Source organism: Oryzias latipes, chromosome 11 (genome assembly GCF_002234675.1).
Source record: "Oryzias latipes chromosome 11, ASM223467v1".
Lineage (NCBI taxonomy): Eukaryota > Metazoa > Chordata > Actinopteri > Beloniformes > Adrianichthyidae > Oryzias > Oryzias latipes.
The window spans coordinates 4,194,717-4,266,805 of NC_019869.2; the positions used below are offsets into that span (position 1 = coordinate 4,194,717).

The window sequence follows — 72,089 nt, forward strand, 5'->3', positions numbered from 1 at the left end:
GCGAATAACGCTCCGCAGAGATCCAGATGGCCAACAGGGAATGCCGCATTGAATTTTACCGTCTGTTTGGGAATTTTCATCTTCATCAGACATGTTTGTTTGAATAAATGGACTGATTAAACCGCATCGAACTGTACCATTTTTGGGCCCCCATTCGTTGTGGGTCCATAGAAAGATGGATCCTAACCGGTGACAGACGTGGGGGAGACGGACAGCTTCTTTCCATGGTATGAACCCAATTTTTGGAGGAATTTTTGCTGCCTGAGTGGAAGCAGTTTTTCCACCTGTTGTGACGCCTGCTGAGAGTGCAACACGGCGAGTAGAGTAAAAGATGAAACGTAAAGAAAAGCACAATGAAGAAAAACGGCAGATGACATCCATGTTACCTGATAAAAATGTATGTTGGTTAATGTTATGTAGTATAGCGGGTTGTTGTTAGTTAAGTTAAGCAAGCTGGGACATCCTGTTTACTCTATGGATCATACGGAATGATAAATGGGTAAAGTAACTTCACTGCATTCTGCCTCAGAAAAAGGGGGATGTTGTGTTACTATGTTGTGATATGTTAGAACCCCTGCGGGGGGGGGCACTACCAGTTGGTAGTGAAGTTATTGCGCAAGGAGAACGTATAAAAGCAGAGAATAAGAAGGCCTGGTGATTAAAAGACGTTACGAACATCGCTCATGCATGAACAAAACAGTCAACATTGTCTCATTTCCACAACAAAAGAAAAAAAAAACAGAATGAAAGTGCCTGGTGATCCGTGCATTAGCTGCTGTGTAGCTTTACTTATTCTCATCTGAGCCCGATACGAATCATCGCCATCCGTGTTTTTATATGACACTGGCAGCAGCATGGCAGAGTTTTTGGTTCGGTACTCATCCCAAGTGAAAATGAAGTAGTACATGTTTCAGAACAACAAAAACTGCTAGGCTGGTTCTCACCAGATCTTGTGGTTTTGTGCGGTGTAGAGCTGCTCAAGGAGGCTCAGTGGGCGGTGCTACCAACAAGCGGTCAGGGTTTAAGTGGAAAACAAGAGTCAGACGCTAAAGGATGCTCATAAATAATCAAATATAGTCTTGACAGGATTTTAAATCGATGCAAGTATCGCCAAATGAAACATCCTGATATATCGCCAATTTGATTTTTCCCTACACCCCTAGTGAGCAGCGTCTAAAATCCCATTTTGAAATTGGCTGAAATAAATTCACAAAAGAAAAGTAAGAACGTTTTCACCAACATGCTGACTACACCTAAAAAAACATTCTTTGGATGTCAAAAGTACAGTGGATTTAAACCCCAAACCCCCTTCAAGAACAGGTTTGTTTTCCACCAACAGAGTGTTATTGATTCGAATCAAAGGCCATAGCAGCCGCGTGTAGACTAATTATACCTCTAATTTCCTCAATCAATAGCCTAATATGTCTGCACTAATCAGTGAATGCGTGTGTTCTTCATCCATCACTGCACGACAGAAAGGGAAATTACTGCAGGAGGTGTGCTGGAGGACTTCAGGAGACACGGCGGTGGAAGCAGCCGACATGTGAAGGTGGTATGTTGTAACAGTTTGCAGCTCTGTGGCCTAGAACAAATTTCCTCCCTGTGGACAATAAAGTTTACCTTACCTTACCTTAATTAACCGATGAAGCCCGTGTTAGGACTGTGTGACGCATGTACGAGGACAACATGCAAACTCCACACAGAAAGAACCCAGTTGGGATTCAAACAAGGACCTTTTCGCTGTGAGGCTAGCCACTACACCATCGTGCAGCCCATGCCTTATTATAATTATCAACGTTTTTAGAACTTCCAGACTCATTTAGCTGCTGGTTTTATACCAAACGTCTACAGCTTTAAATTAACAGCAAAAAGAGAGAAAAATCATCACATTTCTATTAAATATAAGATATGTTGTTGTAAAATAGAATATATAGATAAAATAATAAGTTTCCCTTCAGGGGTCGCCACAGCAAATCAGCTTCCACTGACTCTCACAGGTGGTTTGGCAGAGATTTTTATGCTGGATGCCCTGATGTTATCTAATCTTGCACAGATGCCAACTGATTAAATTGTTTAACTGATTTTAACTGACTTTTTATCAAATATTTTAGTTGTCTTTTAAAAATCACTTTTTTCAATTGAATCGGTTCGTTCAAAAGGGGCCCAAGTCCACAATTTTTCAAAGTAGACTATGCCTGACATTTAAAAAGCATTAAGTGCTAAATTCCTGGACTTGGGCCTCTCTTGTATGGGTTTAACTTTATCCAATATGGCAGCACCCCTGTTTAATTCAAGAAGGGCCCAAGTCCAGAGACTTTAGTTTGCTAGTCCTCTGAAATTGTAAACGTGAGGTGCTTCATATTATAGCATTTGTAAGCTATGAACTGATGCTAAATCTGGGTAACGTATTAATCATTTGGTGTAGCCTCCCTTTAAGATATACAATTAAAATAATTTCCTGGAAAAACAACCTCTTGGACTTGGGCCCCTTTTGAACTAACCGATTCAATTTTTAAGCACAGAGAAAGCTAAAAGATAGGGAACAAACCCTTCAGAATTTAATAAACAAATCACCAAAGATTCCTTGGAAAAAGATTTTCTTTAACGGACGTATGACACGTGTGAAACATCTTTACTCTCAGTTCAGTAAATTCAGCAACAATGAATGAAGAACAAAAGCTGTCCCTGTTTTATCCGGATTCCATTGGTGCAGCAGCATTTAGACACACATCCATGAGCAAATAATGTCAATTCAATACTGCAATCAGGCTGCAGCGCAGTATCGACCACCTGACCCTGAACAGGTCTGGCTAGCCTTGTGCAGACATGTCATGTGCATCTCTATCAAACTCCAGAGAGAACGCCACACACACATGATGGACAGAACATTACATTTTTACTGAAACCACCAAGTCACAGTACAGTTTTGATAAGGTTGGCCTTATCTGTGGCATCTATGCTGTGCGGCGAACACATTTGATCTCACAATTCACCTGAGTGACGATTTCCTGCTGGTGAGGAAATGCATGAAATGTGAAGCTTCAATTGAGAACTGTTCATTCACACACAGCCCCCCCTTCTGTGCAGGCAAACATTATCTTCAAAATAAAAGATGAAAATCACAGACATTGATCATTCCAAACCAACCCAAAGTCCAAGTTTATAAGCTAATATGCTGTAAAAGCACACAGAGGCTCCAAAGTGACGCTTTGGAGAAATTTAAAAAGGGAAGATCGGCCTCACTTTCAGGTCGCCCCTTATATAAAAGCTGAATAGCCCCCCTTTTCCTTTTCAACCAGACACAATCGTATTTTCACCTTTAACCCCTTAATTTAATTCTAGTTTAAAAAACATGTATAGTTTCGGTTTTTCTTTGTTTCCCTGCAAACTGTGTGATACTTCATTCAAGATATTTTTTTTATCTCATGTTTGCATAGAAATAAGCAACATGTCGAATTTTTATGTCTCATTAAGGAGCTGGAATCTCGAAACGAGAAAAATATTATTAAAATAAGACAAAATCCTTTTGCTCCAAACTCTTGACAAAAGAAAAGCTTTTATTAGGACTCCAAAAAACTGAACTGGTTTAATTCTAAGGTCGTTATTTTAATGTTCAATACATGTTGACAAATGTTGGCATTTATTGTCATTATTTTGGAAACAAAAATGTAGAATTTTATGTGAGTTTATTGAGATGAGCCAACCTTCATTGTGATTCTCGTTTTTTTTTAGCATTTTGTTCAAAAATTGGATTGAAAATGATTTATAACAAGCAAGAATAATGCATAAACAAGACAACCAACAGAGGTTTATATCCATACAGAAATGAATCAACATAGGATATTTAGTCATTAAATTGATTGGAAAATACTCGTACGTCATCTAAGTCATTAATTTAATTATTATTACTCTTAAACAAAAATAACAATATTTGCCCTTTTTATAGAAAACGTGACCCAATGAAACTATTAAGTTTATAGTTTAAGATCAGAAGAAGTTCAACCCATTACTTGAAAGGAGGAGAGGAACTTTGCTTTACTTCACTTTTATTTCTTTATGTGCATTTATTATACTCGTTTATTGTCACTGTAATAAATCTAAATAACAATTAGGTACCAAAAAATGTAAAATATTTAAACTATTTGCCTATAAATGGCAGAAAAATACTTAAATTCAGTTTGAAGTCAATCAAAGCTCTTTTTTTTTCCTTTTAGAATGCTTGTGTGTTCTAGACTTTGATTTCTTCTTATCAGATTTCTTGTTAAGTAAATGTACTTGCTGCATTAGGAGATCATTTTCCTGTTTTTGTGTTCTTTTCCTGTTTTTAGGCCACCTGTTTTTGCAGTAAAGGTGCTACATCAAGCAGAGTCCTGGATTAAATGGTAGGTTTGGAATTTGTGGCATACAGTACAGCGTGAAATGATTGTTTCTTTGCATCCGAGGAGGTTCGCCGGCCCAACCTCCACTCTGATCTCCACCTGGAGCTACGCCTGCTTGGCTGTGGTCTGGATTCTCACCACCACCAGCGTCTCGGCTTTGGGGTTTATTTGTCCTCGGTCCAAACTAATCCTACGTCATCGCTCTAGTTTCTGACCGCCAAAGACTACAGACTTAAATTTAGTTCACACTGTTCTGTAGAAGTAAATCTTTGCTCACATTCCTAATGTCTCTCCTTTTTGAAAGAGAAGTTTGTCCCTCGTTTGCTTTTTTATTTGAATATTTTCTTATTTAAATGTGGTTCTTTGCATTCCTTTCTTGGCATTTTCCCTAAACCTTCAGGGTATCTCTTCACGGAACATTTGAAGACTGATGGAGATGAATGTATGGAATACATGTTTGGCAGGAGGACCAAAAACAAAACAAAATATAAAGGTCTCATCTGTCAGTCAGGATGATTCTGAGTCAGGAAGGAGTTTGTCAGGTTTAGGATCACTTATTTCCTGTTGAAAGTGTTTGTGTTGCAATTTTAAATGTTGATCAGGTTGACTTTAATTGTCCTTCAGTGACTGACAGAAGCATTGACACTAAGGCTGTAGATGCACAGCTGGGGCATATTTGTGTGTGAGAACTCTCCTTATGCTCCTTCATTCTTTATTTCTGCAGTGTAAAGATTTGGTATCAATCTTAAAGGTGAAAGAGCCTCAATCTGTGTTTGCTTGTGCACATTTGTACACTATAAGGAAATGTGCTGGAAAAGACATTTGGGACCTTTTCAGTTCCACCACAGAACAGGATGCAGAGTGGTGCAAAAAAATGAACGATTTGGATTGTTTTGTCCTTTTTTAAGGGCAAAAGGTTTTCAGTTTATGCTTAATACTTTTAAAAATGCAATACATTAAAAAAAAAAACTCGTTGATTTAAACTGTTTTTAATCTTTTGTCAGTTATTTCAATTTCATTGATGTAAGTTAAAAAAGATAAAATAAAATACATTAAAAATGACTGAATTGTGATATCAAAAAGGGAAAAGGAAGAAATAGAAGATAAAACCACCAGACACCAGGTAACAAAAGAATCAGAATTCACCTGTCTCAGGAAGATCAACACTGCCCTCTAGTGGTCATGTTTTCAAAAACATTTCTTTCTTTCTTTATCGAGCCACCTGATCTGTCCGTTTACAACTCTAATAACTTGAACTATAGAAAAAAAATATCCTGAGAGTATTAAATCATGATTTTAAAGCCGTCTCAATTCATATAATATGTATTTTTATTTATTTTTAAGAGTAAATTAAAGATTTTAGGCAGAATATGCTTTCGGACCCTTTACAATTAACATTTCTTAATAATAATATGAGAACCTCATTTTATTGATGAGATATTGATTTTCATTATCACACACTGAAGAAAATTTTGATTCTAGTGTTTAATTTTGCTAACACATTTAGACTTTTTTTTATTAAGTGAATCCAAAAAATTGGTTTTCATTCAAACAAATAATAAACAGATGATTTCCTAACATGCTCCACTTGCTTTGAACGTTACCTTTTAAAAGTGTAGCAGTAGACTTTGCCGCTAATTCCCATCTTGTTTTAATTTAAAGTGTTAAAAATTAGCATTGATACTATTACTGATTGATTGAAAACTGATTATTGACTGACTCCTAACTGATTACTATTGCATTGATGCTAATGCTTTATTGATACGATCATTATTCTACTCATTTATTCTTTAACTTAATTATTTTGCTGACTTGACCATTTTTCAGCTGATTGTTTAAACTGCAAACCATAAAGCAGCCTTGAAAGTTCTGTGAATCTAATGACTAAATTTCTGTTTCCTCATAGTAGCAATTAGTCATTTCTAAGCTGGAATAATAAAGAATAACTCTTTTTAAAGCAGATCACATCATTATTTTACATCTTTAAGCCTTTGACTTCTTCACACAATATTTCCAGATGTTTTGTTGGCATTTTCAGAGTGAGGCAACTCTTTTTTTGCAGCAGCAGCAGCAGCAACTAAGCAAAGAAGATACTAATAAGTTGAGTGGATGAACTGGATCTGCCGGGTCTCACTCAATTTAAAGACGTAGCTGTTCCACTGCAGCACTTTAATCCGGTCGCACGGCTTTCTGTCACACTCAGCTGCACTCCATCCCCAGACTGCTGAGCTGCTGATTAAGAAAAACCTTTAAAAGCAAGTATCAATTAGTTCTTTGAGGGTGAGTAAATCGGCAGCCACTCCGAAAACCACCAGCGCCTCACTTTGTTGGTCTGTTTACATAGAAATCCATGTGAAGAGGAGAAAAATAGATCACATATTCCCACCTGTGGCTTTATTTTGGGTTTTTGAAGTAAATAAAACAACTTAAATAAAGGAAGCAAAATTGCAGCTTTTTCTTTTTCATAGACCTGATAGCCTTCAAATGTGGATTAGATTTAATCATCTCAGGTTTATTGTGTGTTTCAGACGTGTTCCTGCAACATCATGTAGATTATTGGTAAACTGCAGAATCCCATTTTTGAGGCCCTTAAAACTCACCTTTGATAAAAATGGTGCTTCTAGATGTTTTTGTGGCTTTTTGTTTTTTTGATGATGATGACGGCGGATGTATATAAAGAAAATTAAGCTTACAATTGCATTTCTGAGTATTTTTTTTATTCAAATCCTTGTGAATCAGGAACAGAATAAAACAAAGAGCTTAAAATAGAGGTCAAAGTCAGCTTTATTGTCAAATATGTTGCATACACAGTATGCCAGCAGCTTATAAAATAATAAAATAAAATAGATAAAATAACAGTAATAATAAGAAGAACAGCAACGGAAAACAGTGCAAAAACTGTCCTCGAGTCTGCTGGTTCTGGCCTGGAGACTTTGTAGTCTCCTCCCTGACGGCAGCAGAAGGAAGTGACTCTGGGATGGGTGTGAGGGGTCCCCTGCAATCCTGATGGCTTTGCGGGTGAGGCGGGGGTGATAAATGTCCGAGAGGCCAGTGAGAGGGACACCGATGATCTGCTGCAGAGTCCTCCGGCAGGACGCGGTGCAGGCTCCGTACCACACGGTGATGCAGCTGGTCAGGATGCTCTCGATGGCGCCCCTGTATAAGGTCTGCATGATGGGGGGAGGAGCTCTGGCCCTCTTCAGTGTGCGGAGGAAGTACAGGGGTTGTTGGCCAGTGATGCAGTGTTGTGGTTCCAAGACAGGTCGTCGGAGATGTGCACCCCCAGGAACTTTGTGCAGCTCACCCTTTCCACAGCAGCAGAGGTTATTGTTCGACGTAAAAAAATGCGCCGGGCGGGCTACAAGCTCCCTGGTCCGAACTCTAAGTAACAGAGAGGGGAAGGAGGGTGGGGTTGCTCCATGCCAAGGATCCTGCCGACTCAACTCAGAGGCAAATTTCTAGTGAACTACTGCCGCTCTGCAGAAACCGTGTCCTAGAAAACAACACAGGTTTCTGAATTTGGCTAAGAAAACGGCATAACCATAATTAAAAGACCACTGGGAACGCTTTGAAAACAGATCAAAAGATGATTAGAATGGGATTTTAGTAAGTGGGAGTGAGTAAACCAACTTTGAGGGACTATACAACGCAAAATCAACTTTTTGACCTTTTATGTGTAGTATCATGTTAATTTCTTACAAAAAATAACAACCCCCAAAGTGGTATTTTGAACCAGTTATCCATTTCTAAGTATTCCTCTCAAACCCCGCTTCCTGAGCACCTGCCCCTCCCAATCCACGAAAATGAGCGGGTCCTCACATTGTGACTTAGAAAAGTGAGGAACCGCCCCTTCCAGGAAGAGTCTGCAGTGCCAGCACCGCCCCCAGGCTAACAGAAACACGCCCACTGTCCCCGGGGAGCTGGCGGGGATCTGCAACTTTGTAACAAAAACGCACATTCCGTCTTTGCAAAAGTTGGGATGTTGTTTGTTTTCGTGGGCGAAACGCAGACACGCTGCCAAGGCCGACTCTAGGTTGACGGCATGAAATGGGCGACGCCCACAAGGAGCGAAAGGCGGAGCCTCAGAGATCAAGTCGTCTTTCTTCTGGGTGTAAATGAACTCCCAAAAATAATGAGAATTTTATTTAAAATTATTTTTCCAAGTTTTAGTAATCCTTGTATCTGGAAAATTATTTAGAAAAATAGCATCTGATTTCTACATCTAGTCCTTAAAGAAGATTCCTAATATTTTGACACAAAAGAGCAACTATAGAACATCAACCTAGTTTATAAAAATATGAACCTGAGGACACCAAACTGGAGGCTTTTGAATAAATGAACCACCACACACCAGATTTAGGATTTGAAATACTGTCGACCCAGATAGAAATGTTCTTGTTTCCAATAACAAAAATTGGGCTTATTAATCACAGGAATACTTCTAAGGCCAAATAATTCTGTCCTGCTGCAGTCCTGGACTGAAGGACCAGATGCTTCTTTCTTTCTGTGCATTTAGGTGAAAATGTCCTCCCCACCACACACAGAAAACTCCCCAAAATTTGAACACACAGTGTAGTACGCAGTGAAAAAGACTTTTTGACATAAAGAACGACCCCTCGCAAATAAAATGATGACATCACAGTGGGACAGACCATCTATAAAAATCTCATAGGGGTCCAAAAACTGTTTTTCAAAAGCCACGAATAAAATCAAAACAAACGGAAGGAAGGACGTTTTTAAATTATTATGGGATGCCCAGAGGACCTATGGCTTGGCAGCCATTCTGTGAAAAAATGTGAAATATGGAAATTATTATAAATGATCTTTACTACACTTCCCACACACCAACCAGGTTAACTATACAACTACAACCAACCTTTTGGTGAACTCTGACCTCGAGGGGGAGAAAAAAACATAATCTCCTTTGGTACCAGCTACAAATCCAAACTCCTACCAGGAAATTTGATTTATTGACTACTAACTTCTCAAGCATCGTTGGGAGGCTACTTAAGGAAAAAATGTTTATTTTAAAGTTTGAAAATATGATGTTGAACTTGCAAAAATGGCCCTTCTCACATATTTTTTTCACCAGACTATTGTAAAAATGGATTTGCATGAATCCTTGGCTAAAGCTGAATGAAACTATATAATGGACATACAATATGAACATTTTAGAATTTTGTTTTTTGTAAAACTGAGGTCAACTAAAAACCTCTGTTGCCAAGGAAATCCAACATTTTTCTTTTGCCGATTCTTCTAAAAATTACAGAAATGTGTTCATCGCCCTCAGGCAAGCAAAAAATACAATGGTTGCTATGGAGATAAAACTAATAAAAAATAGGAATTTGTCATGTGCAGCTCTGACCAGGGTGGCAGGGGCAGAAGGAGAGAGTTGGGGGTTCCTACAGACAAAATAAAGCCACTCACAGCTGTAATTTCTCTTGTACCTTGGAAATATAAATGATTTTTTTAACTGATTAATTATATGGTATAAAAACATAAAGCAATAAAAGCCAAATTTAACACTTCAATTAGATGTGATAATATTCAAGCAGCAAAAAAAAGTTGTTTTTCCCTTTTTTAGTAGCAAAATCAGATGTAAACATAAATTCTGTGTTCAAAGGTGAATAGAACAAAACGTGAGCCTCTGTTTAAGCAATAAAAGCATCTTTTGTTGATCTAAATATATACTTATATTCTATTTTTGGCATAACACTTTTCAATAATGGCTTTCAGTCGATATTTATGACAAAAACAAAGCAGCAGGGGAGTTTGAAAGTGAGGCTGCCTCTGCCCTTTGAATCAAACCACATGAATTATGAGGCATTATTTTTAAGCTCTGAACTCCCATTCATGAGATTTTTCTAGCAGGCGGCGTTATCAGATCCAGACTCTTATTTTGACCTCAATTGAATTTGTAAGACGTGGCCTTTGAAAATGGAGGAAAGAAACAGCTCTGTCATAATTAGTGCATTAAAGAACAACTTTTATCTCTCTGTAGTTTCTTTATTAAACTTAATGCATCCTTCTCTTTGATCTCGTTTTATAGAGGAAAGTCAGATTCTAGGAACTAATTCTATGACACTCAAAGCAACATTGGAGAAAATGTAAAACACTAAAAAAAAGACTTTCCTTTGTGCGGACAAATGTTAAAAAGAGAAATTATCTTTATGCTGTGAGCCGCATTTCAAACTATCAAACCACAACATTCCTGCTGTTCTCCTCGCCACACCTGTTGACATATACAGAGGAGATAATTATGATGCATGCAGACTGAGTTGTGATTTTCTTTGGTGTTGAACTGACTGACGTTTCCATCCCATGGAAACATGAGCTCCCTGTAATGACACAGCTGCACCACCACACCAGGGTGTTTGGGATAATTCTAGGGTTGTGGTGATTGGAGTCACATGTCGCCTCTTTCCTTTTACATCAGTCAAAACACAAACTGTGTGTTGAAGATCAGCACTGAAGAGGAATGGAAATATTTAATATTAGAGCTGTAATTACACATGCTAACACAGTTTTTTATATCTTTACTCTGAAAGTGAATCTACAGAGTTGGTCCACCAGAGGGCGCTCAAACGTTCAACTAGACAAATAAAAAAAGTTTAAGATCTGCAGTTCTCACATTTGTCCCTATAGTCAGGGGTCTGCAACCTGTCAACACTAAAAGAGCCATTTGGATTAGTTTCTCACTGGTCAGAACCCAATGAGAGCAGCAAATTCACACTTCGCCATTTAGAGAAACACACTTTATTTATGTTTTTGTGGATATTAAGCCATTTATTAATAAAATGTAGCTTTGAAATATTTACTATAACTGAAGTAAAACAGTTTTAATTTTTTGTATATAAAAAAATCTTTTGACAGCAGCACATCAAAATTCCTTTCAAAATAAAACACGATGTTTCAAATAGGATTCTTTAATTGTTGGTATAAAAAAAATGCAATAAAGTTAAACATGATATTTTTATATCACTGTGACTTTGGGGAGCCTTCATCCTTTTTCTCCTTACAACCAAAAATATAGACTGCATAATAGACCTCCCGATCCATTTGAATGAAAAAAATACACAGAAATGCGATTTTAAACGTGTCAAAACCCCCCCTAAAAAAAACCCACAGTTTTCATCGGAGTGGGTCCTTACCTAAGAATGGGTCTTTACATCAACTAGAAGCTGTTATGCAACAGAAGATAGGAATATGTGCTTTAATCTTTTTCTAATAACCCCCACAAAACGTAGCAAACTAAAACAAATGAACCAAAACTACAAAACAAAGCAAATTTACATTTTTTTCTTCAAAACCAAAGAGCCACAATGGAGAGATGGAGCCTCAGGTTGCAGACACCAGCTGTAGGTTAAAGACAAAGTAGACCATGACTTTTATAAGGACCTAAAGTTCAGCTGAAGCCGGAAAAACCTTTTAACGTGATCATAACAAATGCTATCCATATAATAAATTCGGGATCCATTTCTGAACGTGTTGACCGCCCATGAAGTAACACACTAAGAGAGAAAACCTGGCAATATGTAAAGGTTGTAAAATGGGAGAGGAACAGCAGCCATGTCTGGGGAAATTAACCCACACATTTGTCAGGTGTTGTGAGAGACGACTGAAAGCCCCGCTGCATCATGGGTTAAAAGCAGCGCGTTGACCTTTCAAAGCAGAAATGTATTTCAAAGTGTCACGATAAGAACAAAAGGCAGGTATACACACTTACTGATCAGTCACAACAGCTTCCTGCTTATTTTTTTACTGTAAAAAAAGAAAATAATTGGTATCGACTACTCCATTCAAGGATGAATTAATAATTACACATGAGAAAATAAAAGGGCACATGTCACATTTTGGTTATTTTTTGTTTATCAAGTGAGTTACTCCCGTGTTTTGTGCTAAAATACCCCCCAGCACATTCAACTGCTCCATCAGTCATGTGACCAGAGGAGCTGTGAGTTGTACCCGTTACCCATAGCAACAGCACTATTAAAAGGGAAAAAGGCAGCTTCACTTTCAAATGCTTTTAGACATTTTATTTTATTCATTTATAACCTACATTGAAGTTTTTAACAGTTTTTAATAGTGTTTGTTTTTAGGATAACAAATAATAAGCTTGGGGGGGGGAAAAAATCATTAATTGGTATTGAATACTTTATGCAAATAGCATTCAGTTTCACTCTGATTCCTAAAAGTGTGGTATCCTCCATCACTAATGTAAAACAGGTCTCTGAGTTTATAATTGAAGTTTTGTTTGTTTTGTTTTTTTAAACTTAAGGATAACTGCAAACATTTTTTCTAATCACATCAAAGGCAAAAATTCAGAAATGTTGTCCCTCCGGATATTAATTAATTCGCTTTCAAATTTTACGAAGTACAATTAGCGTAGTTTTTGCCCGGCGTATAAGTTGAAGAAGTCAAAAAGTGAATAGTAAAAGGAGAAAAAAATTGTGTAAAAGTTGCACTTTAGGGAAGAAACACTTTGGAAAAACCAGGCCCGGCGTAAAGCTGCGATAACAATAAATGCGATTGACGCATCCAATTCCTGTCCGCTTCCTTCTTGTTGGACATGTGTCAAATTCGAAGCTCAGTGTTTTTCTAAAAATGTTAAAAGTGTGGGAGGAGCTACGGTCAAGATTTTAGCCTCATCGCTACATGGAAGCATTGACTGTATGCCTCATTTACAATGCACAGAAGACGTGGAGGACGTTGAGACATCAGCTTTATGTGAGATCATTCAGTTTTATTTTTATTTAATCGGTAGGCTTCATCATCTACTGTAGAGTCCAAATGACAACGCTTTCAGCGCTACTTCCGTCCCTCTATGACCCACTTTGATGGCTTGCTCTCTGTCCAGCATTAGTGTGAAAAATAAAAACAAGTAGAATAACGTCTTGATACAAATTAGAAAAGTATTAAGAGAGGAGAACAATCAGGTTGTCCTCCATGTATGTTTTGAACGACACTGCTTCTTAGCAAATACTGATACACACACCTACAGTGCCCTCTAGTGGCTGTGGAAAAATAATGAAAATATGATCCGATTTTAATTTAAGTCGCACACCTGGCCAAACTATACACAAAAAATACAACTTGTGCTCCAAAATTTACTGTGTTAGTTATTAAATATTTTATGCAAAAAGTATTCTGTATCACACCGAATCTTAAAAGTGTGATATCACCCATTCATTATGACTGGAAACATGTCTGAGCTTGATTTTAAAATTGTAATTTCTTGTGCTTTAATCTCATGGAAAACAGCAAAGTTTGTTTTTTAATCACACGAAAGGCAAAAATATTGAAATGTTTCTTGCTCCAGGTATTACATTTTTTAGCTTTTAAACTTTACAAGAACACAATTAGCTGTGGTTTTATGAAGAACTTAATGATTCCTATGTTTTCAGGCTTCTTGTAATTGCGCTCTCATAATGCTGCTTTCTCCCCATCCTCTCTTCAAAGATTTCCTCCAAAAATCCCCAGGAAGTTTGTTCAGATCAGCACGGGGACAGTGGGACTGACTCCTGTTTGACTAGACTCTACACGGAGCAGCATTTTACTCACAAAGTTTTCTATTAAAGAAGAAAAATACTCAAAGGATGTTTTTGAAGATGTATGCCTTGTAAGAGGAGGCTAATGTTGTCTGGCAAAGCTAACTGAATTTGTAGGCAGTTGAAGAGACAAAGTGCATTGTTGTAATTTGGTTTATTGGCAGATTTATGTAAATAAAACTGACAGGTGATGTGAGACAGAAGTGACTGGCAAGCCAAGAGGGCCGACGCCTGGCTGATGGAGGGCATCGGTCGGGGAAGAGGCACTGCGCGGTGACGAGATGACGAATTGCAGATGTGCGTGGTGGGAGTCACCAGGGAGCCGGAGCGCCGCGACCAACTCAGACACAAACACAGGGAGGGCTGTGACAGGCAGACACGCACGGGGAGGGCAAAACAAGAACAGATCAACACCAACACAGCCCTGGCCTGTTGCAATGACAAAGCTCGGTGCTCACTTAGCACCAAACAAAATGTGTGTATTTATTTCTGAATTTGGAATCCAGATAAAATCCAGCTAGACATCAAAATTAAAAATTCTACTTTGTTTTCTACGCCTTTAACCCTTGTGCTATCTTAGATGACCCCACCCTTATTTTGACGTGTTCTCCCTACCATGACAAAGGTGGAAAGATTTCATGTTTCATTTTTCTTATTTTTCATTGAGACAAAAATAAATCGATCATTCTTGTTTTTATTTTTCCCCTCTGTATGCGTATGTGAATGAATCCAGACATGGAGACCTGATTACCGATGCTTTGGGCTTTTTCAAATAAATAACTCTGACCTCTAAACATCCTCCGTGTCTTCCATATTAGGAATGTGGACGTGGTTAACAAAAATCCTTCGTTGCCAAGTAAATCAAAAAATTTGCTTTTACCAATTCCTCTAAAAAACACATAGATCTGCTCATCACTCTCAGGTGACCCCAAACCAAGATGGTTGCTATGGAGATAAACCAACTCTATAGCCGCCATATTTTTTTATTTTTATTTTTTTAAAGAAATGGTCCCATGCAGCTCTGACGAGGAAGCCGAGGAAATAGGGGCGGAGTGAGGGAAATGGATGAACCGCTCAGCCACTGAGGGGGTGTCAGGTGGGGGCGGTGGGAGCATTACGTTATAAAAACAAATCTTTTTCTAAAAATGTATTCTACTTCCTGGTTGATGTACCAGTAAATTAAAGACTGTAGTATTGAGAGAATGTTCCCTAGGACCAGGGTTCTCAAAGATTGTCTGCAAAGTTTCATAAACTACGGCAGCCCCACAGTCCAGAAAGGATTGGTTTTATTTTGTTGACTTTTCTCTTTCTGCTCTTTTTCTTGCCTATGACTAATCCTTCAATCAGATTCTCCACTGTTTTTGCCTTTGTCTTTTTTTTTTTTTTTTTTTTACTGTTTGCCAAGATTCCATTCGGCCGTGAGATATGGTCGTCCGTCTGGTTCTGCTAGAGTGGAAATCAAACCCATAACTGAGTTGATAATCCGTCTTTATCTAAAATATTCGGACAGAAGTTGGAATAACATTTTTAACAGCTGTAACTTTTTCACCTAGTTTTGCAAATTCTGAGAGATAAAAGTGAAATGGAATATTCTGATGCTGTGATGATCCGTTTCAGCTGCACTGTTTACCAAAGTAATCCTCTTATGCTTCTTCTCATTTCTTCTTAATAAGAAAAAGATCAAATGCATGCATTATAATCAAAGTTGGCGCATTGTTGGGCAAACTCTCAGGGATCAAGGAAAGATTGATTTTTTTCTTTTGTGGATGGTTTTCGAATCACATTTTGGAAATTGAACAAAGATTACTGCATATAAAAGGATGTTTGCACCTCTAAAACCTTTTTTTTTTCTCAAAATTGATTTGCAGCTGGAACAGCAAAACAAAAACAAAACCTTTTTGGTACTAATTCAAATGTTCAATGGCAATAAACCACACTCAAAATTGATGCATTAATTAATGCATTAATGCTGAGGAACAAGCAGGGAGGCATTGGGTCCCATTTTTGTAGTCTTTCCCTATGTGCCATGGATTTGAACTCACAACCTGCCAGTCACAGGGCGCACACACTCTACCACAAGGCCACTGAAACAAGACAATTGCTTCATGGAATCTGACAGCATGAAATCAAACCAAATCACATCAGACAGCCACCCCAATACAGCAAAAATAAGAATATAAGGGAGAAGTAGGATAGCAAACCGATTGCTTTTAGCAACCAGACAATTATTAACAGCTATTTTCATTTTACCAAGTCATCCACAAAGTTGTTTTTTTGTTCATTTATTTGCTATGTCACACTTTGTATTTGTCTGTTATTTCATGTTTTAATAATCTTATTTAACCTCAAACTACCTTACCCATCAGTTTGACACTTTTTTGTTTGAATTCGGATTATTTCCATTGTCTAAATTTGCATATATATTAATTGTTTTTACCTGAGCATCCTTTAAAGCACTTTGCATTATTTTACATTTTACTTAACGACAAAAAAATAAATAATTGTCAGGACTTTTTCCCCTGATAATTCTGCTTTGTCATCATTTCTGACAAGTTTCTTAGAAGACATTTCATTTTCTTTTGCATATTAGTGTTCCAACTCAATGTAGATGTCTGTGATGGAACTTCTACAATGTAACAGCATGAAAAACTTTGTTATTTTCTGTATGTTTGTGTTTGAACTTAAGTCTAGATAGCAACAATGGCCCAATCTTTACATTGATGTGAAGTCCTGGAAAATATCAGCTCTGCACAGTTCAAGCTAGTATACATAAGGAGTACTAATGACCAACTGCTGAGGGCAGGAAAATTACACCCTACAGTTTAATTTCCTGGACACTGAAAGCCACATTAATCCTTATAACTTTTTGGGTGAGAATGAAAGACTTTCCACACAGTTAACTTTAAATAGGCTCACATTAAAGCCTATAACAGACAGAACTGAGGGACTTAACTAAAGGAAACTTGGTGACAATATTTCTAAATATCTTTTTTTTTTATTATTCTCTACCTAACAAGGCTGGTAAAGGGCACTGAAGCATTAAGTGGGTGTCTTTATATCATTTGTTATTGAGCAGTTACCTACGGTGGCCCTGAAGGGCAAATCAAGAAATCACAATGCTAAAACAAAAGTAATTACCAGAAATCCAAAGAGAATTTGAAACAAATTAAACAAAATAAAAACTGGAAAATTGGGGTATTATAGGACATCAATGATTGAATGATGTTTAAATTTTGAAGAAGAGGAAAAGTAGGAGTCAAATTCGTCTGTGGTTAAGGTTGATTAAGCGATCACCAAACTTTCGAAGTTATAAAAAGGGGAACAAACTCATATTTCCAGTTTTGTTTAATTTTTTTAAACACTATTTTGATTTCTGGACATTATTTTTGTTTTCCAAAGTTTTTCCTTTTCATTTAGTTTTATTGTTTTGGAATTAGATTTTGGTTTCTGGAATTTTGTTTTAAATTTCTAGAATGTCATTGTTTGTTTTCAAATCAAATCAAACTTTATTTGTATAGCACTTTTCCTATTCGTGCTACTCAAGGTGCTTTACATGAAAACAATCAAATTTTAAAAAACAAATGACAGGACATTTCACAAATATTTTTTTTTTTATAGTCGTGTTGTTTTTGCAATGAGTGATTTGTTGATGTGAGTTGCACGTAGTTACCCACTCAATCAGAATCCTGATGCTTCGAACATCTTCATATGGATGAAGCTCTAAAAATAAAGATCTCACTCCCCTAATATAACACTGACCATGAAGACCATGTTTTATTTACAATAATCTGGTTACAGTTTGTCAGCTTTGTCAGCAGTTTGGGCTGCACGGTGGCGCAGTGGTTAGCGCTCTTGCCTCACAGCAAGAAGGCCCCCAGTTGGGGGACATGAAAAAAAAAAAACACAATGGGGGACCTTTCTGTGTGGAGTTTGCATGTTCTCCCCGTGCATGCGTGGGTTTTCTCCGGGGTCTCCGGCTTCCTCCCACCGTCCAAAAACATGCTACATAGGTTGATTGGCAACTCTAAATTGTCCCTAGGTGTGAGTGTGAGAGTGAATGGATGTGTGATTGAGGATATTCCACCCTGCGACAGACTGGCGACCAGTCCAGGGTATCCCTTGCCTACGCCCAAGCGGCCGGGATAGGCTCCAGCAACCCCGTGACCCCGAAAGGGAATAAACGGTTAAGAAGAAGATGAGTTTGTCAGCTTTATCAATTTTCAAAATGAGCCAAGAATGCTAAACAAAAATTGATTTTTGATTGATCGCTTTTAATTATTCGATTTAATCAATTCGTTCAAATTTGACATTAAATGCAATTTATTTTGGGAGAAATCTGGATTTTTTTGGGGTTTTTTTCTCTGCTCTCTTTGGCTTCCATTGTTTGGAGTAAAGTTAGCAACAGGCAGACAGAAAAATAGCAGCCAGTAAAGAGGAACTTATTCCCAAAAAAGAACCAGTTTACAAAACGCAAACTGCAAAATCCATTTAAACTTGAATCCATGTTCAAAAACTTAACTCTGTTCAAAAAGCTTTTTAGAGTTACATTCTAATGTTCTACATCTGCAACTGCAAACATTTTGAGTCATAATGTGATGATAACAGCAGCAGCCCCCCCCCCCATACAAGTATTTTTACAGCTTGCATTTAGTTGCACCTTAAAGGATAAAGAAATTTTTTTTTTGATTGAAATCGTCAAATTTTGTGCGGAAAGAGCTGAAACGTTGTTGTTCTTGCCCAGCTCTACTTTTGATCTTGAGCTTTCTTTCTGCATATTGCTAACTCGCAATCTACCATTTAATCCCATTTGTCACACAGTACTTTTTGTGCATATTGCACAAATGAAAATTGGTGATAGGTGACTGGAAAAAGTGAGAAAAGGTGTGATCTTTCCATGTTTCACAGATGTATCACGAATGAAATACATTAAAACCACGGAAGAAGTACGAATAAATCAGAAGAAAGAAAATGTAAATCAACTTAAAAGCCACACAATATGCAAATCGGGCATATTTATTGTGCTGTTATGCAATTCATTTGTGCGTCAATTACCTAATCGGAACATATGTGCATCGTATACGCGATATAAAAGTTACACATCGGAGGTACCTGCGTGAAAGGTCCATTAGACACAACATGGAACCGTTGTGAAGAGCCACAAGCTTGCGTAAAAAATTATGCACAATTGTGTAAAATTTCGGTGATAAATCCGTCTAAACCAGGTTAAATACACACAAACTGTATAATTCTCAACGGACCAACCGCTAAATAAGTTTCTTTTTTAATATAATATAGTTGAAAAAAACTCCAGGCATTAAGGCGTTAAACTTGTTCTTTAGGCATAAATATTTGTCATCAGTTAATGTTACACAACCTTTAGTTGCGTGAACGCTGCTTTGACAAATGGGATTGTGTCGACCTTCTTCCTCATTGCCGACAGCACTTTGCTCTGGTACCTACAGGACCTTTCATCTGACAGCACAAAGGAAAAATTCAGTGTTTGCAGTGAAGGTTAATGTTGTTACCCCAACCTATATGTGACAGAATGTAATAAAAAACATGTAAAAGGACTAATTTTCCTGTTTGCAAATATTGATCTCCCAATAAGCCATACTTTATTTAAATATTTTGGTGGTTAAAAAAAAAAAAAAAAGTTTGAGAACCTAAAAGAGTCGGGGATTAAAAAAATAACTCCTAATGATAAAAGCTTTTTTTCCCCGTAAAACATCGGATTAAAGTCAATATCTTGATTAATTATGTGAAATGTTGCTTTTTTTGTAGTTCTACTCTAATTGTTAACATTTTTTTTAGTGTCTTAAGTTCTCCTCTGACTCGTCACATCATTCAGTCAACTTCCAAGTAAACATTTCCAACTCTTTAGCATCCCTCCATAGGTCTCCCCATGTCTCCATCACAGCTCCCATCTCCCAATGAGCTCAGGTCCATCGCTATAGCAACTGGTTGCCACGGGTGACGAGACACAGCCAGCATTCTCCCTTCAGTTGTTGTCAAAGGCGGGCAGGGAGGAGAGAAACAGACACGAGCCGAGCGGTGAAGGCGGGAGGAAGCGGCTTTTTCTCCCGTCAAACTCAAACCAACTGAACGCAAAAGGGTAAAAATGAGAAAGTGTTAAAGACAGCCAATCAGACGGCTGGATTCTTTCATCTCTGCCTCCACCCTTAGAGGCAGCGGTGAGACGATGGTGACAACTTGTTCTTCTAGGAAAGTGTTGCTCCAGCACTCAGCGGCGCCGGAGTGCCGGCTGTGACCCCCCGACACTGAAAACCACAGAGACCGAGGCTCCGCTGCCGACGCTTCGCCTGCCTCTGCAGGGTGAGTCCCAACTTCCCTGCATTCACCTGCTGGGGTTTATCAGCAGTCAGGTGCCCCTTAGACGATTGGCGGCGGGGTCTGGAGGTGAGCGCTGGCGTGGACCTCTGCATGCTTGTGGCAGGAGTGGCATCTCTGTCTGGTTAGAGACGCCACCAAATTCCTGCTTTGTGATTATTTGCACGCAGATAAAACTGAGCATCCAGCCTGAAGGCTCTCACACATTCATTTGGGCTTTAGGGTCAGGTCGTGGAGCAACACGTAGCTTTCACTCTGAGATAATTATGACCATTAAATCTGGGCACAAAGAGAAGGGCTTTAATTATCTGCTGACTGGTTTTTATGTGGTGAAGAGTCATTATTTTAACCATCTTTTTCTTTGCTAATCGTACTTTATTTGCCTATTTCCTCTTTTACTGTGTTATCAGCCTCCTGTGAAATTGAGCCTGTATTGGATAAAACAAATTGGAGGAAAATCTGATGGAAACAGAGAAATGCTGACAGAGAGGCTTATCGCGGGGGAAAAATGATGACAGGGAGAAATGAAAGGTGTGAGAGCTGCACCCTGTGAGCTGGATTGTGTGCCGTTGCAGCCACAGGTTGGTGGCTGACCCGTTTTTCAGCTCCTGCACGGTTTTGCAATTCCACAAACTTGTACCACGGCAGAAATACTGATTGGTATCCGTCTGCTTGGCAATGCACAAATAACGTGGGATCACTTTTTAATGCAGATTCGTGCACGTCCATTGTTGTTTGTGTGCTTCCTGTTGTCCTTTATCCTGCTGAACATCCATGTCCGTTACTGATCTATTTATAGTCCCAATTACAGGAACCACAGGGAATGATTTGTCTTCAATTCTCTATTCTTCCCCTGAGAAAAGAGGATTTAGTCCATAACAGAATCTGATAAAAGGGCAAAACCACATTCACTCCAATTGATTTAGTTGTTCGTTTCTTATAATTCTATCGAGATTGTTTGAGCAACATGTGTTGGGATTTGCTTTAAAGCTTTCAAGGGAATATTAATAGACTTGTTTTTTTCAAAAGTTGTAGTTTTACAGTTTCATGATTTAATTTAATCTTTTTGTTTGCAGCTGCAAAGTATTTAAATCATTGCAATCACTTGCTTTTTGTGCTGTGGGAAGCTAAAAATGGATTAAACTCTGACCAAATAAGGGAAAAATAAAGAATATTCCATATTCATGGACAACTTGTCACAACATTTAACTTAAATTTGAGTGTTGTCACCAATGACTCATCTCTAGGAGTTCTTAACCCTTTAACACCGGAGCTTTAGCCGTAATTCCAGCTGATTCCTGTGCAGAGAAAAGGGATTTTGCACCGTTATGCAACACTTTACTAATGTGAGTTTCCTTTACGTTTAATGCGTAAATGTTCGAAGAGTTATTGTTGTTATTGTGATTTTGGGCACAACGAACAAAACCCTCCAAAACACTCGATGTACGTTCAGTAGTAGAGCGTTAAACCAGTTGAGCTTTGATCAGTCAGGGTCTTGGATTTAGTGACGTACGGATGCCGTCCTTTTTATTTCACAGACGTACCAACCGTCTTCAAATTGATTGTGTTTTTTTGTTTTTTTTGTCTGAATTAAATTATATTTTTTTACAGAAAGATTTTTGTATATTTAGTCAGTTTTAATGATACAAAGTTCTTTTTAAAAGCTTAATGCTTTGCGGTTTTTTGTGGTAAAAACATTCCTCACTTTAGATGAGGTGCTGCAAAACAATTAATAAACTGTTAACAAAGTTAATTAATACATTTATAAAGCTCATAAGCAGTTTATTAATATGGATTTTGAAGACAATGGTCTGACTTTAGATGTTAATAAATCTTATTAATAACACTTTCAGGTATTAATGCTAATAAATATCTTACTAGCATCTTACACATTAATAAAGCCTATTAATTTGTTAAGTTAGTTAATAAAACCTATTAAGCTTATTAAAACCGACACATTTGTTAGACATCTATAATGCCAATAAATGTATCATTAGCATCTTTAAAACATAATAATAATGCTTGTAAATGCACTTAGTAATTTAATTAACCTTATTAGACTCCTTGTACTAATAAATGTCTTACTAACACCCTAAAAATTCTATTATAATGCTTGTCAATGCGTTAACGAAGCTCGTTAAGGAATCTTCATATAAAGTGTTGCCCATGTCTTTCATATATGGACGTTTCACAGGATTCATCCCACGCTGGACATTCTCTGTCTACACTGCAGCCTTCAGGCAGGAGATACAGAGCAATTAAATCAAGGACAGAGAGACTAAAAGACTGTTTTCATCCATATGTTTTCCTCATGGATGGTGCTAGGATTTTTTTAAAGCAGTTATTTTTTTAACTTGTTTGCATAATTTTAGGAGCCATGAATCAGCTGGATATATGAATGTGTGTGTCTGATTTATCTATTTAGTTTTCTATTCATTTTTTTTAATCTACGAATGCACCAGAAGAGGACTGCACTCAATTTTGTTGTATAATGTACAACTACAATGTTGTGAATGTTGGAATAGAGCTGTGAAAGAAAAAGCCAGGAGCACACTTTGGTATTTCCAACCTCTTGAAACTGTTGGTAAATGCACCAGCATGGGGTAGCCACAGTCCAGTGATGCACATTCAAGAACCTGCGCTCAGCGCGAACGTGCACCACATGCCCATTGTGTACGGAGCATTAAAGAAATGAAATCACAGGGTTATTACCTCATCTAGCTTCATTGTGGCATTGTTCTAAACCTAGGATTAGGTTTTTATAAATGTAAAAATATGTTTTTTGCAATATTTTCTATTTTGTAACAAAATATCGCAAACTTTTCATAATTTCCAAGCATAGTTTTCTACGAACGTGCTTTGATTTGATTGCACGTTGACTTCTTTTAGCTTGTAATCATTTCCAAAAATAGCTCATTTTAAAACTGCAGCTTTAACCAGACATACTGGGTAACAAAAATGGACTTGGTTCATTTGTTGCACGTTTTTTTTAAAGAAAAAGTTTAAACATCTTTAAAAGCAAATACAAAATAAACCAGTTTGCTGCTTTTTGTGCCTTTTACTTTGATCAAATGGACCTGGATGAATGAGAATCTATGCAGGCAAGTGGGTTTGTTGGAAAATAAGTGACAAACTGAAAGGATTTAATGCAGTAGATTATCTACAGATTAATCTCTCACAAACCATGTCTGACTTTATTTAGCAAAAAAGCAGAGTTAATTATTAATCACCTCAGGCGATTTCTTTATTTAAGATTATTTGTCTCAGTTGTGTCAAATTTGGTCCTTTTTATGGTTCCTGGTTTAATTTTGGGCCACATTGTAGTTTTTGATCAGTTTATTAAATAATTTTCAGTTTTATCACGTTTTCTCCGCTAACATTTAAGCAAACGGCAGTGCAGCAGCTCCGTGACTCTTTGGGTTTAAGTCGTGTTTCATCACAGCCTCTTTCCATCAATCTAAACGCAGCTGAACTTGTCAGCTTTTTGTTTCACTGGAGGTCATGAAAAATGACGGAACTGCAGGGTTTAGACATTTGAATAAAACAGGGAAGCTCTTCTTTTTTGAAGAACAAACTTTCTCGAGTCTAAAACGAACAAATTTATAGGGATAATTTAAAATCAAACATTAATAAAACATTTGAACTTGTTGTTGGAGTTAGGAAATGTTTGTTAAGACTGTAAAATATACAACAAAGGTTCAAAAGTAAAGAACGGACAGAATAAAAGGAAAGGATGAAAAAACCTGTTTCTATTATTCATCAGCTGATCTGTTTATGAAACTCACTGTTCATTTCTGCAAAAGTTTCAAATTGATGACAAGAATGACTCAACTAAATGCTTTAAATGTTTGGTTTTTTTTCACACAGATTCAAAACAATAAATCTACTAACGTCAGTTTTTTTGGCAGCATGAATCGAGCGTGAACTCGAGTCTCAGACACAGCAGCTGTGCAAAAATAAGGAGAAGACAGAAAACAACGATGTCAGAACTCCTTCAATTCAATTGAAATTTAGATTTCTGAAGCCCCAATCCTCAGTTGTGTTTCTACATTTTGCAAACTCCCAAAGGGATGACAAGACAGGTGTGAAACTAGAGGACAGAAATAGAAAAGAAACACAGGAGTAGGTTTAAAAATAAGACGGAGACAGAACCAGAGGAGACGAAAATACACCAGAAAAGATGAACAGAAAAAGCTTTAAATGACAATAAGTGATGATGGAGACATCTGAGCATCACAAAAACAATTATTTTAAGACTCCTTTTATATTTGCTGCCTTTTTATAATGGTTTAACTACATCTTTTCTGTTCCCCCTTTGATTTTTGTATCCAAATATAATAAAAAACATATTAGATGAGATTTGAATTCATCTTGTTTGTGCCGGTTTCACCACAAAACAGAAACTACAAACCAGATCAGACTGATTCCATTTTCCTGGTTTGTAAGCAGATAAAAAAAAAACAACACAGTCAGCTGGAGATGAATTATGCATTCATTAATTCCTAAAACAAGTACAATTAGGCTGCGTTTACAGTGGCTGCAGGGTTTCCGTTGCAGAATTGACCATAAAAATGCCTCAAATGATTTTCATAAGATGCCAATGCTCATGAAGAGACCACAAAATGACAAAGATAATAACCACAAAAAAAAAATAGACCACAGAGACAGAAAAGATGATGATGGTCCCCCAAAGAGGGGCAGAAAAACCACAATTAGAAGTTGGCTGTCAGGATCGATGCTCTTGGGGAGATGCAAAATTACCACAGAGTTTAACAAAATAGAAGCTGGCTGCTTCATGAGGCAAAAGGGGGTCCTAATGTTAGCTTTAAAAAAAAAACATTCAAAATCATCATAGAATCCCCTCTCCCTACTCCTCCTGGCTGATCTGTGTCCTGTGGGGCAAAGTCATTGATTTTGCCCCAGAGAACTAAATAAACACGTCTGAATGACCAAAACTGTCCATAAACCATCAGCTGTGCTTCAGAGGAGTTAAACTCATTTATAACACGGTCCAGCTGGATGCTTCATTCATTTAATAGACGCCCAAAAAAAAACAGCAGTTCAGGTTATACAGCCTGAACCGGAACAACAACAGCATGATATTAGTTTATAAATAATTTTAATATTATTAATGAAAGAGATTGTTTGTTGATCAACTTTTAATGACCAGAGTTGATGTTGGAAATTTCTTGCATTTGAAGCGATCGAGGAAACGAAAAAATAGTAAGCATGAAATTATAAGAACTAATTTAGTATTTTTTTTTTAAATGACCATGGTAAGAGTGGGATTATGGCCTTCAAAATGTTCTTTATGAAAAATCTCTGTCGCATGGTTCATCAGGTACTCCGTGTTATCCCTTCATTTCTGATGATGGACACCTTATTATCTCTTACATCATGGATTTTATGTTTAATTCTTTCGCAAGTGACCCTGGTATACGTGGGATAAATGCCCATCGATCGTTGTCAGAAATCGATGGTTGCTTCTGGAAAGTCCATTCATTTCTAAATATGGACACCTTGTCGGGCATTTTCTTTTCCATATATTAGATATTTACAGTTTAACGTACCACTACGTATCATTTTTCCACAGCTTTTGGTTCTCACACGTCATTTTAAAACAGCAGATCTTTGCATTTGCAGTGTTTTTCAGAATATACTTTTTGTGAAAATCACTTTTGGTTTCAGATTATGGATATATATCTTTTTTTTGTTATTTATTGGGAAATTGGGTGACATGATGTTTGACCTAGAAAGTTTTTTTTTGGTTGTATCTATAAATAGTTAAAAGATGGGGGGGGGGGGGTGACTTTGGTTTGGGTTAGGCCGAAAAAAAATGAGAGCTGAAGCAGTAAACTGAATAACAACAGAGGAAGATGAAGAGCTGACGAAGTTTAAACACAGACGGGCTGACAGACACACAAATTGAATCGATTCCGAACGAGGAAATGGATTTTAATCTCAGAAAATCCCGATCAGCCCAAAATAGAACCAGACCGGATGGCGCGTTAAAGGCAGAGAAGACAAAGACGGGAATGATCGCTGGTCTTGATATCAGACAGGGAGATTTCAGCGACGGGGAAAGGGGCGGCAGAAAGTAATTATGGTGGTGAAATATGGTGAGACCAAGTGTGGAAAGGTGGAAAATCAGCTGAAATCGGACGGTCATTAGAAAAGCTGGAGAACATCAGGTCAGATCAGATTTGAAGCATCCAAAGAAAAAAACAAAGAAACATCAGCAACAAACTGATTTTCTGCAAAAACAGACGCATTTCTCTGAACACATCTAGAGTTTGATAAACATGCAATGATTGGATAGGTTTCATTTCTTGGCTTTTATTAGGATGGTCCACACCGTAAACTACAAACAGGATAAAAAACAAACAGTAGATAGATGATGAATAACACTCAAAAATACACTTAAAAAATGTACATCATTTGATAATTAATAACAATAATTTGTGTCCCGTGTTTATGAGGCTACTATAAAAAACAAAACTACGAAAAAAACTAAATATAAACCCTAAAGGGAATAAATTATTTTTATGAGATCTTTTTTCACGTAAACAGATTTAAATGTTCTTGAACCCCACATTACACTGCGGAAACACAAAATTTCACCAGATACTTTGTCTAATTTCCACCTTTAAGTATCTCATCACATTACCACTTACCATCTTTTCAGCAGAATGTACCATTTTTAAGAAAATAAATCTTAAATTTCTTGAGTCATTTGTTTTCTTATTAGAAAAAATAACTAATTAACACTTAACATTAATATTTACTTACATAATAGTTTTGAGAAGTTTTAATTGTGAGTAGTGTTTCAAGAGATAAACTTGCTTAATTTAGGAAAAGTGCAATTTTTTTTTTGCTTGTTTGTTTATATTTGTAAGACAAATTTCTCTAAAACTGTGTAATTCTATAAAGAAATGTGAATAGTTAAATCGCTGTAGGTCTCATATTATGACATATTTGGGAAGAAAGTCATATAAATATACCCACTTTAAATATATAAAACTCTTTTACTTGATAAATACTTATTTAAAGACATTATATCTCCAAGTACCAGAGCAATATACCTAAAAATTAGTGTTTATAAGCTAATTTAAACCTACAATTTTGTCGTTAAAAGGGCAGAACATCACAACTCATTTCAAGAAATCTCACCAAGATACGTTTGACTATCTATAGATTTTTTTGCTTATAAAGAGGGAAAGATACATCACACCTTTATGATGTCTGAGCAGAAATGCATTATAAATGAATATTAATTGCTTTTAATAATAAAAAAGATTTATACATGTGTCAAAACGAGTTAGTTTCAGTATCCTGTGGTGGTATTTTCTGCAAGAAATAAACTGAACTTTGTCTTTTCTAATTTGTACAAATAGAAAAACACTGATTGAAAGTCTGAAAATAATCACATCCATTAAAAATGTTTAGTCACCACGCGAGTTTTATTTTTGAAAATATACAATTAATGTGTGAGAAAAAACAAATGAAAATGAATTTATTTTCTTTTTAAACAGAATAACACATTTTAACTTTGTTTCATTTGCAACAACTTTGAGTAATATGAGTTTTAAAAATAATAGTGTTAAAGATTATAATAAATTAGTTTTAGAAAACAATTTGTATTTATTTTAAAATATGTAAAAGGAACAAATATCTCAGAAGAAAACTGCTTTTTATTTATTGTTGCCTTTTCAAATCACACACATAAGAAAAGCTTGTTTGTTTGTTTATCTTTTAATTATATTTGTAATTGTTATTTTCAGACGCCCTATTTAACAGTCTAGAAGTGAACATGTTTTAAGTTAAAAAAAAATCTTTACTGCACTTCCAAAACGGAATTTTAAGAATGTAAATGAGTGTTTTGCAAGAAAAGTAACTTCTTAAAATAGAGTTTTTCAATAGCAAGATAAGATAAGTTTGAGAAAACATGTCATAGAATTATGAACCCTTGATAAGACAATTTTCTTACCCCATTAGGCAGATATTTTTCTGTATATAAAGAGAGTTTTTCAGATTTGGTGTTGCAGCTTTCTATTTTTAAAATTTCATTGATTTCTCTAAAGTGACAACTTGCAAAGCAGTTACACGCTTGGAGCTCATCGCCATGCTGGTATCACACCTCTGTGTGAGGCTGAAGTCTGTGGCAAACGACAACAGCAACAAGGCGTTTGTGGCAGTGAAGGGACTCATTCCGCATTTGCTGACGATCCGATTCCGATTATTAGCAATTTACAAACAATTGGCAGAGAGGACGAATAGAAGCAGTCCAGCCGTGTTTCCACAGACATCATTCTTCACCATTAATGCAACAATCAGCCTCCTGTCTGCGGCACAGCAGGGCTTCCCAGCAGCAGCTGTTTTCTTATCATCGCCTCACAAAGTCAAAAGCAGAAAATGGGTTTAGTGTACGTCCTGCGTTTTTCCTCTGCCTTCATCCCGGCTTCTAGCCCGCAGGTGTCTACCTGCTGAGATGACTTATTGACAAGATGTCAGGCGTCACTGTGGCAACAATCACTTTTCCTTGTTAAGAAGCACAAACTGCACTTGCCCTGCTTTTGTTGCAGCACTGGGTCTCATCAGATCAATGCGTTTGCTGTCAGTGCGCAGATTGATGCAGCGTTTTCCCACGTTTAATTAACCTGGAAAAACAAATGTCTGTCTCTCCCTAAACTTCCACTTGAATCATCTGAAGAACAGAATCTAGAACTTATTTTTCCTTCCCCCAAAAGAAGAAGTTTTTGTAAAGAAATCAGCTCTATATGGATGTGTTTGTATGTCAACCCGCTTGTAAGAAACTGCAGATGCACTTAGTGATAACAGCAGGCGGGATGCCGCCATCCCATCAGAGTCTCTGTCAGATCAGCTTTCATATCCAGAACATATCAATCCTGATCATTTGATTTGATTTGACATGGTTTATTTCAAGCAATCAACTAAGAATATTACACAAAAACAATTCAATTATCAGTTTTTCATACAATGACCTATCAAACTGAGGATAATTGGACATATTAATAAAAATTGCTTGAAAGGGAGAGGAAGGAAGCAAACTTATATAATCCCCCCCCCCCCCCCCCCGTTACCGAAACCATTTTATTACGTGATTTATCAATATCCGGTTCCTAGCTTCTATCACAGTAAACACGTAAACCTCAATAAAGGTAAAAAGACAAGAATAGTGTATACTTTGAAAAAAGTACAATAAAATCATTTTCTATCAGACATTTGCCATGAAAAGGACAAGCTTAAGGCAGACTAATATATTGATAGATATAAACAACAGAAACTTTTTAAAGTCCCATTTCCCGTTGCTGAGAGCTCTCCGTTTACACATCTGTGCCCTGACAACTCAACTGAAGCCTTACGCAGGTGTTTTATTTCCAGTCCGTAAACACGTTTATTTCATTGTAGTAGTAAGACAAAATTGGAAAACTGGTACGGATTTCAAAATAAAACTTTCCATTGTACTTTCAAAATAAATGTTATTTTATATTTAAGGTGACGTGCCCACACGATACCGCATACTAACACCGTAGAAAAACAGTCGTCCATTTTAGCCAAGGATGACGAATGTTTGATTTTAGCCTTTGTAAAACATGCATTTTACAAGGAGTCATTGAGGAGGGGGAAAGCATGGGGACCACTAGCGAAGAGAGTGGGACAAAACTACTTGACACAGGGGTGGCAGGACAACCCACTCTTCCGGGAAGACGCAGCGAAGACAATGTAAACTAACGGTCGTGGGACAATCTCCTGGTCACAGACGGACCAGTGTCAACCACACCCTCACACCTCCCAACCTAACCTTACTGGTGCAGCAAAAATGGCGATCAATATCAGAGCCATCCAGTTGTAGAGTTTAGAGCCAGATACCAGATTTCCAATGGCATTCTTTGTCTGCTCCTAAAACAGAACAATTTGACTGAAGAAATGTTAGCAATGTTTTGCTTGATTTTCTTCAAACATTATCGTAAAGCTACGATGAGAACATGTTAAAAACACAATTTTCATTGCTACTTCAACATGATAAAATTGGTGGACTGAAGGATCAAATAAGGACATCATCCTAATTTACACCGTACGTTGCTAATTCGCAATGTACCAATTAATCCGAGCCGCTCTTCCACCTCTCTGTTAATGCTTAAAACCCGCATTCAGGCTGGTGCAGGACCTTCAGCACAGGGGGAGCCCAAAGAGCCAAACGTGTTTTCTAGTCGTTCCTTCGTCCTCGCTCACAACGATACACAGATTTCCGTCTGAAGCTGCACTTCTGCTCCCCTGCCTACACCCATCATCTTGTAAGCTGTCGCTTTTAGATGAGGTTTGGGCAGCTCCGAACATGCAGACTCAAGGGATCCGCCAGAGTTTGTGTCTGCACAAAACACAACTTAGCAAAGAGCCAAAGTGTTTCTGCAGGCGCTTTGTTACCAGCCGTCAGTCACACCTGTAATGCCCCCACACACACACACACACACACAGATCTTTTTTCCGTTGAACATCTCTGTTGTCTCCCCAAAACGTGACTCCAAAAGCCAAAAACTTGCAAAATGACAGGGTGTGTTGTGTATCTTTAAAGTATCTAAGAGAAGAAACAGATGTTACAGGTTTGGGAAAATAAAACCCAACCACGTTTGAAATAAAATAAAAAACATAAGTCCCTTTCAGAGCCGCAATGACTTCTAGGTCGACGCTGAGTGACTTAGAAAAACATGACACCTTAAAAAAATTGAGCTAAAATATTCAAGGGAAAGTACTAACTAACCCAATAATACAGTTTTACCTCAAAATGCTGACTGACTTAAAACAAGCTAACACAATTATCACAATTATTCCCCCTGATGATCAGTGAAGTAATAGCCATCAGTAGCAGTTGTTACAAAACAGCCCTGATGATGATGGAGCATCTTTTCCGCACAAACACACTTGCTCCTCCTCCCTACGGGGCGGTCGATGAGCAACAATCTGTTGAGCAGATGAGTTTTGTGTAACCACACATGTGTTGTGCTTTGTGACGACATATGTCAGTGCAAGGACTTATCTCGCGGGTGCAGGACTCCATGTGCTGCAGACTAACAGCAGCGCCGTTTGTTCTGACGGCAAATGAGAAAGCGTCTTGAGACTAAATTCATAATTTAGTTGGAGTTGCGTGTAATCAAGCAGCCCCCAAAAAAATGCCATAAAATGAAAAGTTGACTTCCTGACAGAGATTGATACTTCAACACCATTCAATCAAACAGTTTGCTGACAGTAGAGGATAGACTGCAACATAGATTTTAATCAAAGTCAACTTCCCTTTTCTTTGCATGAATGTCATCAACGCTCAACCGACTGTGGATGAGCAGTTTTTCTACATGTTCTTGCGTCGAAGAAGCTCTTAAAGGTTTGCAGCCAATTATTGTTTCAGGATCAGTACAGAAACACTGACCTGAGGAGAAAAAAGTGTAAACAAGGTGAAACAAAATATGGGGTACAAACAGTTGACTATATATGAGAAATGGACCAAGTGACCCCTCCCCCTGCCAGTCCAAACAGGAAGTACCACCGGGCTCCAAGAAGCCAATATTCTAGAGTTCCATAGTATTTTTTTTTAGAATAACCATTCTTGCTCTGCTTTTTGCATGTTCTTGATAATCGTCATTTTGATTTGGACACCCCTGTCTTACATACACTATAAAGTAGTTATTAGCTCCTCCCTTCTAGCTTTAACACCTGTGGTTGATGACCTGCCTATGCTGTAACATCTTTAGATGCAGTATTCAACTTGTTCCTATCCCACCGTCATCTGCGCCACAGAGTTTAAGACAACAAATCAGAAGCATATCCTGCTATCAGGCAGGAAAAGAAGGTTTTCAGCTAATTGAAGTCCAACATTGGGCACAGTTCTGCTTTGGTATCCTAGGAGACAAAGTTTATCATGACAAGGATGGATGATCTGGTCAATTTTCAAAATAAAACGCCCGGTGGAGACTCTTCGCAACATTAGCTATGGGCAACTGGTAATGTCCTGCCAAACGGACAGCTCTCCTACACATTTACTCTTTTGAAATGCTTTGTAAGACTTGGAGCTGTATAAAATAGCAAAAACTGCTTCACAGCTACCTGTGGGTTCTTGTCACTTGCTTTAAACTGCAATTTTTAATAACACTGGGGTTTTTTTTCATTTAAAGATATCAAGGTTTTTTTGTGTGTTTTTACTGCCAAGCCCAACTTGATTGCCATTTAACTCTCTGCAGAGTGGCATCACAGGATTCTGCTCCACACGCCTCACCCGCTACTCTAACACTTAGCTGGCAGTCGACAGCCTCTTTGCAGAAACAGCTGGTGAAAATCCAACACCTCCCAACGGAGGAGAACAACGTTGTGGAGACATAGTCAGCTGACAAACGCGGTCCCTGATTAGTTCAAAGAGTAGCGAACATTTCTCACATGCACACACTGAGCTGCCAAATGCTTCAGGACAAATGTGCGAAAACTCATGCAGACGCATTAAAGTAGAGCAAATGTTTGTTCTTTTTTACTTTCCTTTTAAAGCCTTTTTTTTCAAATGCCCTCATTGGTGGATGCAGGCTGTCTGCAGCCAGGAAATGGGCAAAGCAGGTGGCACGCACAAAATATCAAGGGTCTAAGACCACTCTGTGATCCTGCAAAGAAATGTTCATGTACATTTCTTTCTTTCTACGGTCTTGGTGCAAGCGACAGGTCGCAGTGAACACTGATTCAACACGTAAGGGTAAGTAGATCCTACGCATTGCGTAAGGAGCTGTTAGTTAGATTTAGGTGATAAGTGTGAGCTCCTCGTGTGCAGCCTGATTTTCAGAAATGAGGAAATTAGACAAAGGGTAGTTTGTGTGGACATCCTACAGGCACTTAGGCATCACCTGCATGTGGTATTCATGGGCGGTCAGTAAGGATCCAGTACTCGCACCTTATGGATGACTAGAGTGTGGCGTAAGGATACCGTCCGACAGCATCACCCATATAGGTCATACTACAATGATCCCTTGCTACTTTTGCAGCCTCGCAGTTTTTTCATTGCAATCATTCAATCTCTTCCGTACCGTTTCTCCAGTACAGATACGTGCAGCTCACCAAATTTACAAAAATATTTGCGATCAGATCTTCCGTTTCGTGCTGAACTTATTTACTGGACGTATCTTTCCATGAAGGTTTGAACTTTGAAAAAAAATAGTGAGAAAATGCTCATATCTGTTTGAGAAAAGTGTAGAAATTGTGCAGTGAGGGTTTTACATCCTTCAAACATCTATAATCCTTTGCGGATTTCACCTGTCGCAGATTATTGTTAGAATGTAACCTCTGCGATAAAAGAGGGAACACTGTACTTTATGATACACTTGCCACACGCACGACTATGGTACGTTCCATTGTGACATCCCTTGAGGTGGCCGTACGAGCCTCAAGGGAACTGCAAGACACACCTGTTCTCCCCTTAAGCTCTCCATATGGCGGAAAAAAAACAGAAACCCACATCACCTTATAGGTCAATCCGTGTGACAAAAGCTTAATAAAAAAAAATCAGCAGAATAATTTTCTGTTTGGAACAAATAGCAAGCCATTTGTTTTTAAGTTTTCTTGTGTGTGTTTTGGCTCATTTTTTGTGTTTTGTTCCATATTTCAGCAAAAAAATGGGCAAGACTCCATATTTTTTTAGATGCTGCTTCTTTCAGCAAAGCTGTGCGAGATTCCTGTCACTGCAAAGTTTAGCTGAAAGACGAAGCGGAGACAGTTTCTGTCATTCCATCACCACATCACGCTTCATATACTGTAAAGCCGCGCCAATCACAGTCAGCTCAGCCGCGACTCCGCCATTTTGTCAGTCTGTTTTCCTGAAACTCTTCACTCTTCTCATTTTTAACGGTGTGATCTGAGTGATTGAACTCTGATGGATTTCATTTCAACATGAATGCGCTGTTGCCAGGCAAAAATCTAGGTCTGATAAGAGATAAAGTATGCGTCCTGGCTCCTGATTTTAGAGTCCGAATGTATGCAAAAATCTGTGACACAGCAAGAGGTTTTACCTTCAGTCTTCCAGCAGCTTCTATTCAATCCCTGCTGCAGTCTGTCTCTGATGTATCCGTGTTTTTTTTTTTCCTGGAGTTTCAGCCTGCAGAAAAAGTCAGAGGCTTGTTGTCATTCAGAGCTGCAGCAGCATAGATTAAGAAGGATGTCTATACATATTTTTATAGTCTGACGTGTTCTGTTGAAGAGAAGAGACACACATTTAAATATAAGGAGCACGCAAACACAGTGTGTGAGCACACAGACAGGTTTAACTGGATGATCGGCATCGCATGGAGGTGTGAGAAGACAAAATGCAGGCTGTGCACACAGATCTAGGCACAGAGCCTGGAATATTTACTCAGAAACTCTGTTTATAACCCGAGATTCTTGCTCCTAAATCTTAAAAAAAAAAAAAGAAGTTCCTTTTGTCGAAATAGTCCATGTGAAGCCAGGGGTGTTGTTTCTTTATGTATTCTAAGATTTCTTTCTGGGGCTGACAAACAGGTCTATGTAATTTTTTGAAGATTTGGTAAAAGTAAATTTTTAGATTTCCTTAGCAACAGAGATTGAATTTTCACGATATTCTGGTAGAAAATGTAGAAAAATGAGCAACAGGTTTTATTTTATTTTTTATTTTTTTATTTTTTAACTTGTCCTGTCCAACAGCTGGGAAGACAGATGAGAGCTGAGGGCCTCTTGTGTTGGACATATTTTACTTTAACAAGAGGGGTTATTAATCTTCAGACAAACCAAAGGTATGTCTGAATAAACCCCTTTTGTAATTGAGGCCAAACTTTATTAATTTCAATCATGTCTGAAAATCTTTGGTGTTGGACCGGACGGAAAAGGAAAGAGGGGAAGAAGAGAGAGGGACGTTAGAGAGAGGGGGGGGTAGGGGGTGATAATAGGAGGGGAAGGGGGATAAGACCATGAAGCAGCATAAAGCAACAAGTTTACTGGTTGTTAATCATTATGGTAAGGTTCAAATGTAGTAAAAAATAAAAAATAAAAATAAAAGGGGCGGAGCCTGTCCACACACACACTCAAATGTATTAAACACACCTGCTAGCTGCAAAAATGTCCACCTGTCGACATGTACACAAAACAGATAGTGTTCACACACGCATACTTATGCCTTAAAACCAACTAGTGTGAAACATTTCAGTCATTCAGTCATGCAAACTGTTAGTGCAAAGGTGAGCTAACACCTGTGCTCAGGTGAGTGTTTATGTTCTTCTAAAATGGGTGGTGGAACGTGAAAAGAAGGAGGGAGAGTGCCCAGCCATCCCCACCCCAAGACCCCCACCGCAGCAGCAGCGGCAGCCGGAATCCCCCCAACGCCACACGGGAACCGGCAGGGAACAACCGCCGCCCGGGCGACCAAGCCCGCCACCCAGGCCAGGGCCAGCAGGGCCGCCGCAGGGCCCCCAGAGCCAGAGGCCAGGGAAGCACGGAGGGAAAGAGAGCGCCGCCCCAGCCCAACCAGGAGAACAGCCCCCCCGCCGCGCCGGGAGAACCCAACGCAGGGCCCCACCGGAGAAGGACGCCCACAGCCCCAAACGAGCACCCCACCACCACCCAGGAGTTCCGGGCATCCCCCCGCCCCAACCCCAGATACGAGCCAGGACCCCCCAAGGGAGACCCGCTCCGCACTCCAGGCAGCCATCCGCCCGGCCCACGGTTGGTCCAGGGAGGAGCGAGGCAGGGGCCCGCCGCCCCCGCCCAGGAGGGGGGAACCCCGGGGAAAAAAGAGGGCCCACAAGGGGTGTTGTAAATATGGCCCAACCAGACACAATGAGCAACAGGTTAAATGCCACTTCTGTTGGCTCACCACGCAATCGCTGTCCAATATCTACAAACTTAAAAGCCAACATTTTTCACTTCACTTTAGCTTCCCAATGATGCTCGAGGAGTCAGGTGGTGAACTTGAGTGTGGAAAATTCAATGGCAGCCTCGTTGTGAGATCAAAGGTCAAAACTTTAGTTGTTGTTGTTGTAGACAAAACGTGGCGGCTTGTTCTCCATTTGTGGATTTAGAAAAATTTTGGCCACACTCGTCCTTTTTGGAAAGTTTCTCCCGCTGTGATGTTATCATTTTTCGAATATGAGGCAGGGGTGACATTTTCACTCAAATGCGCAGTAAAAAAGAAGAATTGCTAAAACAATCTGGTCAGGACTGCTGCGGGACAGAAGGAGGCTGAACAGCTCTGAGGCTTCTACAGCCAACGTCCCCGCAGCCGTAGATGTTAGTCTTTTTCTGAGTGGGATTATGCTCACAGGGAGGCTGGGTTTGCTGCTCTCACGGTCTGCAGATGGTTCACAGATACGGGTTGAGTGGCTGCAGGGATCAATGCAGTCTCATAACGTTTTTTTTCCCCTCAATGCCGATAAGAATATATCTGTCTTTGTGACCAGTCGCATGGAATCATAAGCAATTATCTTTCAGAGTCACAAGTAAAAACTGCTTCTGGAGGTGGTGGGAAAATAAATCCACTTGGCTGGAGTACACTCTTTAATTACTTTTAGTTTTTTTTAAATGCAAATGTTATTTGTTTTTGAATCTAGCCACAGGGGTTGCAAGCCAGTTGCCTCTGTGCCGGTCCCAAGCCCGGATAAATAGAGAGGGTTGCGTCAGGAAGGGCATCCGGCGTAAAAATTGCCAAAATAACCATGCGAATCATCCACAACACTTTTGACATACCGGATCGGTCGAGGCCCGGGTTAACAACGACCGCCACCGATGCTGTTAACCTACAGGGTGTCGGTGGAAATTTGACTACTGTTGGTCGAAGAAAGAGGGGAGGCAGAAGGGTCCGTGGCCAGAGAGAGAAGGGAAAAGGCAGGAACATAGGTTTGAGAATAGGGACTCTTAACGTTGGCACAATGACAGGGAAAGGCAGAGAGCTGGCAGACATGATGGAGAGAAGGAAGGTAGATGTACTGTGTGTGCAGGAGACAAGGTGGAAGGGCAGCAAGGCACGTAGTATTGGAGGAGGATACAAACTGTTCTATCATGGTGTTGATAGGAAGAGAAACGGGGTAGGTGTGATTCTGAAGGGGGAGTTTGTAAACAGTGTTCTAGAGGTGAAAAGAGTCTCAGACAGGATGATGAGCCTAAAGTTAGAAATTGAAGGGGTGATGGTGAATGTAGTCAGTGGGTATGCGCCACAGGTTGGCTGTGAGTTAGAAGTGAAGGAGAGATTCTGGAGTGAGTTGGATGAGGTCATAGAGGGTATCCCCAGAGGAGAGAGAGTTGTTATTGGAGCAGACTTTAATGGGCATGTTGGTGAGGGCAACAGAGGTGATGAGGAGGTGATGGGCAGGTTTGGTGTGAAGGAAAGGAATCTGGAGGGACAGATGGTGGTGGACTTTGCGAAGAGGATGGAAATGGCTGTAGTCAACACTTACTTCCAGAAGAGAGAGGAACATAGAGTGACATACAGAAGTGGAGGTAGGAGTACTCAGGTGGACTACATCCTATGTAGACGAGGTCATTTGAGAGAGGTTAATGACTGCAAGGTGGTGGTAGGAGAGAGTGTAGCCAGACAGCACCGCATGGTGGTGTGTAAGATGACTCTGGAGGTCAGGAAGAAGAAGAGAGGGAAAACAGAAAAGAAGACCAAGTGGTGGAAGCTACAGAATGAAGAAACTTGTGAGGAATTTAGGCAGAAGTTGAGACAGGTCCTGGGTGGTCAGGATGAGCTTCCAGATGACTGGGAAACTACAGCAGAGATTATAAGGGAAACAGGTAGGAAGGTGCTAGGTGTGTCATCTGGAAAGAGGAAAGATGGTAAAGAGACTTGGTGGTGGAATGAGGAAGTACAGGAATGCGTCCAGAGGAAGAGGTTGGCTAAAAGGAAGTGGGATGTAGAAAGGACTGAGGAAGGTAGACAGGAGTACAAGGAAGCGCAGCGTAGAGTGAAGAGAGAGGTGGCAAAGGCCAAACAGAAAGCTTACGATGAGCTATATGACAGGTTAGACACAAAGGAAGGAGAGAAGGACTTGTACAGGCTAGCCAGACAGAGAGACAGAGATGGGAAGGACGTGCAACAGATAAGGGTGATTAAGGACAGAGATGGAAAGGTGCTAACAACCCAAGAGAGTGTACAGAAAAGATGGAAGGAGTATTTTGAGGAGCTGATGAACGTGGAAAATGACAGGGAAAGAAGGGAGGAAGATGTGGTTGTTGTGGAGCAGGAAGTAGCAGAGATTGGAAAGGATGAGGTTAGGAAGGCTCTGAAAAGGATGAAGAGCGGAAAGGCCGTTGGTCCTGATGACGTACCTGTGGAGGTATGGAAGTGCTTAGGAGAGACAGCAGTGGAATTTCTAACGAGTTTTTTCAATAGGATTCTAGAGAGTGAGAAGATGCCTGAGGAATGGAGGAGAAGCGTTCTGGTTCCGATCTTTAAGAACAAGGGTGACACGCAGAACTGCAGCAACTATAGAGGAATAAAGTTGATGAGCCACACAATGAAGCTGTGGGAAAGAGTAGTGGAAGCCAGGCTTAGGAAAGAGGTGGAGATTTGTGAGCAGCAGTATGGTTTCATGCCCCGTAAGAGCACCACTGATGCCATTTTTGCTTTGAGAATGTTGATGGAAAAGTACAGAGAAGGTCAGAAGGAGCTGCATTGTGTGTTCGTAGATTTAGAGAAGGCGTATGACAGGGTGCCGAGGGAGGAGCTGTGGTACTGTATGAGGTCGTCTGGAGTGGCAGAGAAGTATGTCAGAGTAGTTCAGGACATGTATGAGAGAAGTATGACGGTGGTGAGATGTGCTGTAGGTCAGACAGAGGAGTTCAAGGTGGAGGTGGGACTACACCAAGGATCAGCTTTGAGTCCTTTTTTGTTTGCTATGCTGATGGACAGGCTGACAGACGAGGTAAGACAGGAATCTCCCTGGACAATGATGTTTGCGGATGACATCGTAATTTGCAGTGAGAGTAGAGAGCAGGTGGAGGAACAGCTAGAGAGGTGGAGGTTTGCTCTGGAAAGAAGAGGCATGAAGGTCAGTCGTAGTAAGACAGAATACATGTGTCTGAACGAGAGGGATCAAGGTAGAAGCGTTAGGTTACAGGGGGCTGAGGTGAAGAAGGTGCAGGAGTTTAAGTACTTGGGGTCAACAGTTCAGTGTGATGGGGAGTGTGGAAAAGAGGTGAAGAGGCGAGTGCAGGCAGGTTGGAGCGGGTGGAGGAAAGTGTCAGGAGTGTTGTGTGACAGAAGAGTGTCAGCAAGACTCAAAGGAAAGGTGTACAAGACAGTGGTGAGACCAGCTCTGCTCTATGGGTTAGAGACGGTAGCAGTGAGACAGAGACAAGAGGCTGGGATGGAGGTAGCGGAGATGAAGATGTTGAGGTTCTCCTTAGGAGTGACCAGGTTAGACAGGATAAGGAACGAGTACATCAGAGGGACGGCTCATGTTGCCTGTGTTAGCGACAAAGTCAGAGAAGCCAGACTGAGATGGTTTGGACATGTTCAGAGGAGGGATAGTGGATATATTGGTAGAAGGATGTTGGAGATGGAGCTGCCTGGCAGGAGGGCAAGAGGACGGCCAAAGAGGAGATACATGGATGTCTTGACAGAGGACATGAAGTTGGCTAATGTTAGGGTAGAAGATGTTCATGATAGAGTGAGGTGGAAAAGGATGATTCGCTGTGGCGACCCCTGATGGGAAAAGCCGAAAGAGAAAGAAGAAGTTATTTGTTTTTGAATTTGATCCTACGGAAGAAAAGAAGTGCAAATATTGTTTTTGCACTAATTAAGAGGGAATCTCCCACAAGAAGAAAAGAATCTTAAATTATATTTTTCTTTGTTGCGGCTCCCTGCATTAAAACTAAAGTTATGAGGGGATTTATCTTCTGATAAAATACTTTCATCTTTGTTTTGTTTTTTTGCCTTTTCCTGAAAAACTTGAATCAGTTTCAGAACAGAAAACTTACTTTAAAAGATTACCGTGAGGTAGTTTCTGTGCGTGCGTTTTCCTGTTTTTAAAAGTGGACTTTGCCCAAAATATCAAGGCCATAGACTGCTTAGTGAACCTGTGAGTGAAAATGTTCATGCACGTTTTTTTCAACAGGCATGCTGCGGGTGACAGGTCATGTTGAACCCAACATGTAACGGTGAAGTAGGTGACACACAGGCAAGTCAACGAATTTTTCCATTTTTGTTAACCCCTCTGAACCCTGTGCACTGCACAAGGGGCTTGTTTACGTGAATAGTGCATTCTCCTTGCATGAGGCCTAATTGCTACAAATAAGGACATTAGACCTACTTGTTATCTTACGAATCACATGCACACTGCTGTGCATGCAGCATTTGTGCCCGGTCAGTAAGGGTTCAATGCTCGCAGCTTAATATAGACTAGAGAGTGCAGTGTAAGGACACCGTACAACAGTCTCACACGTACGCAGTGAGTGTGCGCAACCACCATAGCGATAGAGGCTCAGATCTACCACACCAGAGAAGACCCAAGGTGTAGGCTGTGCAAAGAGGCGCCTGAAACAATCCAGCACATAACTGCAGGGTGTAAGATGCTGGCAGGGAAAGCATACATGGAGCGCCACAATCAAGTGGCTGGAATAATATACAGGAACATGTGTGCAGAATATGGACTGGAAACCCCAAGGTCAAAATGGGAAACACCTCTGAAGGTAGTAGAGAATGAGAGGGCAAAGATCCTGTGGGACTTCCAGATCCAGACTGATAGGATGGTAATGGAGAACCAACCAGACATTGTAGTGGTGGATAAAGGACAGAGGAAAGCCGTTGTGGTGGATGTGGCAGTACCAAGCGATGGGAACATCAGGAAGAAGGAACATGAGAAACTGGAGAAATATCAGGGACTCAGAGAAGAACTGGAGAAAGCATGGAAAGTGAAGGTGACAGTGGTGCCTGTGGTAATTGGAGCACTCGGGGCAGTAACCCCCAAGCTGGAGGAGTGGCTACAACAGATACCTGGAAAGACCTCAGACCAGAAAAGCGCAGTGCCAGGAACAGCTAAGATACTGCAGGAGCCTCAAGCTCCCAGGCCTCTGGTAGAGGACCCGAGCTTGGAGGAGAAACCACCCGCAGAGAGTGAGAGGGGCGTTTTGTTTTTGTTTTTTTAATGGAAGGGTGTCAATTGAGAACAGTAGAGTGGAAGGCCATTGAAAATGAAAGAATGAAAAGTACAGATTTCAAACACTTTAATTATTTTTGCTGTTGTTCGTATTAAAACAGCAGATCTAACGTTTAAAGAAGTTTCTATTAATAATATCTTAATCTTTGTCAATAATGACACTGACTCAAAAATTTGGGAGGGGGCAGCTACCCCCCTTGCCTACCTACAGCTCCCTCCTTTTGGGGGGGGGGGGGGGGGTACTTATGCTTTTCTAATGGTTTTTAGTGCTTGTTCTCATTAATTCTTGATAGATCATCATGCAGATCCCCCCCACATTTGTTTTGTTTGTTCTGTGTTGTTTTGTACTTAATTTCTCATCAAATGATTTGATTTGTCATCAAATTTGAAAAACAATTATTATTTTCTTTCTGAAACTTTGGTCGAAAACATTTTCCAGAAATCTGCTAATCTAACAAAACCTTCTCCAGTTGTCATCTTTGTTAGTCTAATTGCTTTTTGGTTTATGACGCCAAAAGTTTTTCTTGATTCACCTTCTGAACTTATATTTTTTCTTTCCATTTTGCCAATGATTCTTCCAGGTTTCCTTTTGAGATTGTTTTTCTAGCATTTTTTTCTGGATCCTCTGCCATGTGCTGTCCCAGGTTTAATTTAGCTTCTTTTTTCTAATTTTAAAATCGTTTCTGCCTCGCCATCTGCCTTCTACCCCCCCTGGAGTCCTGCGTTTGGATCCCACACTCAGCTCTGCACTTCCCTCATTTCTCAGCGGAGCTACAGAAAGCAACACATTCCGCACAGATGCTGCAGAGCTAAAGAGAAATATACATTTTACAGCAAATACTACAATTTTTAGGCTTCAACTCTGAGTTTCTCTGAGAAATCGCAGCTGGTAAATGAGAGACAGAGAGTGGAAAATATGGCAGCTGCCTTGTGAATCTTGTGAACACTTTTTTGTTATAAAATTACAAAATAAGGTGCAGCAACAGCAGCCACATTTGCGTAAACACCAGGTTTTGTGCAAAAAGAAAAATAAATATCCAAAATTTCAAAAGTACAAAACTCAATCCATGTTTAGACAAGGTTATTACTCCATGTCGTGCATTTTGCATTTTACCCAGGTTGTCTTTTACAATTATAAAATGGCGTTTGATGATCAAAATCATAAAATTAAAAAAAGCAAAAACTTTTGTAAGAATGAGAATATCATTTATTTTTAATGTATTTTTATGGTTTTAGCTTTTATTTTGTCACCTTTGGTTTAATTTTTTCTGATCTTTCAATGTTACTGCTCATGTCTAAAAATCAAGCAGGATGCAGTTTGCATGAAGGTGTCACATCAAAGGTTTTACAAAAAAGCGACAGAACTGATTATTTCTATTCTTATTTTGTCTTTGTGGCAACTGTTACTTTCAGTGACCAATAATCATACTTGTTTTGTCTAAAGAGTTCATTTCCTTGTTTTGAGTGCTGACTATTCCTTTTGTTTTTTGTTTTTAAATGGTCTTTGAATGCCACATGTGCCTTAGTAACAGTCATGTTCTGCCTTGAATAAGCCTGTTAACATCTCCCTCATTCCTCTATACGTTGTGTTCAAGTCTAAAGGACAAGATGACTTCAGTTTCAGCAATGAACTTATTCTAACAAACAGAAAATAACAAATCTGGGACTGCAGGAGGTTTTCCAGAAAGCATGTTCAAACTACCCTGACTTTAACCCTGAACTCTGGCTGAACTTGCTTACTCTGGATGTGTCGGTTCCAAAAGACCGGATATGAGTTGGCGTAATTACGCTGGACTTGGTAACCCTGGGTTAATGCACGTGCACAGCAAGTACATAAAGACATTCTCAATGGATCGCAGATTTCCTGAGTCACCATGGAAACGCAGGGAGACAAAAAGAGAGAGCTATACTTCATTGAGGTGGAGTCGGAGATTTTAATAACGGTGTGTGAAGATTATACGTCCATCAAAAAAGTAATACGGCTGCATCATCAGCAAAAGAAAGAGTTTCTGCTTGGAGAAAAAGAACGGACAAAGTAAACGCACAAATTTCTATCTTATTTTCATTGTGACGCATATATAAAACTTATCCAACTTAAATTAATTACTTCAGTTGGTAACAAGTAATTGAGTTAAATTCATTCAACCTAATTTCTTACGCTTATCCAACTCAATAATTGTTTATACAACTCAAATGTACATATTTATCGAACTAAATGTCATTTTACTTCAATTCAATTAAACGATTTTCCATCTTAATTCATTGTACTTCTTGAACTCTCGTGTTTAAGTTTGAGGCTGCAGATATTCTCATTTTTACAACATGAAAATGAATGATTAATGTGGATTTTCAACATGAAGCAAAACGTGTGTTAAAAAAAAATCATCATCCTCGCCATCCCTCTCACTCATGGTGCAGAAAGAATTAAACATAACAGGACAAATAACAAGGCAAAACACAGTAAAACAGCTACAACTAAATATATTCAGACAAAAACCTACACTTGTACCCAATTCCGTCCAGACAGGCAAAGGGAATGGTATCCCACAATTCCTTGCGGTGCCGATCTAACAGCAGCACCAAAGTTACACCTACTTAATTGAATTAATTTAAATGAAAATAAAATAACTGTCTGATAACTACGTGTTATTTTTAAGGTGACTGAACTAAAAAAAAAGATTTATCTTAACTGAAGCAAATAATTAAGTTAGATCAATGTAAAAAAGTTTATCTTTTCAACACCTATACTTGGTCTTATCACCCTCTCACGGTGGAAAAAGTATTATCTGAGCTTCTGTAAACAAATATCTCACGATTCACTCACTACAGCCGCAAAAATGGTACGTTCCATTTTTATGGCATCCCTCACAAGACACACCTGTGCTCCTCTTAAGATGCGACCACTCGAGTCTGCGACGCTCCACATGCCGAAGATGTTGGGTTTTTGGAAGGACGGCATTTGAACCCCAAGATGCACAGAACTCAGGAAGAAGCCAGGCTTTGTTTTAGAAGGGCGTGGCACTTGACAGGAAACCATGAAGGGGCAGCACTGAGGCACTTCTACACAGTGAGAGAGGAGGAATGGAGTCCTTCAGAGGCGGGGTGATCTGTTATAGTCGAGAATGTCTCAGGGTAGATCCCAGGTTTCCAGTGGTAAAGGAGCAGGAGGAGGTTCAGAAGGCAGAGCTGGAACAGACGGAGCAGAGTCAGGAGAGCTGACCAATGACTGATGTTCTGGCAGAGAGGTGGTGGTGAGCTGAACATTGTAGAGGCAACTGCACAGGTGTCAGGCATGAGGCTGATTGCAAGGCAGGAGCAGGATCACCCAAAAACCAGCAGCAGCCGAACAGGTCAACCCCCCCTTACTATACAGGTGCAACTACAACTTTAGTGAGATTAAGTGAAGGTCTCTTTAGGATTTTTTTATTTTTCATTTTCCCTAATCATGTGGCCCATATGAATTCAGACTTCTTGTTCTCCACAAAACGAACCTCAAATGAATTCCACTGCGAGGCTGTGACACTGCTTGGAGGTGTGTGGCGAGAGGCAGATGAGTTGTAAACCTTTGGAATAAATAAAGCCCCATCATCTCTCCGCTGTCAAATCCATACTGGAGGCTCTGGGGAACTACATCATCTCCTTAATTGAAATTTCTCTTGCATGAAAGCTGCACACACACACACACACACACACACACACACACACACACACAACCCAGAGCACACCTCGTTACTTTACAGAAACAGTCAAGCAGTAAATTGATGGAATAATCCAGACTTTTATTCAATGTTCTTTATCCTGCTAAGCTGTGTCTCAATTTTGCAAAATAAAATAATGAAGCCACAAAAGATTTTTGACGGATCATGTATTTGTTAGAAAACAAGTGAGTGAGTTTAGCATTAGATCCCTGAATGGCACCATTTAGTTTTTTCCTGCCCTAAATAAAATAAAATAAAATAAAATGTGACCACTTTTCTCTGTGGAATTCCGGAAAATCTATTTCCTTGGTTATATTGCTTTTCAAGGCAATCTCCTTAAAAAAACAACCACTTTTATGTCTGTAAAAGTGTTGGCCTCCAAACACAAAAGAGCTGTAACTTCATCTGAGAACGCGTCTTCCTTTCTGCATCCTCACTTTTTTTTCATACTTTCTACTTTTTACACATTATATGACTGTGTTGTGTTGATCTCTGAATAGTACTTACACAGCATTAATATCAGAGCTGATGGAAAAGAAAACTGCAGCTTTGAGAATCCATGAGTGGATGAGAAAACATATTATTACATCCTTTTTCCATATTTGATGAGTCATCTGACTGTTGTTATGCAGAGGGGACTTGCCAGGACCAAAGCACTAATCCACAATTCAATTTTCCTTTCTTGTTTGGTTCAAAGAATTTTCTCTTCTTGAAGAAATGTCATGAAGAAACTGAATTTAGAGGTTTTCAAAACAGGAAATCCTGATTTTATTCAATAAAAAGAGCCAGAAAAACTGCCAGACTGAAGAATATGAGCAGAGCAGCTTTGAGGGTTATAAAAAATTTTTTTCGAAATATAAAGTTTGAGTTTCTTATCAAAAATATGTTTCAGAGCAGGTAGGCACCAGTTAGCTAGCCTGAATTTTGTTCTGCAAATGTTTATGTACCTTTTCCCAAAACTTTTTAACCTTTTGATGCCCTCACCTTAAATCCCAAACTTAACGGAAACCAGGAAGTTCGAAATGTTCTTAGTTCTTCCCATAAAACACTGGTTAGTGTTAGACGTGGGGGGTCAGGATCAGCTTAAAATGAATGAAAAACAACATATTACGTTTAAAAAAGATAGATTCAAATATGAAAAAAGAGAAGTGTGAAAGTAGGTTCAAACCTGAATTTATACCTTGTAAACTTGAAGGAAATATTACAAAAATAAATAAAAAATGGCAAATTTGATGAAAATTAGTTTCACTTTGGCAAGAAACATAATGATTATTATTTTTAAAGTTGAATTAAAACTTGCATTTACACCAAATGTAAAAAAAATAAAAGGGTATGTAACAGCTGCTGTATTGTGTTTTACATTTTTGCTTTTTCCTTCCTCTCATCTGTGTTCACTTTCAGTCCTCAGTTTACAGCTTTTATTTGGATTTTTTTTTATTTCGGAGTAGATATGAATTTTGCAGCTGGATAGTTGGTCAAGTGCAGGACTGTCACGCAGGAAATCAGGGTTCGATTCCCAGGGGGAGCAATGAGCTTTATCCATTATGGGCCCTTATCCAGGGCCCTCTGCCCTACTGCCTAACTATGTAGCCACAAGGGGCCCCCAAGTTTAGGTCTCCCTGTGCCGGTCCCCAGCCCGGAAAAATTACAGAAGAAAGGCATCCGGCATAAAATACTGTCCGAAATAGTGCCAACCTGTGCGAAATACTGAAAGCTGTTTCGCTGTGGTGACACCTGAAGGGATGTGCAGAAAGGTGAACAACAGGTGTTGATCCTAATTTTACATGGGGGCGGGGCTTTGAGCCCATTGGCCACCAGAACATGACTGACATTGGATTAAGAGGTTATTGTTATGTTATTTCCTCTCCAGAATAGTGTCTGTTGTTGCCGCCGCCTGTGTCTTCCCCTCTCTAATGTTTGGGAGGACATTATCACTTCTCTACGCCACATCAAAAAAATATTAATAATTTTTTTTACAGCAAATGTAAAAAATTAAAGAACCTCTCTATTTGTTCATCATTTAAAAACATCTGCTTCCTAATTTTTTACCAGAAAAAAATGAAGTGTCACATAGATCACATAAGAAATGTGATTTAAAGAAAACAACTAAACCAAGTGAAAAACATTTGCCCACACTTCTGCAAAAGCTTTTCAGCCTTTTTTTCCTACACAGACGCCGTTCTCCTCGCCTGCCCACGCTCACGCCTCCACCTGCTCTCCAAGCCAACACGTTCTGCATTTTCCACAGTGCTTTGTCTTTGTTTTTTTCCACCTCAGGCAGTCACACTGGGAGTTATCAGCTTGTGTGGCTTCTAAAAAAAAAAAAGAAAATAGTTTTTGTCAGTGTAATGTTAAAGAAAGAAATTCAAATTTGAACAAACTGGTGATGATTGATGCAATCCTGTTGGATTTGAAGGCATCAAAAATGTACAGTTTTACTCACGAAAGACTTTCTAAAAGGTCCTTAATGGTTTAAATATGTTTTTTTAGCTTTTATTTGTTTGAACACGCTGTTTATTCAGCAGAAATTTGCAGAATTTCTAAAATATCCAAAGTGTGGGTTGAATCTGTGAGCAAACTCTGATTCAGCAAGAGTCAATAAGAACCATCTTTTGATGTTTTTGATTCAGCTGAGTCAGAAGAAGTTCTGTTTGAGCTCCTCTGTGACTTCCAACATCAGTCGGAGGAAAGATTTCCAATAGAATCAGTCAGAAAAAATATTAATGTGCCAGCTGTATTCTAAATATTTGAGTCCACCCTAAACTTGTTATCACACACAAAAACTGCAGTTCTGAAGCAAAACAATAAGAAATACATCAAATATGATGTTTTCTGCCCGTTTTGTGCTTGGTATGGAAACTTTTAAAGCAGTTTTTTAATGCAGCTAAAGAGGAGCAATGAGTTGTTTTTGACGGTCAAACTATTTTCATTTCATTTTTTTATTGCTGCTTTGGAACAGAGAGAAGACAGTAGGTAGCTCTGCTCGCCAGATCTGACCTCAAATACATTCAAACACCTTTAAAAATGCTTTTTTAAATTTACATTTCCTTGATCTTGGAGGAATGTTAAAGGGTTTGATCAGGTTTGCTGTGATGGCAGATTTCTGGATTTGTGTCCTCCAATCTAATGACGTCTTTGAGGGCCTTTTCAGAAGCAGGAAGTTCAGCAGTTAAGAGCTCACTGCGACATCGCCGTTAATCAGAACCAAATACAAGAGTAAATAAATAACCAGCAGATAAGAAAAAAAAAACACTGAGACATTCCCGCTGCGTTTCACAACTCTTTCTTCCTTCTTTTCACTCCAGCAGAAGTTCAGAAAGTGAAGGTGAACTGAATAAAAATGAAGTCTGCTGGTGAAATATTAACGATGAGGGAGTTTAAAAGTGCTGACTAAGCACATTTTCCAGAAACGCCCTGTGCTTTTCTCATCCGAACTGATCAGACCCTCAGCTGCGTGTTGCATCAACAGGGATGTTTTATAGGATTTTATATCAAACCAGAAGAATAAAAGATCCTACAACCTCCTTATGGTTCTACACCTTTCAGTGCAAGGCTGTGTCTGCAGCATTAAAGTGAGTTTACTGAAACCTCACTCTTCTACCTTTTAAGGTCAACTAAGGTGTGGTCGATCATTTTAGGAAATCACTATTGACTCAAATTAAACTATATTCCCAAAAGTATTGGCTCACCCATGATCAGAATCAGGTGTCCCAATCACCTGGTCTGGCCACACGTGTCTAAAATCAAACCCTCAGGCATGCAGACTGTTTTTACAAACATTTGTGAAAGAATGGGCCGCAGTTTCCAGCGTGAAACTGTCATAGGACGCTACCTGTGCAACAAATCCAGTCGTGACATTTCCTCGCTCCTAAATATCCCACAGTTAAATGTCAGCTCCATCAGAACAAAGCATTTTATGAATTACCGGTAGTAAAAGAAAAAAAATGCAATGTTCGGATTGCAAAAATTATGAATGAATTATCGTGAATTCTTATGGTTGTAAATGTCATTTTAGTTATTTGGTTCTTTGATTTATTGATTACTTAACTGACAAATATTTATTTTATAGTTTTTCTATCAAATAACATCCTTTGTTTGAGCTTGTTTCCCTCTTCTTCTCTGTGTAGATCGTTCTTCTGGAACGCAGCGATCTTCTGCTGAGGGTGATGCTGGCCTGTGGATGACGATGGCTGATGACCTCTACAGCAGCACCTTCTCCGTTTCCGAGTCGGACCTCTCCTCCTCCTCTTCGTCCTCAGCGACCGCTCCTTTTCTCACGGTTGAGCAGAGGGCGGCTTTCGTCTTCGTCCTCATCCTCTTCATTTTCCTGGGCCTTCTGATCGTTCGCTGTTTCCGGATCCTTCTGGACCCGTATCGCAGCATGCCGTCCTCCACCTGGACAGACTACATGGAGAAGGACACCTTCGATTACCGAATTTCCTGACAGGCAGCTTGAGAGGCAGCAACCCTGACTAATTAACTGTTAAACTGAGGCAACTATCACACAGATAACCTAAAGCAAAAAGCACAAGTGCACGTTTCCTTCTCCGCTTTCCACTTCTCATTTATTCTTAAACATGTTTTCTTCCAAACCCACTTGAAGTTTGGGTTTGTGACCCCAACTAGAACACTTAGAGCAACTGTTTCGTCATTTGAACAAGAAGTTAATATTTGTTTTAGCATTCGCTTCAAAATATCAAATTAATTTCACATGTTAAAAGTTGCCACGTTTGACTTTTCTGCACTTTCCCGGAGCTGCTGATGAATCTCATGGGGTTCATCAGTAACCATGGAAATGGCTATGTACTGTTCAGTTTGCAAGTTGACAGATGGACCCAAAGTTATTGTCCTTTATGGTCAAACTTTCTGCAAACTTGGTTAGCAAGTAACTAGTTTTGTTATTGAAAAACAACTTAAATCTAAAATATTAGCCTCATAACTTCCAGACTGAAGTACATTTAAAAAGAAAATCAATATCAGTTTCCCAAGAAAATCACCAGGTAGCTTATTACACAGCTATAGACTATTATATTCATGTAATTGTCTAAAACTTGACAAGCTCTACAAACTTGTTTTCACCTCGTTAAGTATCGGTGATGAATATAACTGAACCCTAATGAACCTCAAATATTTGGTATTTCTGCCCTAGAACTGCTCAGACACAGACCTGTGGTCAAATGATTGACAGGTGGTTCAGCATGACCCCACTAAGTGTTAATTTATTTTATTTTTTTTCAATCACTGTCAGGTTAGTTTTGCCTTTTTGGTCAGGTGATGACCATGGTTTCAGCTCAGTCGGAAACCATTGACTGTATATGAGAAATGGACTAAGTGACTCCAAACAGGAAGGACCCGCTGGTTGCTAGAAGCCAAACTCCCATAGACTTCTATAGAGAAATAAACTGCAGTTAGGGACCTGTCGCTGCTTGCTGATGACGTCTGACTCCAACATGGCAACATCCATACTGCGAAAAGATAAGGCAACTGAATTGACTTCATCTCGTTTGAGCAGGAAGAAAACAGTTTTCTCTGGTTGATGTGATACTCACTCGGTCCAGTTCTCAGATACAGTCAATGCCTGAAACCAACCAGTGAGGGGTCACATGACCAACATGCTTCATCCATCTCCTGCACACCACTACACACTGTAGGATGTTGACACAAAAAGGAAACGTGCACTTTGTGTGTGTGTTGCTTTACGTCTGATAGAAGTCTCAGTCTGCCCGGCAGGCAGCACATCTGAGCAAAACAGCAACTGAAACCCAATCTTACTCAATCCACCTTCAAATAAACAAACTTTTTGAAATGTATTGCTAAAAAATGGTCTCTTTCCCCAGATTCCCATAGGGCCAAAATTGGGGGAATCGTTTGCCTGAACACGTGTGGCATTAGCAGAGTGATAAAACACCAGTAAGCAGTTGCGTTTTTTGCTCAGACCTCGTGAAGGTTGAAGAAATCCCTCAGCTCTGCAGCTCTCTGACAGCAGCACTGCAGGAATCTGCAGCAGTGCAGCCAGAACATGAAGAGAATGTAAGAACCTGAGAGGCGGGCAGGGATTTCGTCATGCCGTCATGCGCCTGTCGGGCAGCACGTTAGGGTTACTGTCTCTCATGGGAAGACAAACTTGTTCTGTTTTTTTTACTATGTGTTCCCCGTTTTTCTAAAACAAACAGATTGTAAGAATTTCATCTAAACAACTTCGTGGGACTTGATGTTGACACGGAGTGTTATTTCTGAAGAGTATTGGGAGGTGGAGGAGCATGAGGAGGCCCAGAAGAGGTGGAGGTAGGAGGACAGAAGGAACACGGCTGTGCTGAATTGGTTGGACTGCAGAGACGAGACGGTTTCCAGCGCCTTTTCGTTGTCCTGTCAGCCTGTCCGTTGCTTAGTAACTGGTGTTTTCAGTGCCAGCTGAGATCTGGAGCCAAAAAAAACAGCTCTTAAGGAACAGGAACACAAACTAAATGAAGACAAAAAAATACTCCAAGTGAGCTCCACAGCATCTGTCAGCCAGTTTGGCACAAAACCAGCCAGCGACCTCAACTCCCATCGGTTTTCTGAACAGAAGTCAACAGGTGAGTCTTTTTTCAGATTGTGTCTCAAAATAATGCGAAAAACGCTGAAAGCCAAGTATCTCCGGCCAAAAAAAACCCTCATGAAGTACATTTCCTTTTTGGGTGTGGTCATTTTTATGTAGCGTCACCGTGAAAGTTTCTCTTCTGATATTATATCAATCGTTTGGTCCAAATTGGACAAAAATAAACAGGGATCTTATGATGCCACAAATGTTTCCTTAAAGAAAGTTGAAGAAACAACAAGATTAGAAAGGTTGCAGATACAACAGCAAAATCCCCACATTACACAGAAAAAGTAGGGATGCAAGTAGAATGGTAAGACCACTGACTAGGACAACATTGCTTTCCAATTACTAATAAAGCCTCAGTCAAGTGTACCTGTAAAATGTTTTGAGCTTTTGGATTCTCCGGGACCGTAGGGGGTGGTAGAGAGAAGTGGCCGCATCCAAAGAGTAGTGCAGGTGTGTCTTCCAGTTCCCCTGAGGCTCAGGTTTTTTGTGGCTTGTACATCTCAAGGGGCATCTCAAGAATGGAGCGCACCATTGTCATTGTATGGTATATGTATTGTGAAGTATCCGTAAGGCTAATCGCTTAGTCAGAACTGGGAAATCTGTACAGGGCACGTAGGTGGTCCGTGCAACATCTTAAGATTGAAGATAAAACGGTAATCCCATTGAGTAAAAATGTGGATGCACATGTTGGCCTAGATCTGAGTAGTTTGTGTGGACATCCTCCCAGCATCCTATGGACACTTACGTGTCACCTGCACACCTAGTGCATGCAGCCTTTGTGTCCATGCAGTCCATTGGGACTCGGTACTCACATCTTAGCAATGACTAGAGTGAGGCGTCAGGGAACCGTTTGACAGAATCCCTGTACTTCATAACAAAGACTTCAAGATGCACTTACTACACACACGGCAATGGTACGTTCCATTTTCATAAAGTCCCTTAAGGTGGTTGTCAGAGAACTGCACTCTCCTTAAGATGCAGTCAATCTCCTCTCAGACCCTGAGCACCTGTATGGGTTAACCCGCCATACAGGTGCATGTAAGGAGTGGCCACATCTTTCAAGGAGTGCAGGTGTGTCTTAGGGTGTTTTCATACTGGAAAAGTCCATTGGTCTAGACTCTACAACAAGTCCACTTAATTCGCTCCAGATTGAGTCCTGAATCTTGAGTTTGCTCTGCATTCAGACTGACTTCACCCGGACATTTATGTTTCAATCCGAAGCTTGTACACAAACCCATGACTGAAGATCTCTTTGTGCATTGGCCAGGAATTACAAGGGTGGGGGGAAGAAATGAAAGAAAGAATAATGGGAATCCTGCGTTTTGCGATCCTTGTCGGGATACCTCACTTCATCCAACTATATATCTCACCAGGTAGGGCATTTGAGACTTCAGGCTTAAGGCAATGGTTACATCGCCTCCGTCATGTCTGCGTTCCACATCTAGCCCTATGCAGCTTTACGCACGAGTTCTATTTCCAGTCTGTTTACGCGTCAATTTCGAGGCAAAAATCCAGGGAACGGAAAAAGGTTTCAAGATAAAAACTTCCGTTGTGCTTTCAAAATAAAAACTTAATAAGATTTCATTTCACATTTACGGTGACGTGCTCACGCAAAAACATGTGTTAACACTAGCATGGGCGACAAAAGTTTAATTGAATGAATTAAAAAACATAACATCATAAATGACAAAACATGTATTTTACAAGGACTCAGTTATGAAGGAAAGGGCTTGGGGGTCAATCTGCAGTGTTGGGTGAGCGAAGAGCGAGGCGAACTTGTTGACATTTAAAAAGAGAAAAATCACGTCTACAAATGTTTCATTTTAGAAGGCAAACAAACAAGCTTTTCTATTAGCTTCATGGGACTCTAAAGCACGTGTCAAACTTAATGTGGCCCTCCATGTCATTTTATCTGGCCTGCGAGAACAAAAAAGTTTTTAATTTCTTAAAATGGAAATAAAAAATGGGTGTGTATTTATTCATATCTAGGGGTAATCAGACTTGAAATATCGGATTTGGCTACAGTACATTAGGACTTAAACACTGTCCATATAACCTAACCTGACAGAATCAAATTTAAAAGGATTTATGCTAGAGTAACAAGCAAACGTATGTTTTCTTTGCAACTGTAATTGTCACTTTAAAAAGTTATAATAAATAAATAATGAGTTATTTAACATTAAGTAGTAGTTACATTTATTTTTCATTACATTTAGTTACATGTATAAGTTATATCTGGCCCTTTGAGGACAGCCACTATGCTGAAGTGGCCCTCAGTGAAAATGAGTTTGACACCCGTGCTCTAAAGGGTATTAATGTTCTAAAGTGCACATTCACAGAGAAACTGCGGTGATGCCGTCTTTTGTTTTGTGTGTTCTCTCTTGTAGCGGCCCACCCTTGGGTGGCCTGTAGGGATTAATGGCCCTTCTCGTTGTTGGAGGTCTCCTGTCAAACTGCTGAGCCGAACGCCTTTTGGAGCAGAAAAACAGTTTGAAGTCAGAGTAAAAACATCTGAAGGAAATGAAAAGCTGCTTCCCTTTGAGCTTTCTCCTGATGGGAGATTGGAAAGCATTAACATGGTTAACTTTCTTCACTGACGAAGTCACCGGAAGCAAAAAGAAAACAACGGCTGATTTATTTCCAAGGAGAAGACTGCTTTTTTTTGTGTGCAGCAGTTTTTAAAAAAAAGGCCAAGGTTTTTGGGTTTTGTTTGTATGTGTGCACGATTGAAGGAGGGGTTTTCCACGGAAGACTAAAGCCCACCATCTCTGCAACCTTCAATAGGATATTTTTGTTTTTTTTTTTTTTTTTTTTTTTTTTTTTTTTTTGCTTCTCCTAGTGGTCCACATGGCAGCGACCCTCGCTGTAGGCAAGGTGACCAAATCTCTGGCTCAAAGGGAACACTAACAGAAATGGAGAAAATAACTTTTTTTTTTCCTTAAAGCAAAAACAGCCCAACACCTCTTCAAGCATCAGAATTCAATGGGATCAAGCTAAAAAGACAATCTGAATTTCTATGAATAGGAGTTTGGGATTTTTCTTTTCTGTTGAAGGATTACAATTATCTTTATTATTCATATTCATCTCATACTCATCTTTTTAGACCTAAATGGTCAGAGAACAAACTCAAGAGTATTTTATTTATTTGTCTAAACATGTAATTTCAAGTCAGTGTTTACTGTAATTATTTTAGATATTGTTCACATCTTGACAGTTTTAGGATTGAGCACCTGCACTGCAAAAATCAACCTTCAAAAAAATGAGCAAAGAATTTTTTTTAATTCTTTAAATAAGCTAAAAAATAATGCAAATGGGGTAATAAAAAAGTCTCACTGAGAATTATTATTTTAAGAAAAAACTTCTATTCACAAAGACATCTTAAACTAAATTTTCTTACACTAAGATTATTTTGCAATTGAATTTTTTTTTTCTTGCAAGACAGAGAAAAGGACTTTTACTTTCTTAAGATTCTGTTTTTGCAGTGAGCTGTGTTTTTTTTTTCAACAATTATTTATTTTTTCTGGTGTTCTTTAAATCAACACACTGTGATATATTTACATTATTTAGGGGCAAAACGAGGTATGAATGAATCAAGAGGCAGTATTCTACCAAACTTTGCCTCAAAAGCTGCCATCATTCTCCTTAACATTATTTTTATTTGCTTTTCTGTTCAGACAGGACTAACCTGTCCATGTAAACTAAAAACAAGCTTCTTTAGCAGTACATTGTGCAGAAGATGTTTCTTTTTCTCTTTCTTTGTTCAGTCCGTCCTGGCGTTCCCACAGGTGTTACCTTTGGAGCTCTAATAGACAACTGCATTTTGTGTCTTTTCACCACAGCTTAAGGTGACATATGCAAAGTCTAGCAGCCAACAAAGAAGGACCGAAATTTTGTCAAGAATCCAATTATTTTTGCATGAAAAACTATTGTCGTGTGATTTCAGTTTAGTCACAAAAAAGCCAAAATCTGGTTTTCTTTTAAAAATCCTTTTTCTAACAGCAGCATTTCTTTGTTTTATAGTTTTAGAGAACATTATCAGTAGTTAAACTTATCATAATTTAGTTAAATTTATATTAGTGGTAGATTTATTTTCTGGATGGCGCTCATAAATCCTTTTTTTGTGTTTTTTAAGTGTAAAATGCAAAGCAAACAATTAAACACCACAAGTGATCTAATTGCATTGCTCATTTGGCAAAAATTAAACCAAATCAAAAGTCTGTGCAGGAATAAATAATGCATAAATTAACTTTTAAACAGATTTATATCAAGCCAAATGCTGCTAACTAATATCTTTATCATCTACATATTCATTAAGACGAATGCATTGGCAGTTTTCTAGGCAGAAAAACTGTTTACCAGCGAACATTAAAGTATTTACAAGCATCTGTCTGAAAGCTTTGCCATAAATGGAGCGAATAAATAAAGGAAGGGTTTCTTGATGACCAATAAATCCATGTTTCAATGGTTGGAGGGAGATGTTGTTTCATTGGCCTCAAACAAGTAAAAACAATAAGGAGGTGCTTTAGGAGAAAAAAACAAAGGTATCCATAAAAATCATTGAGCTGAAATGAATGAAGTCCTGCTTTGATGCAAAAGACTCATCATAAAAGAAAAGCGCTCACTTAAGTTTTTGCTGCTGAGGATGTAGCAACATGTTTGCTTTTATGTTTTAGTCCGAGATTTTGTTGGAAACCAATTTTCAAGACTTTGCAAAAGGCAGATAATGATTTATTGATTTTATAATGTACCTACATTTTCGGTCTGGACTTCACCTAAGCCAGGGGTCTGCAACCTTTAAGACTAAGAGCCATTTGGTCCAGTTTCTTGCCGACTAAAACCCAGCAAAAACCACAAATTCCAATTTCTAATATTTAGAAAAACAAACTTTCTTGATGTTTTTCTGACCATTAAGCCATGCACTTATTAAATACAGCTTTGAAATATTTCCAGTAATTGAATATAACCAGCACTTTATTTTTCTTTACCATATTTTTTGGAGTACAAGTTGCGTCCCTTTGGATTGTTTGGCCAGGGGTGCGACTTATGCTCAGGTGCAACTTATATGCACATTTTTTTTATTTATAGCCTCATGTTTTTCTCCCTAATAACCACTAGAGGCCACTATAGATGTGTGTATTAGCATTTGTTACGGACTGCAACACAGAAGAAGCAGCACTGGCCTCGTGGAGTTGCTCAAAAGTGACACATACAATAAGGAAGTGACAAAAAGAGTTTAATTGACTCGTTAGCATGTTCTTTATATGAATACTCTGAATACTTGTTCATACATTTATTTATACATTTATTTCTTCTTCTTCTTCTTTCTCTTTCGGCTTTTCCCATCAGGGGTCGCCACAGCGAATCATCCTTTTCCACCTCACTCTGTCATGGACATCTTCTACCCTAACATTAGCCAACTTCATGTCCTCTGTTAAGACATCCATATATCTCCTCTTTGGCCGTCCTCTTGCCCTCCTGCCAGGCAGCTCCATCTCCAACATCCTTCTACCAATATATCCACTATCCCTCCTCTGAACATGTCCAAACCATCTCAGTCTGGCTTCTCTGACTTTGTCGCTAACACAGGCAACATGAGCCGTCCCTCTGATGTACTCGTTCCTTATCCTGTCTAACCTGGTCACTCCTAAGGAGAACCTCAACATCTTCATCTCCGCTACCTCCATCTCAGCCTCTTGTCTCTGTCTCACTGCTACCGTCTCTAACCCATAGAGCAGACCTGGTCTCACCACTGTCTTGTACACCTTTCCTTTGAGTCTTGCTGGCACTCTTCTGTCACACAACACTCCTGACACTTTCCTCCAACCGCTCCAACCTGCCTGCACTCGCCTCTTCACCTCTTTTCCACACTCTCCATCACACTGAACTGTTGACCCCAAGTACTTAAACTCCTGCACCTTCTTCACCTCAGCCCCCTGTAACCTAACGCTTCTACCTTGATCCCTCTCGTTCAGACACATGTATTCTGTCTTACTACGACTGACCTTCATGCCTCTTCTTTCCAGAGCAAACCTCCACCTCTCTAGCTGTTCCTCCACCTGCTCTCTACTCTCACTGCAAATTACGATGTCATCCGCAAACATCATTGTCCAGGGAGATTCCTGTCTTACCTCGTCTGTCAGCCTGTCCATCATCATAGCAAACAAAAAAGGACTCAAAGCTGATCCTTGGTGTAGTCCCACCTCCACCTTGAACTCCTCTGTCTGACCTACAGCACATCTCACCACCGTCATACTTCTCTCATACATGTCCTGAACTACTCTGACATACTTCTCTGCCACTCCAGACGACCTCATACAGTACCACAGCTCCTCCCTCGGCACCCTGTCATACGCCTTCTCTAAATCTACGAACACACAATGCAGCTCCTTCTGACCATCTCTGTACTTTTCCATCAACATTCTCAAAGCAAAAATGGCATCAGTGGTGCTCTTACGGGGCATGAAACCATACTGTTGCTCACAAATCTCCACCTTCTTCCTAAGCCTGGCTTCCATTACTCTTTCCCACAGCTTCATTGTGTGGCTCATCAACTTTATTCCTTTATAGTTGCTGCAGTTCTGCATGTCACCCTTGTTCTTAAAGATCGGGACCAGGACGCTTCTCCTCCATTCCTCAGGCATCTTCTCACTCTCTAGAATCCTATTGAACAAACTCATTAGAAATTCCACTGCTGTCTCTCCTAAGCATTTCCATACCTCCACAGGTAGGTCATCAGGACCAACGGCCTTTCCGCTCTTCATCCTTTTCAGAGCCTTTCTAACCTCATCCTTTCCAATCTCTGCTACTTCCTGCTCCACAACAACCACATCTTCCTCCCTTCTTTCCCTGTCATTTTCCTCGTTCATCAGCTCCTCAAAATACTCCTTCCATCTTTTCTGTACACTCTCCTGGGTTGTTAGCACCTTTCCATCTCTGTCCTTAATCACCCTTATCTGTTGCACGTCCTTCCCATCTCTGTCTCTCTGTCTGGCTAGCCTGTACAAGTCCTTCTCTCCTTCCTTTGTGTCTAGCCTGTCATATAGCTCATCGTAAGCTTTCTGTTTGGCCTTTGCAACCTCTCTCTTCACTCTACGCTGCGCTTCCTTGTACTCCTGTCTACCTTCCTCAGTCCTTTCTACATCCCACTTCCTTTTAGCCAACCTCTTCCTCTGGACGCATTCCTGTACTTCCTCATTCCACCACCAAGTCTCTTTACCATCTTTCCTCTTTCCAGATGACACACCTAGCACCTTCCTACCTGTTTCCCTTATAATCTCTGCTGTAGTTTCCCAGTCATCTGGAAGCTCATCCTGACCACCCGGGACCTGTCTCAACTTCTGCCTAAATTCCTCACAAGTTTCTTCATTCTGTAGCTTCCACCACTTGGTCTTCTTTTCTGTTTTCCCTCTCTTCTTCTTCCTGACCTCCAGAGTCATCTTGCACACCACCATGCGGTGCTGTCTGGCTACACTCTCTCCTACCACCACTTTGCAGTCATTAACCTCTCTCAAATGACCTCGTCTACACAGGATGTAGTCCACCTGAGTACTCCTACCTCCACTTCTGTATGTCACTCTATGTTCCTCTCTCTTCTGGAAGTAAGTGTTGACTACCGCCATTTCCATCCTCTTTGCAAAGTCCACCACCATCTGTCCCTCCAGATTCCTTTCCTTCACACCAAACCTGCCCATCACCTCCTCATCACCTCTGTTGCCCTCACCAACATGCCCATTAAAGTCTGCTCCAATAACAACTCTCTCTCCTCTGGGGATACTCTCGATGACCTCATCCAACTCACTCCAGAATCTATCCTTCACTTCCAACTCACAGCCAACCTGTGGCGCATACCCACTGACTACATTCACCATCACCCCTTCAATTTCTAACTTTAGGCTCATCATCCTGTCTGAGACTCTTTTCACCTCTAGAACACTGTTTACAAACTCCCCCTTCAGAATCACTCCTACCCCATTTCTCTTCCTATCAACACCATGATAGAACAGTTTGTATCCTCCTCCAATACTACGTTGTGGATGATTCGCATGGTTATTTTTGCAATTTTTACGCAGAATGCCCTTCCTGACGCAACCCTCTCTATTTATCCGGGCTTGGGACCGGCACAGAAGTAACTGGCTTGCAACCCCTGTGGCTAGATTACATTTATTTCTTCTATATTTCATAACGATAAATATGGTTATTAGTGTTATTCATTTTGTTAAAATAATTTGATTTCCCGTTTTCTGTTATATAAATTTCTCCCAAAAGGGCGTCTTATGTATGATTTATTTCTCTTTATTATGCATTTTTGTTTCTGCGACTTATGTGAGTTATTGTCCAAAATATTTTTTATTTGACAACCTTTTACTTTTTTTCTTCTTTTGACCAAAACACACACGAGTTCCTTTTAAAATAAAATACATTCAAATAAGATCCTCCAGTTTGCTTAAAAAAGGCAAGAAAGTTGAGTCAAACATGGTTTTTTCTATCATTTTTCATTATGAATCCAATTTTTTGTATCTATACATGTAGATTCAATTATGTACTTTCATGACTTTGTCTTTGAACAACAACTAAATACAATTGTGCAACAGAAGATCAGAAAATATGCTTTAAGAATTTACTAAAGATAAACTACCACAACTGTAATAAGTTAAAACAAATCAACCAAAACTATAAAACCATTATTTATCTAAATTATCTGCATTTTTTGGAGAGATAAAAGAGCCACATGTGGTTCAGGAGGTTTCAGACCCCTAACCCAAGCTAGGTGTTATCAAGATCTTACTTTTTTCAAATGTTCTTTAAAAAAAAAAAAACAATGATGCTTCTGTTTTTCTTACACTGCAGTGCATGCTCATTATTCCTCAAATTATGTGGGAGACAAAAGGAAATGCACGGCCTCCTTTTTCACACGCATGCCTTCCCAGCAGAAACAAACACGCACAATGAAACCACACACTCTTATCACAGTAACACAACACCTGCACACAAACGAATGCTGGCTGTCAAACACTTTTAGCGTCTCACTGCCAAACCAAACCGTTTCCTCCGTCCTACCCCTCTCGTTCCATATCCTCTCTCCCTGTCGAGTCCAACCCCGTTTTCCCTGCACTCAGATGGTTTTTAATCTCCTTTTTGCTTTACTACCCTGACAGGTGAAATGAATTTGTATTGCTAACACCAATAAAGAAGTAAAGCGGCGCTAAAGGAAGGGGGGGAAAAAAGTTCTCTCTTGGACGTCTTTTTGTCTTATCTCCTCTCCCCCCCTCACACTCGTCTCCCCTTGAAAGAGCTAAAACTCTTATTACTCAGCTGTCAACTGCAGGTGGATGAGATGACCATTGTCAGAGCTTTTATTGAAGAAGCTGTAATGTGCTTAAAGACTGCCAACAGCTTGGTCATATTTGTTTTTACGCTAGACTGACTTGAAAAGTGTGGCTTAGCCTCGCTGCGGGTACAGCTTTACCTGCTCCTGTGGTTGGATTACCAAACTCTTGTCTGTTTAAATTGAAATTCTTTGTGTTTTTTTTATAACTTGCTTTAGTTGTACAACTTAGAAATTCATGAATCCGTGTTGTAGGGAAACAACCATATGTTCATGCATTGTTTTTTTTCTTTTTTTGAGTAGTTTTGTTTTGAGAAACTTATTTCCTCAGTTTGCAGAGATAGTTACAAGAAGAAATCTGTGTTTGTTCGTAAGTTCTCTTCAGGAGTCGTTAATGTGAATCATGTGTCCATTCAACCTTTTTTTACTTGTTTTTTTACTTTTACAAAAATTAAAACCCTTTTTTTCCTAGAGCAAAAATCTATCAATAAAACCGAAAGTTAAGGGTTTTAACTTAATGGTTAGGGTATTAACTTTATAAATATGGAAACCTCATGGTGTTTGCACCTAATTAAAAAGATGATACCGTTCGTTTTTAACTAGAAAATAAAAACAGTTCTTTCTAGGACAGTTTCTCCAAAGCAGCAGTAGTTGATCAGAAATTCACCTCTGAGTTATGGTCGGGACTGTTGTTACAGAGCAATCCCGTCCCTCTTCCCCTTCCTATTGCTGAGAGCTGGGAACACGGAGCTTGTGGCTCAACCAGCATAATATATATGTCCCAAATATGATATTATTTCACTAAATTTCTTCTGCTCCAATACTCAAAAACTCAATTTTTAGCTTAATTTTGCTTTTTTATGTCCTCCATCATGAGAAAAAAGCCACAAAAAACTGTTAAAACACCATTTCCATGGGAGTGGGTCTTTAATTTCTATTTATATTATCTGGTAAACACATTTTCATTATGTGCAAAGTCTCCAACTATTACTTTAAAATGTGTTCAAGTCTGTTCAGATTATTAAAGTGTTAATTTGTATCCTTTATTAGCAAACTCTAATTTGTGATAAAAATGTTAAAAATAGATTTACTTTGGGGGTTTTTCGCATAGACAAAAATTGAAAATAAAAGCAAACAGATTCATTGAAACTTTTCTCACAGTCTTAAAAATATAATGGTCATCTTTTTTTTTAATTTAACTTTTATTTAAGACTAATAGAAGCACAAACAGCACAAAACAACCAAACATTTTTTTAAAGAACAAACAATTTAGAGAAAAAAAACATTCTGGAGCAAAAATACAAGAATTTACAGGAAGAGCAAGGTCATTTTAAATACACAAAAATTTCCAGAAGAATGAAAACTATATATACATTTTTGAAAGTTTAATTAAATAAGTTTGAACCAAAGATTCTTACTAAGTTAAATATCATATATTTTGTTTTTAATTTTTACAAGACAAATGACAAAAGTGAAAAATGAAACTTAAAAAATAATAACACCCAATTCGATAGTGAATTAATTTAAATGGTAAAGGGAAAATCAAAAAAAAATTTTTTTTCAGAAAATATGCTAAATGTTCTCAGTAGAGGTTTCAGGTTCTTTCATTTTAGCCATCTGCTTATTCCTTCTCCACTCTTCCTCATCCTGTCTTCCTCCCACATCCTCTCCCTACGTCCTTCCTCTAAACGCTTCTGCTCCTCTCCCTCCTTGCCTTACACAAGTCTGTTTACATAGGATTAGCGAGTGAAGCAGTACTCTGGCTGCTAGTTCTACCCTTTAAGGGAGTCAGGACTGAATTTCTGTCTCCAGTGAGTGTTTGTTTCTGTGACGAATTTCTTCTTTCTAGAAAGTTTGGTGAAGCCAGAAGGTTCACAAATGAACTCTGCCTTTAAAGCAGCTGATTGTTGCTATTCGCTATTCTCGCTGTACCTGTCGGGAAAAATCCACCCAGAGGTATCTTTGTATGTACAATGCAGTTCAGACGGACAGAAAGACAATTAGGAGTGCAAATAAAATTAAATCAACTGTTGGGAAATGTGGTTAAAAAAAAAAGAAGACAAAACTAGCAAACATAAAAAAGTGAAACTTTTAAGCTGCATATATCTGTCAAAAGAAATGTCAATTTTGTGAGTTTAACAGGTACTTTAAAGGTTCTTTTTTTTCTTTAAGTGCCTTGCGGTGTTTAAAATGTATCTGCCTTGAAAACTGTGAAGTCTTTTTTTTTTCTTTTTTTACATTTTGTTTTGTGTATATAGTTTTTGGGGGTGATGTGTCCATAAAATGTGTCACACAATCTTAAAACAATGTAATATTAGCCTAGTGTTTTCAAGCTTTGTAAAAATGATGTCTCTGCTAAAAGTTATCTGACCTTAATGGTGATATTATTTTCAGGTGTGTTTCTTTTCTTTTTTTTTTTTTGAGGGAGGTTTTGATGAAAACATGTTTTTGGTTTAATTATTTGCCTTCTTTAACAAAAAAATAAAGATAAATGGATTTATTAAAGTTGCTATACTTAGGTCAAATTAGACTAAAGAAACTAAAGAAAACAAAATAATTAAGGATTTTTAAATCTCAAATGTTACCGTTAATTTACACTTACATTTACAGCATCAATGTGATTGCTTAGTAGACATTTGGAAATCAAACCTAAGGAAAGGAAATTAGTTTTCTGCAAATTTTTTTATGTTTTGTGATTTGGCCAAAGATGGTGGCTTTCTTTACCTGCAGTTCCTAGAATAATTAGAAAAAAAGTGTACACTGCTGTGCTCTGTCAGCTGTATTTTCTACCAGATCAATTTAATTTTACAATACAGGTGGTGTGCAAAATATGTGATCAGCGTGTGCACACTGCTCTGTGAAGTGGCTGGAAGTGGTTGCATTAAACTTTAACTATAGATATGCTCTCTGCCTTCTGTCTTAACTCCTTTATGAGGCTCCGCTCTTTTTTTGTTAAAAAAAAAATAATAATAATAAAGTTTCCCGTTGGACTAATACTGATGTCATTGTGATGTCATTTTCTTTTGGAACTGTTTACATTTTGGGTCTTCTTTTGGTTTTGAAATTCAGAAATCCAGTGAAATTAAAGTTTACATTTAATTGGAATTCTCTTTTTATTTCAATTTTTACCATCTGTGGATTTGAGATTTTTACTCTCTTTTTTTTAATATATATTTTGGTAAAGCCTCCCATAAACATATTCACCCATTTTAAGGTGTTTTGGTTTAAATGAAAATAAAAAATCAGATTTCCCTTTTAAACTTTTGATCTATTTTCAAAGCGTTCCCAGGGGTCTTTTAATTATTACCATTTTTAGCCAAAATTAAAAAAAGAAAGCGTCTCATTTTCTTAGACATAGTTTCTACAGAGCAACAGGAGTTCATTAGAAATTTACCACTGAGTTATTTGTGGCTGGGACTGTTGGCATGGAGCAACCCCTTCCCCCACCCACAACTGAGAGCTCTCCAGTTGGTTTACAGCTCCTCACACCCCAATTTAACATTACATAGTGCAACAATAAACTGAGCAATATTGGAGCTATCCAGCCATACAGTTTTGAGCCAGAAACGAGCTCAGACGAGGAAAATGAAGACGTACATGGATCTACTTATCAGCAAGTAGATTTATGAGAATGGAGCAGAACACGGAGCTTGTGGGCTGCCCAGTGTATTTTCTACATCCCACACGATCTTTTTCAAACAGCTTTTTTTTGTGTGTGCTCCTGACGCACGATGATTTGAATGACGAACTATTCAGAAAATGGCCGCAATCTTTTTATGGTTGTTTTTATGTTATTTGTTTTATTTCAATCTAAAGCACTTTGTGTTGTGTTTCATATGAAAAGTGCTATTTAAAAAAAAGATTGACTGGAGTTGATTTAAAGGACAGAGGTGAGTCCATATTACCCAGTCAGTCATATAACGAAAGAAAGAAGATCTGCACTTACATAAAAAAAAATATCATTTTGCCTGCAATTTTTTTGCACTAATATTAAGCTTCAACTATAAGCCAAATTGCCTCTTAATAGCTTGAACACTAAAAAGCACATTTTTGTGATGACATTTAACCAAAACTAGGCTTTTTGGTGCTTTTCAAAACAGTTTTGTCAACTTCTTTTACTTTTGGCGTCTCCCATCAGGGGTCGCCACAGCGAAACAACCCTCCCTCGAGGATGAGTCGCATGGTTAACTTGGCAATGTTTTACATCGGATGCCCTTCCTGACGCAACCCTCTCAATCCAACCGGGCTTGGGACCGGCACAGCAGCAGAGAAGGGAATAGGGAGCAGCCCAGAATTGAACCCTGGTTTCACGGACGGAAGGCGCTGCAAAACCAGCACGAGCTAAACCGGCCCCCTCAAAACAGTTTTGTCAACAATTAACAATATTTTTTTAGTGGATGTCCTCAGTATAGATGTCCTCACTTCATGATGTCTTAAGAGCGTCGCGGTCCCCACAATGCTACATAAACAAACACACACCCAGCTATTTCTAAGCTAATTTGAAATAATGCATATTTATTGAACTTTTTTAAGATTTGTTATCAAGCCTTGGGCTAAGTGACCTCCAGCACTGCTAAACTAGCATTCCTGCCAAGAACTTCCACCTACATCCTTATTATTGGCACCATGTTGTGACTTGTTATCCACCCATCGACCATCTGTTGGGCTGCACCTATAAGGATTCACACACACACACCCAGATACTATTTTATTCCTCGATATGATCAGCAATATAAAGGTAATGTTAAACAGATTCATTTTATTTTCAACACTTTTATTTAATTTTGTTTCAATCAATGTTTTTTTTTTAAACGCATTTTCGTGCATCATAGCTCAAAGCGCCTTACAATTGACAAAACAGGAAGGCGACAAAATACAAAATAAGAGAAATAATGAAAACCATACAACCCCCCCCCCTTCCATTAACATAGACACCCCATGAACCCCCCCCCCCCCCCCACACACACACACACACAAACACACAATAAAATTTAAATGATATGTATTTTGGCTGTTAAATGACAGTACAAAAAAAGTTGTGCATTTTATAGTTTTCGTATTAAAAACATTACAGGCAAAATAATCATTTCTTTAGAAGTGCGAGAATATCTTTTCTCCACTAAATATAGACTGAACATGCTGTAACAACGCACTTATTTCTGTTTAAATGTGCTGTTTAGTAGAGCTCCATTCGTCTCAAAGAAATGTTTTAGTCACTTTCAAAAGATGTCCCTTTTTTGGACATTTTCTTCATTTACAATCACTTTTTCTCTCAAAGCTTATTAAATGTTATATGCTATAAGAGATTATACATGTCTGAACCACTCTGCTTTTTCAGAACCATCCTCTTCCATGGATCTCCTAATCCACCCTGGAGGAGATTAAGTTTGCATCCGCTCGTTGGTATGTTAATACATCACAGTTGGAAGCGGAGCAGCATTTTGACACCAAGGACCCAAAGCTGAATTTGAAATGAGTTCATTAAGACACTTATTCTTCCTTACAGTATACCGTCATATTTGATGTTATAACCCCAAGAAGTCTGTTCTGACAACAAACGCAGGTTTGCACTGATTTAGCATACAGTGTGAATGTTAATTACAATCCTTTAATCCACAGAGCCTGGAAGAGCTGAGCTCGACAGGAGTCGGTCCATGAACGGATTCTTAAAGTTGAGTAGAGAGGTGAGGACGGAGAGGCGGGGTTGGTCTGCTCACAGAGTCAGAGAAATTTTACAGTCTAATCAGATAAAAGTTGAAAAAAGACAAACCAGACTTCATTCTTTAAGAAGGTATTTTGTCTCTGCATATTTTTTTTAAATATAAGAAACTCCAATTGAACCCTTTGTCACATTTGCCCCTACGAGTGGATACAGGCTGTCTGCGAAAAATAGGCAAACCTTTATGGGGCATGATGTAGGTGGCTTATGCAGCATGCAAGGGTATATGCTGAATTAAACTGGTACATCTCTAATGAGTTGCATTGGCACAAAACATAAATAATGTTATTAATCAATTGCAATGTCTACGTCGCCTGCATCATGTCTACCTCTGACATCTGTCTTTCGGCATCGTAATGCAGGCTTTTATGCAGAAGTTCTATTTCCAGTCCGTTGACACTTAAATGTTGGAGTAACAGGAAAAAAGCCCAGATTTCAAAATAAAAACATCCCTTTTACTTATAAAGAAAAAAAATGTTCTAAGATGTCATATAAAAGGGGATATGCTCACGTGATAAACCACATGAACACCGTGGATAACACTGATAACACTCCAGAGTGTTTTCCACACTTCACACTACATTGTTTGAAGGGCTTTAAAGTATTTGGTTTTGTAGCAGCAAAAGTTAATCTTGTGTATGTGAACAAACCATTCAAGACTAAGTAGGTGACCCAAATTTAGCTTTAAAGGTCAGAGCGTTAAAACAATAGAAATGTTTTAACATATAAGAGCAGTGGTCCCCAAATCCAGGCCTCGAGGGCCGGTGTCCGACATGTTTTCCAACCAACCTGCCATTGAAGCTCCTTATTGGCTAAACACAATAACACATTGTGTTGATCACACAACGTGATCAAGGTAATCAGCAGCAAATAAGGCATGGTTTCTGGAAAACCAGCAGGACACCGGCCCTCGAGGCCTGGATTTAAGGGGCCCTGTATTAAGAGTTTTCACAATATCTGTAACTCCCAACCTATTTTGCAATATGTCAGCAAATCTGCGCAATACAGTTAAAAGAAACTTTACTGTGTCTTTGCTAACTCCCAACTTTGTGAGTGACAGGTAAAGACTCAGTCTGACACAGATGCACGTTGGTCGCATATTTACGATAACAACCAACCTTGTTTGCAAATTGTAAAAACAAAGACATACATTTTTACAGACCACTGTGTACCTCTCAAAATTGATAAAGCCGTTGTTGCGGGGTTTTTTTTAAATAGAGGTTTTAAAGTGTGCCTCAAAGTGCAAAGAATATGGTTCCACTCACACAAGAATGGCATGTACCATTTTAACTAAATCTTTTGACATTTCCATTTTCATGACTGACACATCATAGGACATCATGAAAATGGAACGTACATTTCTTTTTTGTGTGCTTTGACGTGGCCATACGAGCCTCAATGGAAATTCAAGACACACCTGCGCTAACCTTAAGATGCAGCCATTCCTCTCTACAACCCAAAAACCAGAATCAATCCCACATATGTGTGCATGTTACTAGGACTAAAACTCACAGTGAGAAGCTGGACGGAAGTCAATGCCACTAAGAAGCAGAATTGTGTAAAAGTGCTGCTCAAACACAGAAAATGACATATCAGTTTAGGAAAACATTTGGGTGAAATCCTGCTGAGGATCTCCAATAGCTCACCCCTCTTTCCTGTAATTACACTATATGTATGTGTGTGTGAGCCTTACCTTATCTAGCGCATGTATTAGGCCTGTGAAGCGACGCAGGCGCCCAAGGGTGAAGCATTTTAATGAAGGAGATGAAACGCCAAGAAAACCTGAGCGGATTTCTGATCAAGCCACAGAAAAAGAGCAGGTCAGCGAGCGTGAGCAAGAGAGTGCATTTGATTTGGACAGATTTTTATTTGTAGAAGTGTGAATCACTCCGAGACATGCTCCAGTGATGGTGGTCATTCCCATCGCACTAAAATGAGTTTTGTGCTTTGTTTCTGCCAGGCTGGAGGGAAATTTCAAAGAGCTGGATATTACCCTCTTATTATAGTTAACATACATAAAAGATAACATAAGGGATCAACATGTAAAGGCACTGCTTGAGAGGCATGGAAACATTTGAGGCTCCAGGCCAGCAGGGGGCCACCAAGGGTTAACTTTGTACCACAGGACATAATTTGGAATAGCCATATTGTGTTAGCACCAACCTCCCCTGAGAGGCCCCTACTCATCCTCTCTTTGGGCAAGGGTTAAAGGGTTAAAGTTCTAAAGTTTATCCATCCATGTTCTGAACCTGTCAAATCCTTTTCAGTGTGAAGGGGTTGTTGGAACCTATCCTAGTTACTGTCGAGCAAAGGCGAGGTACACCCTGAATCCGTCACAGTTCTTATGCTACGTTTACACTGTCCTAATGCCTGCTGAATGCAGGTTCTTGAATACTCTTTTAGCATACAGCATTCACACTGGACTGCTGCTACCTCATATTAGTGCATGTACCTACAGCGCAAATCCCAGGAATCATGCTCCAGGCTTTTCTTTCACAGCTCTGTTCCGACATATGAAAGACTTGGTGGCATCTAAACCGCAATTATTAATTTTTCCTTCATGATCAATTTTCCGACAGTTGGTACTTCTATATATTTAAAAATATGCTATCCATACATCACTACCAAATCTGAGTCCCTGATTGTTCAACTAGTTTGACTTTCAACGTGCATTTTGTATGCAGAGCCCAAAAACAGACTTAAAAACGTGTGCAGTTATTATGGGTGACCACGAGAGTTTTGAAAGCAGAAGCCAGAAACACACATTTATGCGTGTTTACATAGACTTTTGAATAGAGGCAGTCGCTTGAACATGTGTTTCCAAGGGTGGAGTGAACATAGTACCAGGTTGATGTTGAGACATTTTATGCACTCAAATTGATCGTGTGATTTATGAATTATTACCAAATTTGAACTGTTTGTGTATGAGGCCCAGCTTTGGTGGTTTGAAACATTATTTCACTGCCTCTGTTTGGTCACATGCGCCAATGTTTGTTTTCAAAAAAGTGTTCATAAACCACATCGAAAGTGCAATTATTGAATTATTGACAACCTCTACAGAACCCACCACCAGAGCTTAAGTGACAAACAGGACAGCAAAATAGGGACATATCAGTTATTTTTACTAAAAGTAACAGTTTCTCCTAAATCTTCAAATTCTTTCCAAACTCACTTTCCGCAACTCTCCATCACACACCAACAACATGAGTGGAGCCTGAGGGATTCAGATCAACGGTCAAGTTTGAACCACTTCCTGAATCGTCACATGGTACAGACGGGCAGCAAGACTTCGGACGTCAGCATTTTTAATTCCTCCACTTAATGAGGCAAGCCTCGATACCCACATCGAGGGAACGCCCCCTCCACTACTCCCCACAAGCCTCAAAGCCTCAATGCGATTCATTTGTACACGCCACGACTACCAGAAGCAACAAGAAGATTTCATTTTCTACTGTAAGTTCTTCGCTACAAAAGTGAAAATCAATAAATAAAAAACATATTTTCAGTCAAATTAGCATTTTCATATTTTTGGACACTTGCTAGGTTCATAACAGCACAGTCATTCACATAAATCACCAATAACAACCTTAAAGGAAAAAAGGGAGCTGCTGACAGCCAAATTCAGTCAATTTATCACACTGATCTTGTTGCTTTTTTTTCTTATTTTTCCCCATTTTGTAGACTTATTTATACTACTGAGCTGCATTAGTGAATAATATTATCTACTCTGCACGCAAGTAATAGTGTATTCTTCATTAGTATTGGCAGGCTTTGTAGTTTTATAATATTAAAATCCAATATGAATTAAAGATTTTGAATCAGCATTGAAAGACATGCATGTTTTCTGAATCTGGACAATATTTTCTTCTAAAGTCTCTATTTCTTATTTTAAAGAATACATTTGTTTGAAAAAAAATTTAACTGCAGTATCTTTTCTTTGTGGCCCCAGGGTCCCCTTGCATATATAATTTTATTCGTTTGCAATAATAAAACAAAAGCTAGGATTTGAATGTTGCTCAGCAAGAGATTTTACAAAAAAGCTTTTGCACGAACTTCCTCTGTACCCCGCGAGGAATTTCAATCCCTGTGTTAATATGTACCAGATGACACTTTTAAAAGTGTAAAATAAAAGCCCTCACTCATTGATTCTGACACACTGCGGAGGCAAAGTGAGATGAGTTCCCGCAGTAATGGAGGACGAGAGGAGGACTTTTTACCTTACAAGACTAAAGCTGCAGTCATTTATTGATGAGGGGCTTGATCGATACATCATACAGCCGTAAATAATTAAAATGCTTGCTGATACACTCTTCGGTCTCCAGCAACTGCTGATTAATTAACCAAATGCTGTAAATAAATGGAAATTTTTCACTTTTTTTTTGTTAAGTGAGTAAAAGAAGGAAAAGGATTTAGACAGCAAGAGATTTTGATAAAAGCTGCAATGCAGAGTTTAAGGCAAAGTGGAAAAAACGTGTTTTATATTTATTTTGGAACAAATATGCAGAAATAAAGTCATCAAAGCAGCAAAGCTGCCCCTTTCCTGTGACATTAATGGGTAAATAAATATGTAATGTTTATTTCTGTCATGGTGCCTGTCAGACTCCTCCCCCTCCAGCTCTGCCTGCTCTGCTCCCTGATTGCCACCAGCTGACGCCACTCACCTCATCGGCCATACTGCTTAAAAGGAGACCTTACTCATCAGTTCAACGCCAGATCGTTACCCCTTATGGTGACTATGCCTGGTCTTAAGTTTATGCTCTGCAAACTCTTGTCTTGTTCCAAGCCTCAAACTAATCATTGCCTTTTGTCTCAGGATTACCAGCACCTCACGAGTGACGTCAGCGCTCTCTTACCTCCTGCTGCTCATAGACATCCTGAGGATCCCACGGCTCTCTTTAACCGCACTAAGCCCTCCAGCCACGCCACCAGCCGTTGTCAAGTCCGGACCTCACCCAGCTACAACTCCTACCATCGTCCTAGCAGGAATAATAAACCTTTTCTCGCCAAATCCCTCACCTGTCTTCCTTCTGGGTTACAGCATCTGGGTCCTCACGCTAGAGCGTCATGACAGAACGATCTGGCCATTCCCCGGACCCAGCTGACCCAGAAGAACTCCGCTTCGCCGTTAACCAACACAGTTTATATTTGGAACTCCTGTACAGCGCCATCTCCCGTGTCACCACAGTCCAAGAGGATCTTCTTTCACGTATCAACGGTATCAACGATACTATAAGGATTTTTACCAGCCAAATGTCTGCTCCCGTATCTACTCTTCCTGCTCCCGTCACTGCCGCTACTTCAACCTCCGCTCCGTCACCTGAAAACTTCCGCCTACAA

General features: G+C 39.2%; 2 long non-coding RNA genes across 4 annotated transcripts; one reads left to right on the plus strand and one right to left on the minus strand.

Annotated features, from left to right (window-relative positions):
* Positions 1 to 14,062: 14,062 nt before the first annotated feature.
* On the minus strand, positions 14,063 to 45,917 carry LOC110015859. 2 transcript variants are annotated; one of them, XR_002874171.1, is made up of 4 exons: positions 44,916 to 45,917; positions 44,303 to 44,610; positions 34,330 to 34,415; positions 14,063 to 14,290 (listed from the first exon to the last, which is right to left on the minus strand). It is a non-coding gene; the product is annotated as an uncharacterized LOC110015859 (long non-coding RNA). The 2 variants fall into 2 exon arrangements; XR_002291117.2 differs by lacking the exon at positions 44,916 to 45,917 and having other exon boundaries at positions 44,303 to 44,905.
* LOC110015861 lies at positions 19,941 to 56,090 on the plus strand. 2 transcript variants are annotated; one of them, XR_002291120.2, is made up of 4 exons: positions 19,941 to 20,039; positions 20,150 to 20,260; positions 49,250 to 51,697; positions 54,096 to 56,090. It is a non-coding gene; the product is annotated as an uncharacterized LOC110015861 (long non-coding RNA). The 2 variants fall into 2 exon arrangements; XR_002291119.2 differs by having other exon boundaries at positions 19,949 to 20,260.
* The last annotated feature ends 15,999 nt before the right edge of the window (positions 56,091 to 72,089 follow it).